Source organism: Ammospiza caudacuta, chromosome 12 (genome assembly GCF_027887145.1).
Source record: "Ammospiza caudacuta isolate bAmmCau1 chromosome 12, bAmmCau1.pri, whole genome shotgun sequence".
Taxonomy (NCBI): Eukaryota; Metazoa; Chordata; class Aves; order Passeriformes; family Passerellidae; genus Ammospiza; species Ammospiza caudacuta.
The window spans coordinates 18,996,406-19,068,494 of NC_080604.1; the positions used below are offsets into that span (position 1 = coordinate 18,996,406).

General features: G+C 47.0%; 1 protein-coding gene across 1 annotated transcript; it reads right to left on the minus strand.

Annotated features, from left to right (window-relative positions):
- Window positions 1–3,852: 3,852 nt before the first annotated feature.
- RYBP (RING1 and YY1 binding protein) lies at window positions 3,853–42,079 on the minus strand. The gene is made up of 5 exons (XM_058813046.1): window positions 41,847–42,079; window positions 40,895–41,020; window positions 8,536–8,712; window positions 8,323–8,421; window positions 3,853–4,426 (listed from the first exon to the last, which is right to left on the minus strand). The coding sequence occupies exons 1-5, from the start codon at window positions 41,876–41,878 to the stop codon at window positions 4,174–4,176; spliced, it is 687 nt and encodes a 228-aa protein (XP_058669029.1). The 5' UTR covers window positions 41,879–42,079; the 3' UTR covers window positions 3,853–4,173.
- Window positions 42,080–72,089: the final 30,010 nt, after the last annotated feature.

Consider the following 72,089-nt stretch of genomic DNA (forward strand, 5'->3'; position numbering starts at 1 on the left):
GCTTGCAAAATACCAGTATTTTTATGCAACAAAAATACAATTAGACTCTCAATTACATTTTATTAAATTTACTCCTGGGACTTTGTTAGTGCAAGACAGGCAAAGGAACTCCCAAGGGCTCTCACTAAATCCTCTGCACTAAGCCTTGCCACTCCTGCAGCTACAGAAATGGGAAAAATTATTATTTCCAGGGACCAGAAACCCCAATTCTGCAGACACATCTGCCACAAAGTCTCCCCCAAGTCGTGAGCCCCAGGGAACAAACTGGATTTACTCACTTGACTGAGGTTTTCCACGGGCACAACCTGTGTTTGCAGAAGTGGGTGCTTGAGCAGTGGCTCAGGAACGAGCAAGACACACTGAGGAGCTGCTCCAACAAGAGGATTCTCCACCTTTTCTGAATACTGGCATCTCCCAAAAAAGAGAGCTTGCAGATTTAATTAAATTTTACTATTTTATTTGTGAAAAAACTACAAGCAGAATTCATAAATAGACATTTCTATTTAAAGCAGGAAAATGATAAAGTGGCTTCTAATAACAGTCGTGCACATGCCAGTAACAGGAATATATTAACATCTTTTATTTGCTAGACAAAGAGCAGTGTCCAATATAAATTTCCCAAAAACATTTAAGACCTGTGAATTTCTGACCAGTTCACAAAACCACCATTGACACTTTAGCATGAAGATTAAAACAAACCTAACAGGACTGTCAGCTCTAAAGACTTTACAGAGCGGAAAAACTTTCAGAAGCGTTATACAAGCTGTCTTTCTGGGCAAATGAAAAATAGAGCTCGTATAATACATTAACATAAAAATCCACAAGATAAGATTATGTTTTGACATACTTAAACAAGCAATCTATATTTGTCTCCAACAAACAAAGCTAAGGAAATAATGTAACCATCTTTACACAGTAAATTAAGGTTACAAGTCATACACAAGAACAGAACTGCTTGCGCATTAAAAACTGTTCAGCTCCATTGTCATACTCTAAATGTTGGCTCTTAAAACCATTCGGTTACATACAAGCAAAGGTTATTATATAGTCAGCAATTAATAAATTTTCAATAATTTAAGTTTATGGTAGAGCTTAAAAAAGTAGACTGAGAATGATCTTGGTAAGGCAGGTGAAAACATCTCAGTGGAAATAAACTCACAGAAGCTGCTGCCAAATTTTGGGTCTGTCCAATTTGAAGCAAAGTTCCAATTGAAATAAATAGCCTGGTGGTGTAAAACGCTGTCACCTTTCCTTTGCAGAACTACGTCAACTGAGCGAGTCAGGCAAGCTGTGTCGGTGTCTGTGTGTGTGTGTCTGTGTAAGAGTCCAAACTTTGCCATCGTAACACTGTGCTTCACTTACCTGCGTTCTGTGCCACTGAACACCGTGAATCTGGTCCTTCCCTACGCTAGTGTTTGCTTGCTGTGGCTCTGGAACACCTTCCCCACCCAGGGCGGGCCGGCCCACGGCCAGGGCACGGAGGGAACCGCGCCCGCGGTGCCGCGGGAACGCCAACTCCCGGAATGGTGACAGCAAACGCTGTCCTTCAAACCACAACAGCTACGGGTGAGGCTGGGGCTTCAATGCTTAGCTAGCACTTCCCAACTGATTGCAGAATTACAGGTCACTCGTTCCAAAGAAATTTTCCCATCTGTTTGTAGCAAGCTACTTCATCGAGGAGGCACGCCAAAGGGACAGATGTTACCGACTTTACCACGAGTAGCTGGGTATGGTGTTAAAGCTTTTCAACTGATCTACAGGTCTAGTTTCACTTGAAAAAGAAGCAATTTCCTGGTACACAATGCTATTTTTTTTTCTTTTTTTTTTTTTTTGCACAAATTCCCAGATCCAACAAAGAAGGTGAGCGCGTGGTTTGACTTGAAGCACCAGAATGAGCCCTGCTGAGGCCAGCGGGACCGGCCACTCGCTCACGCTCTTGGCTGGATCACGGCCGAGATGCACGCAAGCCTAATTGATAATGGATCATTTATAAAGCAGTGCAAAATATACAAGTTCAGGGGCATCTTCAAAAAATCTCTCTTAAAAAATTATTCCAATACATTTCAGTAAAATAAATAAATATGGCTGACCAGTTTACCCTCCCTGAGACCCTTAAAGGAATAGTAAAAACTGGAAAAGGAATGTCTTTGCAATATCCCACTAATGTTAAAATGTGGATTGAGATATTCATAGTATTTAAAACTATGTATAATAAATTGTCTTGATGCTCATAGGAAGCATCTGTTTTCCTTTGGTTCTTTAATACTTTTAAAAATGCTTACAAAAGACAGCCTATACTGTGAATATAAGCAGAATTAAGTCGGGGTGCCCATGCTAACGTTCAGAATAAAACCACTGCTGCCAAGGCACTGCCACTGCACATGCCTTCATGCAGGGGCTCTACCAGATCCCTTACTCACACATTTCTGTCACCAGTGTGAAAGGAACCTACATCTGCTACTCAAAACCACACAGATTTTAAAAGAAATCTTAAATTGGTTGCCTTCACAAAGAGAAATTTCTCTTGCCAAGCAAATAATTCACAATATAACAAGCAGGCACAAAGTTGTCAAAATGTGGCCCTCTTTCATCATGCCCAAAAGTTATGCATTTGATGTCAGATGAAGCCACAGCCTCTGTGCCTGAAATTACTGCAAAGCACCCTGGGGCCACTAAATAAAGATGAAAAGCCAAAGAGGTTTGGGGTTTGTTTTGCTTTTTAACAAAAGTTTGTTTCACCTCTTCAGCCGAGTGTTTTAGCAGGATAATGCATGGAAGGTAAACTGTAAAGCAACACTAACAGGCCAGGAAAAGAAATCATAGTCTGGATAGCTTTAGAGTAAGAATGAAGGAGATGCTGGTCATGAGCATAAGCCACACGTCGCTCACTTGCCAGCACAAAACTTTTCCCTACTTTTGCTCCTACAGCAGGAGACTCGGAAGTGTCTGAATGCTGACAAGCCCATCACTGGACAAGATGCTGCTCAGAAACCACTCTTGGGACACAGATGGATGCCAAGGAGAAGAGCCACCCCAACAGCGTGGATGGGACAGATGGGACAGGGCTGACAAGCACCGACCCACACGCGGCTGGCACCAGCTCCATTCCTGAGCTCAGGAATGCTCCCAGGCTCCCTTCAACCCACAGCAACCACTCCAGTTCCAGTTACTTGGGGCACTGAGGCTGCTGGCTGCAATTCATTAAAAACACCAACACGTGTGGGACTGGCTGTGCAGGACACAGCCACGCTCATGTAACCAAACACACGGATCTGGGGTGTAACACCAGCAGTCTGGTTGGGAATGCTTCTGCTCCAGCTGGGCATGGACCTGCACATCACCAACCTGAGTGACCCTAGGGGAAACACCAGCTACCTGGAGCAATCCTCTCTCATCTCAGATCCCAAGCTGTAACAATTAAAACCGTGTCCAGTACGCTTTAGCCATCGCTTAGGGAAGAAACGGGGAAGGAACAATAGAGAGAACAGGTCCCATCCAGGTTCAAACCCTCAGGAACACTTTTCACCTAAGACCAGTTCCATTTCAGTTTCAGTACTTTCACAGAAGGGGACTGTCCCAGATCTTGAACGGTTCAATTATTTTGTTTTATCACTTCACAGTGTTTCAAGCACCAGCGTTTCCATGTATTGGTTTCAAATAACCCTTTATATATATTTATTTATATATATATTTATATATAATTTATATCAAAACTGATAGTACACAGTATAACTGGAAGAAGAACTGAACTTAAAAAGGATATGTTGAAAGAGGATGGAGTTTGTGAATGCAATAAATAAAGCCCCCTTCCCACCCCACCCACTCCCTACCCCAAAACAAAAAGTTGTCATGTTCATGGAAAATTGTGCACAGCAGATATTATAAAAAAGTAGATTCAGGAGCACATCCAATTATAAATGATTGTTAGGAAAATCATATAAAACAATGGAATACATAAAAGTGTCAAGATTAATCGCTAGGGTGAGAAATTCCTTGGTGGCCAGATGCCCACGGCAAGCAGAAATTATCCTGGTTGCATCAGTAAGAGGTCGATGTCCGAGAAAGTGTGTTCAAGCACAGAAGAGGCTCTCCAGGATTTGAACAGCGTGGGCAGGTGGAGTGTTTGAATTTCATACCCTGATTCATAGTTTCCACAACTCCATGTGCAATTTTTCAGAAAGATTCGTCGTTGACTGCCGACATGTCCCCCTTGGGCGTGGAGGAACGGGACGAGCCCTTGTCTGTGCTCTCAGAGCCCGAGCTGCTCTGATTCTGTTGTTCTGATCCTGCACTGGAGGTCACTGTAGAAGACGACGTGGATGAAGAGCGAGTCTTTTCTTTAAAGTCTGTGATAATTACTGTGACATTTCCCACTGTGACTGCCAGCTGCTGTGCGGTACTTCTGTCCACATTTTTCAGTCTGGGTCTAAAACAAATGAGAAGATATTTATTAAAACGATAAAAATAAAGGAGAAAGGGGAAGTTTATTGGGAAAAGCATTTGAAAACAAACTCGGTGTGACTTGTGCTCCCTCGCCTGTGCAGTTGGCAGCGGCTGGGAGGAAAAGCCAGGCAAGCAGAGTGCTGCAGAGCAGCAGGTGTGCCCCGCTCCCTGTGCCAGCCAGGCTCCCTGTGCCTCTGAGGGCTGCAGGGCACACTCAGCCCCAGAGAACAACCTGGCTCACAGCTCTGCACAGGGAGTCTCCTGCAGGCTTCTTCCTCTCCAGCCCTGCCAGAAAGGAGGACACCACAGCAGAGCCAAGCGGACAGGAGCCAGACAGAGCAAAGGATCTCCTCCCCAAGGGGCAGATGAAAGACTTCTCTTATCTAAATTCACCATCTCATCATGTGCCCTGATGTTATGAGACAAGGCTGTGACTCTGCAATACAAAACCACATGAAAGCATTCGGCCATGGCTCTTTCATTCCCCATGTTGGAACTCTGCAGCTGCAAACAACACAGGCCCTGGGACAACTTGGCTTCTCTTTCAGCTGCTTTGAGCTTATACAAATCAGATGCCCAATCAGCCTATGGATAAAATAGCCCATAATGTTCCCTCTGGAATTGAAGCTATTGTAAATAAAATCCAAAATGTACAACGGTATTTTTTGCAGCCAGAGCTTTTGGTTAGGGGAAAAAGAAAAGGGGAAAGAAAAAGCCACAAATCACCCGAAAAGAACCCACTGGTATTTATTGCTCAGGATTATCTCAGTAATTTGCATGCTGTGCTATCATTCAATTAGTAATGTAGCTAATAAGGGTCGAAGCTCTAGGAAGCTGACATTCAAGCACATTTCACGGGCTGGTCCAAAGCTCTGCTTCAACAAGCCTTGGACATTCCTCCAGCTACCAGCAAATTCCAAGTCAGCTGCAGAGACTGCTGTAATTTACAGCTTTTGCTCCTAATTAAGGGTCAGACTTAAGCAGCAGAATATTCCCAATAGGGAAATTAAAAGGGAGAGTCTTTATACATCAGTGAAAAGTAGCTTGCTGAGAGCTGCCTTATTGAGAGGGATGGAGGGAAGGTAATTTACTTTGGGATCAAGCTTCAGCTTTTAAACCACTCTGCCTTTTCTCCTCCTCACTTGCAGCACACAAGGCTAGTGCAGTAAAACAGAAAAAGAGGGAATTAAGCTCATTTTCTACCCACCATGAATACTCAATGGCTTGCAGTGGTAAGTTAACAAGGAGAAAGTCCTTAAGCAGCAGTTATCCAAGTGGTATTCCAGAATCAGAACAGAAAAATGCATTGAGGACAGATGCACAGCTTCCAAAATAGAACAATTGTATTTCTGCAAACTTCCTCACCAAAAATAAAGTTACCGCACCAAAAATAGTATTTTCTTATCTAACCTAGGAGGCTGCTGCAATTTTTAACAAGTACCACAGGAAGAGCACTTTTAACAGACAGAAAATACAAACAAAACCCCAAAACACTGCTGCATTGGGGTCAGTGAAACTCCTCCTTGCAGCAGCCCCTTCGCTCCAGGACCGGCCTTTCCAAGCCCGGAGCCGCGCTCTGGATTCCCGGGGCAGGGAGATGCACCCACGCTGCACACACACGCTCACAGGAGCTGCCAAGCTGCACAGGCAGCCACGGGGAGGTGAGATGATGCCACCTCGTTTGTGGCTTCCAAGAAAGGCCGGCTGGCTGAGCAGGGTTTGAGGTTTCCGCGGCGCTCGGTACCGTCCCGGCAGATCCCCGCACGGCCGCCGCTGTTCCCGGAAGCCAAGCACGGGGATGTGTTTTCCTCCCCGAGTTCCTCTAGGAAACCCAGTCCTTCCTGGAATTTGCCTCGGTCATTTGTTTCCTCTTGTACTCAGAAAGAGCCAAAATGCTGGCCCAGATACCGGAACAGAGCCCGCTGCCTCCGCCTTCCTACAGGGTTGGACACGAACTCTGGCTATTGCTCGTTAAAGGCAGCTCTGAGAGGTGGAATTAGCTTAAAAAAAAATAAAAAAATGAGCTGCCCATGCATCTCTAAATGCCAGGAGAAAGTAACATGGAGGGTGTGGGAAACAGGGCTGAGGTAGAGGATTTCCCCAGAGTCCCACTCACAAACATTCACATTATCACTTCTAGAACTGAGCCTCCCAACCATTTCTCTGGGAGGTTTTCAGGGTTTCCCCTGTACAAAGAGTTGATTAAGCACAGATGGAAACCACCAATCTCTTCAGCACATGCATACAATTTTTGCCTCTTATAGAAGAAAGGGATTGGCCCACTCATGTTATTTTGCAAAATTAAACACCCTGATGCTTCAGGTTTATAGCAAAAGGGTTTTATGGCCAAATAAGTGAAGTGTTTCAAAACATTCAATCTGAAAGTACACATGAAGGCATGGTATAAATCAAGACATATTGTCAGAAACAGGCATGGTATCCAAGAAATTTAAACAGGATTTCTTAAAAATCCAGAGAGCCCTAAAAGACAATTTACAAAAAAACCCAGAAAAACTGTTAAGCAATCTGGGCATGAAAAAAACTTATCATTCTGTAAAAATCAGAAAAATACTCTTGACAGCATTCTTCAGAATTGCAAGAAAAATTCTACTAAATAAAACACTTAAAAAGACAGTTTTAAGAAGTAAAGGAGATGAGGTATCCTTTAAAAATACCCAGCTAGACCTGGTACTATTAAGGCTTAATTAGGCCTGGCAAAAGCTTGCCACAAAACACGGACTAAAAGACTTTGCAGTAGACAGAGTGACTCCTTTAATGAGTAAAAACAATTATTTGATGTAATCTCTCAATTTAATATTATGTCATTACTCAAGTACATCAGGTCTCCTGCATCCTAAGTCTCAAAATAAGTACCATTTAAAGAGGAACAGGACAAGAAAAGAGTCACTGCAATAAAGCTGCCTCTCTGTAATCAAATCAGGAATGGACACTTCTCTCTTTGGGGGCTGAGGAAGAGTTAACAGCAGTCCCTGCAAACAGCTCAGTCTTGTAGCACAGCAGATTTCACTCACACTGCCCTCACTGCATTTCAGGGGGTTACCATGCAAAGGATATTCCCTCTTTTTCAAGATTTTCATGCTATTATTTGAAAACTTCCAAGACAAGAGTTTTCTGTAGTCACACCTTGCCAACTTGAATGCCAACAGCAGTGCCAACCGTATTTCCCATGTGTTTTACCAGGGTTTGCAGCTAATACTGCCTCAGTTCATGTGGCTTCACTGTAAAACACCTATTACAGCACTTTTTAAAGAGAGATGCAGTTCTTATACAGCCCACACAGGCAAAGCACCCAGTTCAGTTCTGCCTCCTGTAGCTCTCAAGTTCAATAATACAAAAACTGTTCTGTGAAGCTGAATTTTTGATTTAAAAAAATGGAAGAACAGTATAGGCAAGACTAGGAATAAACCTCTCTCCATACACTCATTTCAAACTTAGCCAAATATCAAACCAGCCATTTGTGCTTTTTGTTGATAGCAAGATCCCAGCAAATCTGTTCATGTATACTTAGTTCCTGTATACTTGGAAAATTATCTCGACAATTACAGTGACTGAAATACAGATAAGGAAGTAAAAAACTAACCTTTGTTACTGCTATCAAGTGATGATAAGAATTTGATACCATTGCTGGTTAATGTTTTTCCCCCACTGTGTCTACAGTCAAAAGCATTACTACCCAACTGACAATACAATTATTTTAGCAGAGAAATGAAAACAGAATGGACAACAGAATTAATACTTCCAAAGCCTGGATCTGTCCTCACTAGCAGAGTGTTCAAGTGCTCGTACATCAAAAAAAGGAGTGTTTGCTTTTTAACACAGTTCTCAGATACCACAGGCTCAACTTTAGTCTAGAGTTACCTTGAAGTGTGATTTGAGTCGCTGGTCTTTGTTGTAGTATTCCCAGACTGTATGCTGTTTGCTTCACTAGGAGGATCTTTCACAATATCCGACTTTGGTCTGTGAGAATTGGAGGGAAGAGGGAGATTACAATGTTGGTTTAACTGCACAATTAACCAATGCACAGTGCTACTGAAATCACATCACATTTAATACTGCATCCTTCAAACTCACTTAGTCTTCTTGTTAGTGTTCTTCTTTGTAACACTTGGACTAATTTCCTTCTCTTTGTCAGGTTTTTCTTTGTCTTGTTTTTCCACTTTCTCCTTCTTCTCCTTCTTAGGTGGTGGTGGGGTTGCATATTGCTGGGCAACTTGTTGTGCCACCAACTGAGAGTTTATTCTAGGTTTTCTATAATGACAATGAAAAGAGAGATCTATAGTCAGTCTCACACAGTAAAAATAACTATGCTGAGAGCAGTATGAAGATTTATTTCACCAACCAGGGAAGAACACTCCACTTAAAGAACCAAATGGATGTCCTTATTTGATGTGAAGTACTACTGCTGTTACCAAACAAGACAGAAACGCTAAAAGAAAGAAATACTCTGAACTGCTGTTTCATCAGGTTTTAGTATCTAACATTATGAAGTGTAATGCTCCCTTTCTTCATCTATGTCATGAAATCACAGGCAATTTTGGGGGGAACAGCAGTGAAAAATAAGCTTTCAAGAAGCTGCCAGCCATACAGTGTGGCTACACTTTAAGGAAAGGAACAGAATGTGACAAAAAAGTTTCCTGATAAACATCAGCCTCCTTCATATCCTTCAGTTTAATTTCTCAAATAAGCTTCTGGTTCAGCAGCAGCAAACCTTGCACAAATAACAAAGAACAAGAGAAGGTAACTGAGATGACTTTGTCCCGAGGGCTGGGCTGGCAGGAGCACAGGAGACAAGTGGGCATTCACAGTGGCACTGGGAACAGCCGTGCCAGCCTCTGACACAGCGGCCTCACACCATTGTCCCCAGTGTGCCCTGACACAAAACACCAGCAAGTGCCTTCCAAAGGCTGCTTCCACTGCAAGTTATGGCTCACACAGAGAGGAGCTTTGCATGAAAACAATGTCTTGGTTATTGATCCTCTCATATCCCACAGGAATTGGTACCTTTGTCTCTCCTGCATTCCTCATCCAAACTCTCATGTTCTCTTTTGGCAACTCAAAAACTTTCCCCCCTGGCATATCACAAAGCAATTTATACTCTGAATACTTCAGCTATTCATGATTGATTTGATCCCTTCAACACTCCAGAAAGATCTGTACTCCCTGTGACCACACAGCTCGTGGGAGAGGAACAAAACCAGGTAACCAACTCCCTTAGTCCATAATAAACCAAATGCTAATTGCAACAATTGCCCAGGCTTGTCCAGAGCTGTTAAATTGTTCATAAATTCAAATCAAATTTGCACACAGATCAGACTACAACAGATTGTCAGTGAAAGCTGCACCCAAGTACCATCAGCTGTACAGCTGGTGAACCCCAGGGCTTTGTGCTGCAGAGCTCTGTACCTGCACCCAGCTTTTACTGCAAACACCCAGAGAGGTTTCAAGCACCTACTTAGTGGTGTGATGTGTTGGAAAAAAGTCTAAAACATTAATTGCTCACACATAACATTTGCATTGAGAGATTATATACACAAGGGAACACCCAGAGAATTTCTACTCCTGTCATGGGAAAATCCAAGTATCTGAGTATCTGTAAGCCTCTCTTGGTACTGGTTTCCTGTAGAATGGTATAAAGATATTTTTACTAAATCAGATCTACCAAAGTATTTCATTTCTCTACCACAGATTATCATAAATTCTATGCAATAAAGTGAAATCAGACCTCTGATCCATCTCAACACCTCTGGCAATCGGACTTTTCACCCAACATAGAAACTGTAACTCAGCTGATGCTACAATCTGCATACACATCTGAGTGAACAAGGATCTGCTCTTCAGCCTTAAATAACTGTGATACTGAAACGTTTTGCAGATCAGATGAAGCAGTTACCTGTTCCACAGAACAGTGAAGACATTTAGCATCCCTGAAATCCAGAATACAGCAATTTCTGTCTGTATGACTAAGAAACATGTAAAAAGAAGAGGTTTGGTTACATGGAAAAGATTTTCAGATTGATGCAACCACACTAAAAGCTGACAACAGTAACTTGTGTCAAGCAACCTGCTCACCACCTACTAAAAAAAAGATAAAATGTCAAGAAATCTTCAAAGAGAGGACAGATACCATCTCCCTGCATGATTATACATGATTAACTCACTGCTTGACACTGTCACTTCTGCCCAGACTTACAGTTATTTGCTGTTTACACAACAAATAAGTCAGAAACCTGAGCCATTCATAGGAAATCCCAATTGATGACTCTGAGAGGTTTTCCCACTTTGCACAACTCTGACTTGCTCCTTGTGATGTGATTTCCAAGCCTTGTGCCCAGCCTGTGCAGCTGCCCTTCCTGTTGCAGGAGTGCTGCACTGCTTGAACAGAGACATAAATATTAAAATGTAAACTAAAATAAAACCCAAACCTGCATAAATATGTCCCACTGTATTTCCCCAGAGAAGGCTGGAATGGCAAAAGGACCAGCCTTGAAGCACTCCTGTGGAGACACTGCCCCATGCTCTTCTGTTCCTTATCTGTACCTGTGACAGCACACTGCATTTATTGAGTTTGATCATTTTCTGGCCAGTCACTGACCTAACCAGCACAGCTTCTCCAGAATCCCAATTTGCATATTCCCTCTTACCCACCAGGATGGTTTGCTGGTGAGGGCAAAGGCAAAGCTGGAAGGGAAGAGAGCAGGAAGCAGGCAGGGACCAGTGGGAAGGAGAACCAGCCCTGCCGTGAGGGAGGGAGCACAGAGCTGCTGAGACTTTGGTCACCACTGAGCATCTTTCAAGGTCTGCTGCACTACTAAACAGATTTTTTAAAAAATAATGCAAATAACCCAGCAACTTTCCAGTTCCTAATCTGACTGTTTCACCCATGGCAGCAGCAAGCTTAGGAAGAGGGTAAAAACCAGGTAATTTAAGTAACTGGCAGAGTAATAGTAATAATAATAGGAGTAATAAAATCCTTCAAGTAAGGCCCACACTGCCACTACAGCCAGGACACACTGGTTAAAAGCCCTTTACTGAAAAGCCAAGCAAAGCAAGTCAAGCAGCACATTTTTAACCACAGCAAACTATAACCATAGGAACCACGATTGAGTAAAGCAGCTGCAACATCCAAAACTTACTCCAAGTTTCCCTGCCTACCAAAAATGATTTATTTGGCCACCTCCAAAGCGAATGCTCCAACCCAGACACACCACTATTATATTAAAGTAGTTATCACTTAGGCAGAACAATGTGAACAGGAAGTTGCAACTACTTCTAAACTTTATTTTTAAGAATAAACAGCTACAGAAACAAGTATTAACCATTCTTTTACCCCAAAATCTTCTCATTGGTTTACTTTCTGCAACATTCAAGAGTTCAGGTACACAGAGAATACTTCTAAGTGACAAAAATCAAACCCTGGCTCAGCTCTTCAGGCTTCCTAACCGGCACTCATGCTTAAGGAAAAATTGTGTTGTAACCTACTGGATCTGAAGTATCAACAGCACTCACAACTCACAGCTAAAAAGCCTCAACTTCCCAAAAATTATCTGAAGAGATGCAATACTTAGTGCTTGACTTAGTTCTTGAATTTTCAATGCAAGTATCTGAAATAGGTGTGCTCTCTCCTATCTGAACTTCTTTATGATAGTGAAGTTATGCTTAGGTAATTTTCCCCTAATTTAGGTGACAACCTGAGTAAAGATCCAGCACTGATGTGACAAACAAATGCACATAATTTTTCTTTTTACAACATAAAGAGGATTGTCTTCTCCCTCTCTAAAACTAAGAACAATTAAATGAAATTAAACTGTGCTTTCAAAGTTATGTACAGACAAATAAATTGTTCCACATTAACTGAAAGGCAGTTTACATCCCAGGAGCAGACATCTGCACAACAACTCATGACCTCTGCAGCAAGGACACACTGCTGCATGAAAAAACTGAAATATATCTGTCTGCTCTAAGAATGGCTGTGGCACCTGGGTCTCTTCACCATCAACTCCCGTAAATGATGCACACAAATAATCTTTAATACCTTTTAGTAACAGATTTCACAGAAACCCTGTGCCTGCAAATATAAACTATATGCAAATATACACACATATATATATAAATACACACTATATGCAAATATTGTACCTTCAGATTGCCATGTGAAGTGACACTGGGATGTTTCACTCATGGGAAGTGGAATAAATGCACAACTTTTCTGAAGGGCTCACTACCTACACTGCTGTGCTCTTTTAATAAAGTAAAAATTAAAAAGCGAAGTGTAACTTTAAAGGTTCTGCCAAGTAGTGTTTCACTACTGCATTTCCTTCCTGTACCTCAAAGCTTCCCTTTAAATCATGCCTCAGAACCAAATCCAAGAGCAGGGACACCAAGGAATTCTGCTGCTCCCCTCACAACCCCTGCAAGCAGGCTTAGGATGGAGCAGCACAAATCACCACACATCAACCCAGGAGTTACTCTGACCTGGATTTCAGCAGGGATACAGGAGGATAAGCTGCACCTCATTTTTCATGTGGCTGAGTTCTGTGTCTGCCTGGGATTTCTCTGGCCCTGCTGCCTTGAGAAAAGGGAAGGCACCAGTCTCCTGCAGACACCAGGGACAGGGAAGTGCCTGGGCTTTATCCCTGCAGCACCACAGCCCCGGAGGGACCCCGGCAATCCCCAGGAACATGGATCTAATTACAGCTGCTCTGACTTCCCTACAACTATGTTATCAGAGGAATGAAAGTGGCATCGAGTGGGATTTCAGAGTCAAAAGCCTCATGTAACGTGAAGTGGGGAGGATTTGGATAATTTCATGCTGTTCTGCCTTTGATGCACGCGGTGATACCGGCCGACCTCTGCGCGGCTCCGCGGCGCTCTCAGAAAATGTGTTTCGTGCACTGTGCAGTGTGAAGTACATGACTATTTTAATAACCCCAGTCACACATGAATATATCTTTGCTCAAAGAAAAACAAGAAAACAGAACTAAAAGTATTTACAGTGTTTATAAAACAGTTAGTGCCAAAACACTTATAAAGCAAGCATCCTTCTGAGCATGAAGCAGGATTAGAAACTAACCCATGAGCACAAACTAAATTAACGTCTCCTCAAAAGAATTTTACATCCACAAGAAGCAAAGCTTTGGAGAAATTAAGCTGTAAACATGATGGGGTGAGCCCCCATTCCTACATGAATATTTTCCAGCTCATTTGTGATGACCACAGGGTCCTTTTTAGCAACAAGAACAAGGATGAACGGACACATTGTCCTTAGAGCAGAACTGCAAGCAGTATGGAAGCTGTATACATTTATCTCCAGTTCCCCACGTGATCCAGGAAACAAAGCAACAACAACAACAGCAGACTAGAAGGACAAACTGTGAGAAATATGTGACTGAGCGATATTTTGGTGGAAGAACAGATTTTTCCTTTAACACTGATGTGCCAGCACTGTTTTTATTTAGAAGACAGACATTTAAAAATACAGAAGTCCATCTAAGGAACACCCACTTGTGGGCCCCAGGTGTTGGGCACACCAACAGAAAGACTCTGAGTGTCAAGTCTGAATATTTTAGAAAAAACATGAAAGAAAAGAACAGGTTCACACAAAGAAAGCAACCTCCAAAAACTGTTCAACTGTTCAGTCCTCCTTGACCACCCAGCCCCTGTGTTCCACCTCCTTGCGAGAGTCAAGAACTGGCAACAGAGATAAAGAAGCCTCAGCTTTGCTGATAACTCTGTCTGGCCATGACTACAAACCTTGAGCTGTTCACATTTCAGAAGAATGTTTTAAACTTTTTGTTTCTCCACCAGAAGTTTTTAGATTTCAGGTCACTTCTCACAGACTGAACAATCTTTCTCCACCCCCACACCATCCCATACTTATGTTTGTAAACTTTAGAAAGTTCAAAATTATTTGCAGTAGTTAATATTTACTGGGCTCACACAAAGCTGCCAGTTCTTCGCCTTTCTGGATGAAAATCTACTTTTCTTCTGTTTTTCCCAATTTTCTTTTGAATCAAATATAAATGAGAACATTATTAAATGAAATGAAAGCTGTCACTGGCATATACAGAACAGGACAGGCATTCCTGGCTGCTGGGAAGTGTCTGCTCAGTGCCACCAGAGGAGAGCTGAGACTCTGAATGATGCCTGTAAAAAAATACTCCATTCTTGCTTGTTGCAGGAGCCTCAGCACTACTTTTAAAAAAATATTTGGGCATGTTTACACATCAAAGTGTATAAATAAAAGAGCTTTATTCTCAGAGTTGTCACTGCACATATTCTGCAGCTCATGATTCTGATTTTTTTAAGTGAAAACGTGGAAAAACAGTTCTAAGAGAGTCCCAGCATTGCTCTATAAACTATTCCACTATGACTGCTCAACAGCACAGTGTAATAGGTTTTTCAGTACTTTTCCAGTTCTTTTTTAATATACATTGTTCCATATAATCCCATTACAAAAATTTGAAGTCAGGGCTCTAAGAAGTTTTTGCAAACAGTTTGACCAGAGTTTTGCCACCCCAAAACAAAGCAGTCACAGAACTCCTCAAAACATCCATTCTAATACAGTACAGAACTAGAAACTGCAAATGAAATGCAAACATGAAAGTAAATCTGGACCATTTACCTCCTATCAAATTAAGAAACATCTTATATGGTGCTTCTTGCACAGCTGGACTTAGGACCTGGTGGGAAGCCAGCAAGAAAAGAGCCCTGAGCCAGAAAATGGGGCTATTTGGGATTTTGTTGGAAAATTTTCAGCAGGGAAGCATCACTGTTTGCATTTTTGCAAGCACTTGGCCTCTCTTTTCATTTGTTTTGGGGTTTTTTTCCCACTGGGATATTGATAAATCACAGAGTGGGTTTTCTGGTTAAAAAGGGCTAAACCTGAGTGTCCACAAACCTGGGTCTGTGCTACCAAATCCCATGGGCTCTGCTCCTTGTCCATGCCTATCACACAGCACTATAAAATCATTCCAAAAGAGATTTCTAACACTGTATGGTGCATGTGCTTTGGAGCACAGGTTTATCCTGTGGAGGGTTAACCCTGTGTTAAATCCTCTGTGGAGGGTTCCTGACACCAAGCAGTTTCAAGACAGCAGCAAACAGCAGCTTCTGTACACTCTGGAGGACAGAGAGCCAAAACCAAGAGTTAAACAGAAGTTCTTCATGCTTCTTTGCTACCAGAGTGAGGATTGAAAATAGCAGTGATGATGAGTAACAACGCTGAGTATCAGTTATTGGAACAGAGCCTGACGTTTACTTAAGCGCTAATAGCGTGAAATGTAACTTACTGTGTCTGCAGGAGGCAAAACAAAAGTCAGGCTGAAGTTCTGCAAGAAAGGCTGCTGTGTCTCCTTTCTGCCTGCCTGGAAGCACAGCCAGTGCTGGCAGCCTCACCTGCCTGCTCACCTGTACACCCATCTAAGCAGATCATTTCCTATCTAATCTGTGCTAATGAGTGCCAGAGAAAGCCCCGAGGCTGCCCAGCACAGGCTCATCCCACAGCTGATGTCTGACAGCCCAAATCCCTGGGAAACATTGCCTTGGGTGTCCCTGTAAGTTTTCTGTGCTGTCTAGGTGGCCTGGAAAGGCCCAGGGATGGCCTTGAAGAGCCCGGCGCTTCAAAGGACGAGGAGAGACTTCTGATCTTGTCTCGGTCTCGGTGTTTATTAATTGTTTATCTAAAAGATTTTCTTTCAGCCCAACAGAGGTCTGCACAGCAAGTCAGCCATGGGCACACTGCAAGCCCCCGGGGCGGTCACTTATCTTTATACCCAAAGTTACGTATACAATATTTATCATTTTTCCCCAATACCTTCTACCCTTATTAACCAGTGCACGTTTAGTAATAACCAATCCCAAAGTGCCACCACCACCACAGAAGATGGAGGCCAAGAAGAAGAAGAAGAAGGACAGGACACGCCCCAATTCCTCCATCTTACTTCTTTAGACCCCCCTGTACAGAAATCCTAAACCCTGTGTCTTACACTCTAATTAACTTATCCCTTCACCATACACCCAGTGAAACCTTCCCAGTCCTCACACAGGTGTCGTCTCCTGTGTAGGATCAAAGTGCAGCCACCAGACACTTCTGGCAATGTTCCAGGACTCCCGAGCCCCCCAAGGGTGTTCTCGGCCACTCTGCACCTCCATCCTGAGGTGCTGAGATCCCACATGTCCCCAGCCAGGCCCAGCTCAGCCCTGGAGCTGCAGCCCCACAGCTCCCTGGCAGTGGGCAGTGCAGGAGCTCTGGGTGTGTGTAAATAAATATAAATAAATATATTCACACACCACACCCAGCAGGACAGGGCTGAAGAGCTCTAACTAAGGATTGTTCTGTGCTCATCTGCTGGAATTAGCTTCCAATAGGAACAGCTTTTAAGGACTGGACTGGGGAAATGTGTGAAATTGCTTTTTCTGCTTTCATTTAAAAAGTAACATTTCCTTAAATAAGGGGTTCAACACCCTTAATTAAATGAGTATAAAATTAGTAAAGAATTGGCAAAACACCAAATTTACCATGTTTTAAGACCATTTTTGTCTCATTTGATGGGGAAGCAGAACTGTCCAAGTGATCACAACTTCATTATGCTTACAAATACTATAAAATTATTACTTCTGATTCATGGCTATATACAAAATATTCCCTCCCTGGGAGTGTTCAAGACAAGTTGGATGAGGCTTTAAGCAACCTGGCCTAGTGAAAGGTGTCCCTGCCCATGGCAGGGGGGTGGAACAAGATGACCTTTAAGGTACCTTCCCACTCACACCATTTCAGGATTTTCTGAGACTGTAACACCAAAGTACATAGCCAGAAATACAGCTTTTCAGATTATTCCTTGCTCCATTATTTTACTTAAAAAAAAAAAAAAAGTTTCTATTAAGATTTTTTAATGGTCCATTTAAAAATATCATAAATTAAGAAAATACAGCACAATACATCTCCTCTGCTTAAAACAAAACTTGCAATATGTAATAGATTAAAATGGCATCAACTCCCAATTGCAACATCACCCTAAATTCCAGCTGAATAAAAACAACTTTACAACTCCCCTTCTTGCCCTCTACCACCAACAGGCCTATGCACTCCAGAAAGAGCATTGCTTCCTAACCATTTATTGCATTTACAGGAAAGAAGTTCTACAGTGACAGAAAAATTGTGTGACTATACACAAAAATCACAACTGAAATGAGATGTAACTGGAAATGTAAAGATCATCCCAAACCCAAACTTGAAAAGATGGCCTTGAGATTCCAAAATCATTCCATTTAGGTATGACAATTTCCTTGGTCACAAATAATTTCAGTTCTATGTTGCAAATGCTGCACAAACTTAATTTCTGGAAACTTACTGCAACTGCCCTGCTTGTGCTATTGACCCATCCCAGATCCACTTGGAGCTTTAGTTTAATCCATCACTGAAAATTCCAATCGCTGCTTTGCACTCCCAAAGAGGAGAATTTATCATGCAGCTACTTCTGGTGTTTTCATCTATGGCCATACCTTACTGCAAAATACCAAATGTTCCATGATTTACAGGGACTTACAAAGTTGTTATGGAAAATCACAGATCTCAGCACAAAATTTACTTGCCTACAAGCACCAGAATGATGATAAAACTAAGGCCATTTTACTTGCTTGACAAAAATAAGCTGCTCTCACTAGCAAAAATTCAAAAACACTTCATAAAGCTGGCAGCAACCAGGATGTGTATAATAAAATACATGGATTTACAACAACAAAAAAAATTACTTAAAATACTTCTTATTTAACTGTTTATTAAGTTACATGTAATCCTGAGAAAAGCACACTGGCTCAAAACTTCCTGGTGAGTAACAAAGTGCACTTGGGCAGCATGAGGAGATAAATGAATCTGATAAAAATTTAACATGTAGATTCCTCAAAGCAACTGCTCATGCTTATTGCATAATAAATTCAAATAACAAAAATATGAGGAAAATAATAGCTTTTAGCAGTGAAGCTAGAAACTCGGAACACCAGGCTTGGTGGTACAAAAGTACCTTATCACTGGAGCCAATATATGTTTTTCTGTTTCAGACACTGAAATCCTGACCAATAATGGAAATTGTCACATATAATCCATCTTGACATGTCCCATCTGCGAGCATCTGCCTCCAGGTTTTGGGATACTCAAGTCTCACACTTCAAAATCACACCAGAAGAGAGATCAAACTTGGAAAACAAGGAACAAAAAGGAGAGATGCATAGAAAATATCCTCCCTACTAAAAAAAAAGATATGTCAGTTAAATTCTCAAGCTGATCCCCTATCACTAGTCCAGAATTTGGAGAACAGTGCTTAAATGCACATAATATTTACTGTGTGAAAAATGCAAATCACTTGAATACCCAACCAGTGGATAGAGAGGCTTTTCTTAAAAACAATGAAAGAATTTCTACCACGCAACTCTTGCAAAGTGCCCTCAAAATACGTGGGCTGGGTTATCAGAGCAAAATTCTGCTACACTTGCATGACACTGGAATACTGTACACTTAAAAATGAAGGCTTCTCTATCATTTACCAACCAGAATAAGTCTAGATAGAAGCAAAATGACAAACTACCATTTCTACCACAGATTCTGAATAAACTGAATAGGCCCTAAATCTCTAGGGATGCCATAAAAAATAAAATACGCACCAATTGAGCAAGGCAGTAATTTTAATTCAGCTACATCAGACACTGCAGGCTTTACCTAAATGAGCAAAACTTGAGCTTTTCCAGCAAGCCAAACCTCCTTTTTATTAAAAGAACATCAATGATAGGATTTCCTTTCATATGAAAGCAGCATTTCAAGAGCCCTTGAACAGGCAGGAATGCAGCTTCATGACAAAGCCCCAGCCTGCAGCAGCCGTGCACTTTGAGAGAGACATCAGGGCTGCTCCAAGGGGCAGGGAGCTGGTCCCACTGGTACCAGTGAGTGGTACCCCACCTACCCCTTCACACCTCTGTCCCAGCACCATCAGCAATCTAAAGGTCACTGCCAGTGGTTTAGAGAAAACCCCACTGCTCAATAACCCAGCTTGCTTTTCTAAACACGCCAAGAAATAAAAGCTGCTCTGAAGGACAGGGCAGGCAGACATGAGTTTTCAAAAGGCCACCATGTGCTCAGAGGAGCTCTTTTTCTCCATTGTGTTCTCTGAACACAATGTGATAAGTGAACACAGATGTACCAGTGACATTTGGGGGTGTCCAGCTCCAGCAATCCTGCACACGCTGCCGCTGCCCGGGAAAGCCGCAGGGAAAACCAGGCTGCCGTCGATGGCTGCTGTGCAGGCACCGTGGGAACAACACAGCCCCAGAGCCCTGAAACTTTTGCTTTCAGAATTATTACTCCTGGGCGTGAGGAACTGACCCAGATGGTTTCAAAATTTGCCAGGAAACAATATTACAATACTCAGTTTGAAAGCTCTTCCTCCCACTAGGCTAGAAAGCCTTAGAAGAAGCTACTTTGTAAACTTTGGTTCCCACTTAGAGTACCAGTGTGAGTTACCTGTTTGTGTCTAGCACGATGTAGGTACAGCTACCTTTGTAAATAAGACTAGCAGAGAGTGCTCTCCTACACAACAAAAAGCCAGGAATAACTAATTACAACAACAGAAACATTTCCGAGCTCTCTGCGAGCCAACTTCTGATCTGTGGGTAACAATGATAACTACTTGTCCAGACAAACCATAATTTTTCAAGAAAGTTCTTAGATAAGATAATCTTGAGCCTAAATGTTGATTTTATTTCCTACCACTGTTTTCACCCTGATGACTCCTACTTTGCAGCTTTGCATGTACTCACAGGGCTTGTGTTTATCTGTATGTACATGAACACACCCAACCAAAATCCTGAATTGCCGTCAGTCTGGTACAAGTCCCAAGGAGGGAAAGCAGGCAAATTCAGTGAAGAGCCCTTTTCCCCCCACTTCTTAATTCTTCAAACAACCCTGGTGTTCCACCCTGGAAAAGTGGTTAGTCTCACTGAAAACTACCGGTTACACTGTGATCCTGCGCCAGCGGCAAATCACTCCAACTGCCCTGGCACCATCATTTAAAGTCATTTTCCATTTAAAGACTCTCACATCAGCACCAGCACAGCCTTTCATTACCCATCCCACTTAATACCCACAATCTCTCCACAGCTCACTCGCTCGGTCTCCACTGCCCAGGCAGCACACAGAGACTGATGTGTGGATTATTGGGATTCCTAATGCTTCTCTCCCCGCTGGCCGAGCACGGCGCTCTTGGCAGCCTGCCTGACCCGCAACACGTGTGGGTTTGTCAGCCTAATGCGCTCTGTCATCTGCACAGGCTCGGGGCGAAGCAGGCCCCAGGCTCCCAACACTTGCAGCTACTTCACTTCCCAGCCTTGGTGGGAAAGGAGCTTCAGAAGTGAGCGTCTGGGTGTTTGCCACCGTTTGATTTCTGTGAGGTAAGAACAGCAGCATCCAGCACAATCCTTTACCCAAAGGCTGGAGAGTCAACACGAGGCTTTCTCGTACAAAACATCCGTCCTTGCTTGACTGTTGTCTTGCTATGACTCAAAATCTGCACATCAAGAATATAGATCTGAGTAATTTCTTTTTATATGACCTACCTTCTGTTAAACTAAATAATGACAGTGAAAATTCAAAGCCACAGACTCAAAAATTATTTGTGACCAAGTCACTTGCCACTAATTAAGTTTAAGGTTTTGTTGTTAAACTGTCCCTATGTCTGCCAATTAGTCAGGACAGAAAGAAATGAGGCTTGGGCATTTTTCTGTGGAAAAGATATACTGAGGTATTTTTAGGTGTGAGACAATGCATCAGCCCTGTAAATCCCACTGTAAATTCTGACAGGATGAATATACAACAGGAAATACCATGCAACGTGCAAATAGCAAATAAATGCAAATTTACCATCATGTGTAACTAAGAAGTGTAACTAAAAGTGAAACTGGTTTGTAGATGAATGAAATACAGAAGCCGTCAGAGATCTTACTTGGAAATTGAAGAAAAGAATACTCAGAACACAGCTGAAGTTTCATTTCCTCTGTACAACAAAAGAGAACAGAAAGCTCAAGAAGAGCACATGGCACATCCTCTACAATCTCCTCAGACAACACACACTGCCCTGACACACCAACACTTTCTACTTTATATCTGATGTCATGTTACAGAGATTTTGTGAATTATATGAGCAGGGAAAGATAAAAGTACTAACTATGTAACTAAATATAAGGATTTTTAGACAACATATTAATATATTTTTTGTGGTAATAAACAAATACCAGTTGTTTTAGACTAGCAAACATGGTAACAAAAAACTTGTTTTGTTAACAAAACAACTTTGTTACTGTGTTTGCTAATCTAAAATAATTGACACTACTAAACTACATTGGGTTGGGTTCTGGTTCAAGTAAATCATCCAGCTCCCAGCATCTCAATACCCAGGCACTTCAATCTCAGGTGTACTTATTAAGATACCCCTTGGTTAGGGTTTATTTCCATTTAACTACAGGGGAAGGTTTTTTGAGCTCTGGGACTACACCCCACTGGTGATACACATCTACCAGATCAGAGACATTACTCGCTTCTGGAGATTTACAAAAATGACTCAGTGGGATTCTACTATGTTATGCTGCTTCTTCCTCTAATTTCTTACTGGATTTGTGCAGCTAAATGCTTATCACTAGAATTTCCAAGTTAAAGCAAGCTAAAAACAGAACCTTGTTTTTACTCGAACGCATGGCGGAAAACAGAGTTGAGCAACCACTTCCTAAGGAGCTCCTACCCGCACTCTGCACCAAACTGGGGAGGAAAAGAGCACAAGCTTTGAGTTAGCATAACTTTGTGAGCAATTACACACATATGAACCATCTAGAGGAAAAACAAGAAAATATTTTTCCTCACCATCTCTTTTCATAATGCCTGGAGTCACTTAGAGCAGCAGCAAGTGCCAGGATTCAAACCAAACAAACCTCCCCCATCTGTCTGCACTGCCTACATGAGACAGCCCTGCCTGCTCCTGCCATTCCTGCTTCCCAAAGCCACCTATTCCCCCTTGATGAAGCCACAAAGCCACAGGGGCTGGCACCAGTGCAGTGGCAGCTTTGTCATTCACAGTAAACAGTGAGGAAGGTTCTGAGTACTGAAGCCCCAGAATGAGTATTTACAGCCTGACCTGGAATCTAAAATGTCTAATAACATCTTTAAGAGCTGAGTAGCAACTTGGAAAAACATGCAGGCTTAAGGTGACTGCCTGAAATTGGTCACTTCTACTAAAAACACTGGGGTATGTATGGCAGGAAAGGTTGAATCAACCCCTTCATCTGCACTAACACAAATTTTTGCTTTTCCACTAAGTTTCCTCAGAAGAAATTGAAAGCAATCAAACACCACAGAAAAACACATGGAAATTATCATTATGGCACAAAAACAAAAGCAGAAAAGCTTTTATGTGTCTCCTTTTAACAAAAGAAAGTCCGCTTGACTGACTTGAGCCCACACCCCGAGGCAGGGGCTTGGTTTGGTTTTGTTTCTGTTTATTTCACAGTTTCCCTGTTTATTCAGCTTCTTCCCTCTCCCGGTGGCAGCCAAGGCAGCACGGGCAGGAAGCTCCATCCAAAACCAACAAGCAGCCCTTGATGCTGACAGCCACTCCATGTGCTCTAAACACAGATAGCCAGTGTCCTTGGGAACCTGGAAAAAGCTTCAAGTCTCCTCTAAAGGAAAAGGCAACAAATCACCTCAGGGCTTCCTTGAAAAGAATTCCTAGGTTTGAGCCCAAGTGTCACACTAAGCTCAAAGAAGGTGGTGGAGGTGAAGAGGGAAAAGCCAAGGAGTTACACAGTCAGAGCCTGATGTAGCTTAAATGCCACTCACATGGTGGTTAAAAAACTACCTGAGTGAGCTGGAAGAGAATCCTTTGCTTCTTCCCTGGAGGCTGCAGGCATTTCCCAGAGATGCTGCTGCAGATACCAAAGGCTTGGGAAGCATCTGGCTCCCCAGCTCACAGACAAATGCACTCTGGTGGTGTTTGAAACAATACATCTACAATGAAGTTAAACCTCGGTGACACCAATTCCAACAGGTTCAAGTAAACTTCTCTGCCTTACACAGGCAGTGGACAAGCCTCCTTTCAAGGGATCCACAGAGAACTGGAAAAATTATTCTAAATATTTCATTCATTATTGCAATCCCAGCATCTCCTAAATTCTTTCAACATAGGTAAGACATTCTTACATCAGCTGGGCTGATTTTTGTACTGATGTGAACTTTTCGTTTTCACAGCTGTTAGGAACAGCCCAGGTCTTGGCAGGTAAGGTACATCCAGATGCCTCAGGACAGAGCAGACTGGAAGGCAAACACTCCTGGAAAAGCAGGAGTGAAAGAGGCTGTGAATAACCAATACCTGCCTACCCACTGAAGCACACTAATTATAGAGAATAATTGAACAACTGCTTTCCTTACTCAGGGAGGTGCAGATAAGAGGCATGGGCCTGCTCATACCTCAGATGGGAGTTTAAAGTGCTCTCAGCTGGCAGCAATGCATAGAAAAAAGTCACCGGCTGTGACAATTAACAGCTTTATTTTAAGTCTCTTTTGTTCAAGTAACTCTTCCACTCAGACATATTACATGAAACAACCCTTCCTCAACTAAACACATTTATTCAAGGCACACAGCTACAACCTGAATGTAAAACCCATAAGGCCCTTGGTGTTGGGAAGCAGCCACACTGTGTTTTAATGTCGTGGAGTTAAAGGTGGAAAGGGGACCAGGGGTCTGGTGGTCTCCTACAACCCCAGCAATACCTCACTGTATCAATTCATTCTATTTAAAACCAGGTTCTCAGGGAGAATCAAAAACAAAGCCATGCACCAGCCTGCAGAGGAAAGGGAGAGATGTCTACAAAATTTGTTGCTTCAGGACATGCACAGACATGTGAAAAATTACCTAGAACTTGGAGTAAGCAGCAAATCCTTAAATGAGACGTAAAGTAAGGTATGGATGGATTTAAGTAGTTGTTTACTAGCAACATTCCAGGAAAAATGTATTTCAATGAACAGACCTATGGTGATTTTATCCACAGTCTGTCCACTCAGTGTTCCTTGGAACTGGATGCATGGTGGGAATTGAATCTCTTTGTGGGAACAGGTGTGAGCATTTGCTGGAGTTGAGTGCACTTCTGCATTACCTCTGTTCCAACACAACACAACCTTCATTAAAACCTCTCTTCATTAAAACATCTCAGTTGTGAGATTTTTGTGCCACTTGCTGCCTGAATTTGAAAAAAAAAATAACACTTTTTTCTATAATACACTTTACACAGAGGCTAAAAAGAGACTGCTTGCATAACAAGTCTTATGCAATTTCCCAAATAAATTTTTACCTTTGTAGGGGGGGAAGATTATGATCACTTGAAGATTTTCAAGGCTGCAGATTTGGCTTCAAAGGCTAAGAGTCCACATGCCATTCAAGATCTTACTGATAATTATTGCCACCACAACAGCACCCAAAGATCCCATCAGGAACTGTCCCCCACTGTGTAATAACAAAAGACAACCTGACAAAATACACAATTTACCCCCAGAGTATAGTCTCTCAAGAAGAGGCTGACACCAGCTAAAGAAAAACAAAACCAAAAAAAGATCAATAAAACACAACTTTATGAACCATCTTCAGCCTGGAGTACTTTGCCAGAACAAATACAGTAGTGAGTGTGTCATGTGGAAAGCCTAGACTAAGAAAAAAGCCCACTAAAACACCATGCAACTGAATGATCAACATGAAGATGTTTAAAAAACAAACAGCCTTCACACTGTAAACAAGCAGGTATTTTAAGTCACAAACAATCCAAGTAACACAGAGAACAAAAACAAAAGTAAATAATGAAGCCCAAGCAGCAGCACAGAGAAAAATAAGAGAGCAAGGAACTTGTCCAACCAAAATTTTGACAAATATTTTCAGAGGTCTGAAAAAATTTTTTCTTCTCAACTTTTTTGTTGTTTTTATGACTTGGCCTTTTCTCTCCACTGGTGTTTCCTTGGTCTCCACTCAGCCCCCAGTGCTGTGGAACAGGAACAGCCTCGTGCACCAAGCCCTGCTCCAAGCAGGAATCTCAAACCCCCACCCAGGGCACAACTGCAGCCTTGGAGCTGCACTGGGAATATGCTGGGGGTGTCAGTGATCCAGAAAGGAAAAGAAGCCTTAAATTCCTTCTCACTGAAAACTGCAGAGGTGCACTGCAAGTTCAGATCCTGGAAGCCCAGGGGGTTTTCAGCAACAGCCCCAGCTAGGTATCAGGGAGCAAAGAGGGACATCAAGCCTGGCAGAGGCAGCATCCATCCCACCAGAAACTACAGACATTAAATGACACTTTCACAACTGAGCTAATCAGCCTCATTCCAAAGAGAAGCTGCATTTATCATCTCAGAACAGCAGGCTTTCTTCTTAATTATCCAAGGTCAGTGGCAGTGAATATTGAGCAAACTGACTTGGGGAAACAATGCAGATAGAAACCAGGAGGGCAGGCAACCTTACATTTGATTAACAGTAGCATTCCATTTTAAAATAAAGTAGCTCTTTTTAGAGATGAGAATTACTTTCTAATTAACCACTAATCAATCACCAACCAACCAATCACCAATCACATTTGATAAGGTATCTTCTTAGAAACAGAAATACTAAGTTCTGTACCAGAAAAATTCTCTCTTTTTCACACAATCACATAAGTTGGAATAGACTTTTAAGACAGAGTCCAACCCTGCAGTGCCAGGTCCATCTCTAAACCATGTCTCCAAACACCACACCTACACATCAGCTAAGAGAAAAAAAAACATTTTTAGATGTTGGAGTGCAAAGGTTTAAGACAACTGAAGTGCTCAGCAGTCAGCTAAAGGAAGAAAATTACATTATTTTTTAATCAAATTCACTCAGAATTAGAGCAACACCTCAAAATTTTGAATAGCATAAGTTATTCACAGACTTTAATATAAAAAACTTGAAAGCATTACACCTCCAATCCAATCCCTACAAGACAGGAGGTCTGAGGTGCACAGACTCACCTGCTGCCTTGCTGAAATGCACAGCTTTGCCTGACAGGTTTGAGCTTGTCACAAAGCAGAAATTACTCTGGAAGGCTCAATAGCCATTTCAGCTCCCCTAAAAACACAAGTGGTTAAGGGCTGACAGGTACTGCATAGCAGAAAGGTATTGCATAATTGCCCTGAAATGTCTATTCAAAAACTCCACAACAGAAATGTGCATTATTCTCAGCAGCTGGCGAGTTTTTCATGTGGCATCCATAATTACACAGCGGCCAAAGATTTCTGCAGACACAGAGGCAAAGAATAGTTCCAACAAGCCTAACATGAGCAATGTTCTGGGGTTGACCGGGGCCTGATGAGAAGGACATCAGGGGAGGGGAGGGGAGGGGAGGGGAAGGGAAGGGAAGGGAAGGGAAGGGAAGGGAAGGGAAGGGAAGGGAAGGGAAGGGAAGGGAAGGGAAGGGAAGGGAAGGGAAGGGAAGGGAAGGGAAGGGAAGGGAAGGGAAGGGAAGGGAAGGGAAGGGAAGGGAAGGGAAGGGAAGGGAAGGGAAGGGAAGGGAAGGGAAGGGAAGGGAAGGGAAGGGAAGGGAAGGGAAGGGAAGGGTGCAGAAAGCTGCCTCGTGAGGGAACTGACACATCAGCAACAAACCTGCCCTGACCATAATGGTCCTGGGACAAAAAGCATCACCCCTGAAATGCACAGTGGTCCTCAGGCAATGCAGGGATTGCACAGGGCTGTTTCTTTCCAAGTTACATCCTGGCTTCCTAAGCTTGTTGGGTACATTATATAACTATTAATTACACCGCTGTTCGGCGTGCTTTTAACTGCAATGATTCAAACTGCTTCCAGGAGCTCACTAATCCAAAGTACAATCCTCTTGACAGCAACTGACAGATTCAGAATATTCAGTTCTAGCTGAAAGGAAGACAAATCAAACTCCTCATCTGTCTGCTGCAAAAGGAGCCAATATTCCTGCTGACCAGACCCACAGCTCCATCAGGGGCTGGGACACACAGGACAGCTCTGGGCAGCAGCAGGAGCCAAGCTCTGCTAGCACAGCAAAGGAGGATTTCTTCCCAATGGCCACCTTCAAGTTTATAGGCAAAAGAGAAAATTGGGTCTGGTTTGCATTTCCTCAGAGGCACTGCAAGGTTCCAGCCGTCAGCTCCTGGAGCCAGCAGACACCCTCCCTGGACAAGGGCTCTGCCTGTGCTGTTCCCACTGCCAGCCAGGACCTTCCCTGCAAGCTCCAACACAATTCCACATGCATTATTTATCCCTCCTGCTAAGTCATGCAGTGAGATAATTACTTAACTATTCTAATGATATTTTGCACTGGCTGTACTCTGTTATACTGATTTTCATGAGCTTGCTTTTGCTGCTTTTTGCTGCATGCTTTGAGAAAAAAGCATATTTTCCTGGAGTATAAAAAAGCCCAAGTTTGAATCATTTCAAGCCTAAGAGCTGGATGTCAAAAGTGAATTTTTAGAATTATCAATGTATTCTTAATTAAAACAATATTAGTATATTATTTGATTTCTGCTGTATCTGCTAACAACCACAGAAGACATGTTTATTCATTATTCTAATGAAATTTGAAAATAGTTATTAACAATTTGTACATGTTAATGACAAAGTTTTTCCTTCTAATAGAATGATGTTTTCCTTTTAAAACTCTTCAAGACTTTAGTTAGCATAATTACCAAACATCTGAAAGCTGAGAGATTGGCAACATTTTTATTAACAAACTTAAATTCAAGTCAAGACATATTTGCATGTCTTGCTTACCATCACATTAAACTTCACTGGGATAAATGCTCATCTTCATACTCAGAGAACTGTTACCATAAAATACTGTTTAGAATCAGGTTTTTCTATATACTCAACATGATGTAAGCTACACAGCAGAGCAATTAAACAATTATTTATGTCTCGCTACCCCCAGGATGCTCTTCAGGCTATACATGATTCAAGGTGTACTTGCAGCAGTTAACAGCATTTCAAAAAATTCAACAGTCCCAGTAGTTCAGAACTGGTTGGAAAACTTTTTCTGCCTGAAGCCAGCAATTCTTCCAGGAGGAACTTGACTTTAAAAGCTGTTAACAATAATACCCTGAACTGGAACAAGCAGGGAAAGCAGCAAGTCATGATAATCAACCTGTCTTACCTACTAATAATCTGCTGGGTACACAAGCAAAGACATGGCTACAACTCCAGGGAGAGGGAATCTCATCTTTTTGATACAAGTGAGAACGTGGATCAGGCTCATTGAAAACTGCAGCTCTGCAAAATTTGGTGAATCTCTTGGGTTTTTGTTACATTCTGCTTGAAAACAAGAAATCTTTGGTCACAGAGGTGCTTTCTTTAAAAAAAAAAAACAAACACAAAAACAAACAGAAAAGAACATGATCCAGAATTGCAGCAGTCTCAGTCTGTCCAGACTTTAGAGGCTCCAGGAAGACCAAAGAGAAGTCTGAGAAGTTCTCTGCTTACATGGACACAGAAAATGCTATTTCCTGAAGTCTTTGTTTAGAACTTTATTCAACACATTTCTCAAATCTTTTTTATCTATTAAAAACATCTACTTGAACAAACAGTCTTGGAGAAAAAAAAAGCAAGATCACAAAAGACAACCATGTTAAGTTTCATGTCAACTTATTCCCTTTCTTCTCAGTGCCTCAATCCCAGAGGCCTGATCCAGCCCTTGCAGCTGACAGCAAAGTGCTCTGCTTCTACAGCCTCTGGAAATGACTCAAAAAAATCAATGCAAGGAGCAAAAGGTCACATTCTCCCCAAGCATCAGCTACCTGTTGAACCAAGGCAGACTTGCAGATGCCAGCACACTCGGAAATAGAGCCACCAACTGTTATTAAACTCATTTCCAAGCACAATGTCTGTATTCCCACAGCCGTGACTAAATAAACCTGCTCCTCACACTACACCTTTGTGGGGAAAAAAAAACAAACCACTCATGCTTGTGACAGCTTTTATAAACAAGTAAGTGCAGTACACAGCTGTACAAGCTCAGAGTTTTGAATTCAGAGTGCCAGTGGGAAAGTTAGTCTGGCTTAAAACTCAAAAAATGGCAAGACAGGAAAAACTAGAGAGATGGAAATAAAACCAAACTACTGCTCAGTGCTATCCTTCACTGTCCCTGCACATTAGGGAAAACCCTGAGAACTATAACAGGTACATTATTACAGATCTTTTCCCATTACTGCCTTGACATGCTGGGCCACTGGCAGCACAATGCCTCTTTCAGGCACAAGAAGTGAGATTGTCCTCATGTTTTACATCTTTGTCAGTGCACAGGCTGAACATGAAGCTGTGATCTCCCATGCACTCACAGAGCACACGATATTCTGCCCATGTTCTGCTTGTCATTGATTTTTCTATCAATTTGTTAAGTTGTAATTGGAAAATAATCATCCCCTTCATAGAGACAGAACAGCTTTTCCTCACCAGAAAGTTTCTCTGTTGCTTTTTTCAATGCTGATTCAGGTGTCTGAGCCCAGCAGTGTAAACTCCTGGTGTGCACTTGTACATTCCCAGCTGATGGAAGCCAGGAACCTCATGGAACCCTTCAGAGGTTCTGAATGCAAATGTGTGCTCCCAGCTGGCAGAGGTGCTGCCAAACTGTCACTGCCAATAAATCATCTCATGAAGCTCAACATTTCAGTCTGAGCTCTGCTGTTCCAGCCCATCCCTGTGCACAGCCCCACAGTCCCATGGATGCATGGCTCAGATGCATCAGATCTTCCTGACCTCAGAAGTTAAGCAACTCACAACTAACTTGACTCACATCCGGCACTAAGTACTCCTAATTAATGACTCTTAATTGCTGCCAGAGCCCTGTATTCCCACACCCATGACAAAGCATGCTCTGCTAACCCCTATGTAAAATTGCACAACTCTGACAACCCATGCCTTTAGTACCACAAAGCTGAGCCATTTCTCTTCAGGAGCAAAGACATCACTGTACACAAGAGAACATAAAGGTACAAAAAGTACCCAGCACACCATTCCAGCAGCTCAGCATCACTTGCTGTCTGCCTGCCCTTGCTCTTTTTTTAACCATTATCTATAGAGTTCAGAGAAAAGAAGATAAACACTGTTTGTTAAGTCTGACTTCACATGCAGTTTCGGAGAAGACATTTCAGAACCTAAAGTGTTTCCCAAAACTGAACTTTACCTCCTACAATTTGTATGTGGACTTCATAGTGCAATTTCTTTACAGACAGGTAAATATATGCAGGTGAGTTACTTAAATGTGCAGATTCACAGTAAGTTAAGACTTTTTTTGGGGAAAAAAGTCATGTCCAAGCTGCCAGGCCCCTGCTCACAGTGCTGGAGGGTACAGAAACACCCACCAGCCACTGGGAACAATACTTTCCTCCCAACATTTCCAGCTTCTATGTGTGCCCTGTTGGAACTGACCACCTCTGGACACACATTGTGCTTACACAAGGTTTGCAGCCCTGGATCCCACAACAGGAGCACTCCTGCCCACCTTGAGGGAAGTCCAGGCTTGCTGCTATGGGATCACTGCTGTGCTCCCAAGAGCCCAGAAAGGAGCAAAGCAGCCATGAGGAAGAGCAGTGTGCAGGATAACTCACCCTCCCTGGGCACAGCTGGGTGATGCCCAGCACACCAAGCTACCTTGAGCCCAGTGCTGCTGCCACACACCAGTACAGCCCCAGCTGTCCCTGTTCAAGCCACCCTCCCTCCCTGGTGCTCTGACAGAATCCCAGAGCCACCAGACTGCTGCAGTAACTTGTGCTACCCAAGGGCTCCCCTTTCAACACCTCTCCTCCAATTAAGACCCACTGCCCTTCAAATCAGCCAGCTGCTTGTCTCTTCTCCACCACTCAAGCTGCTTGTGTGTAAAACCAATAAGACACACACAATTCCCCCAGAATAATTCACCATTTTTACGTGATGCAGGTTTACAACTTGCTAAGACTATGCTAAATCACAAACATTTCCTAAAGCTTATTAAATATTTCTGTTAAATTGATCCACACCCATAGATAACAAATGAAAATGGTTTTATTTCTCCTCAAGGCACCTGTAATAACGGAGCAATGGCAGCAAACAGGCACCAAGCAGCTCCCTGGCCCTATTAGCATTACAGAGGGAAGCCTCCCCTTCTGCTGCTAATGATGTGCTCTACCCTGGATCCCCAGGAGACAAATGACTGCACTGGCTGAGTGACTCCATCACAGGGCCACCATCCATCAGTGTATTGCCTCTCTTATTGAAATCTCATCTCGGGAAGAGAAAGTGCTCTGTGCCACTTCCAAAAAAACAGTGAAAGCACTTTCAGAATAAGAGCTCCAAGATATAGAATGAGAGCCAAATATTTCAGCAGAGACACACATTTCCAGCAATCTGAACAGATCAGCATGCTTTGTCCACCCAGGACAAGTAAGATTTACATCCTTCTGCTAAACTAGATCTTTTTTCTTTTTAATTAAACAAAGGAATGAAACACGTCCCATAGACATAAATTTCTTGATCAAATTATAACACAGACAGTGAATATAATCATACAGATTAAAAATGGCATCCTGAGGATATTTAGCTAGCTGACTTGCTAAAGGGTGAACTCCAGCATCTCTTACACAGGCTGAAATCACATTAACATCATGCAAGCCCCACTGTCACCTGCAAACAGAAGTGAAAAAAATATAAATCCTTCCATGTATTTATTTACTACATAGGTAACAAAAAATCAACCAAACAAACAAAAAAACAACCCTCCAAAAAGCCCAAAAAACCAAAACAGAGCCATTCTATTCCATTAATAAATACCCCTATAATTTCTAAAACACTGCACATTTGAGACTGGGGTGCAGGGAGTAACCCACACTCTCCACTCATTGGGGGCAGTTTTCTCATTAACCTTACACCACTGAAGCCACCAAATCCCAGCAGTTCTGAATCCTCTCTCCACCTCCCCAAATGGACCACGTGAAGCTGCACATGAATTACCCAGCCACAGTTCCACATGCACAAAAATAATTTAGTTCAGATAAAATATTTTAGATTATGATCAGTCTCACTTCTGTCTACTCAAAAATATAAATCTGAAGAAGACAGCTTTATCTCAGGCAAGATATTTCATCTCACTTAGCACCTCTGCATGTTACAAACAATTCATTATAACTCTGAAATCCCCATAAACAATCTGCTCGAGAAAACATGTCTAAACATTTACTCCTTGTTTAGCCCTAAATAAAATCCAAAACTAACTTGTTTTGCTTCCATTTTATTTAAAGATGACCAATCTGGTAAGATCCTAAAACTAAAGTTTTTGGAACTTCTGAACAGAGAATTATAGAAGGGCCTGGGTTTGAAGGGATTCTAAAGATCACCTTGTTCCAACCACTCTGCCCGGGGCAGGGATGCCCTCCACTATCCCAGGCTGCTCCAAGCCCCATCCAACCTGGTCTGGAACAGTTCCAGGGCTGGGGCAGCCACAGCTTCTCTGGGCAACCTGTGCCAGGACCTCACCACCCTCACTATGAAGAATTTCTTCCTAATACCTAATCTAACCCTGCCCTCTGTCCAGTTTAAAGCCAGTCCCCTTGTCCTGTCCCTTCACACCCTTGCAAAAATTCCCTCTCTGAATTTTCAGTACCTTGATCCTTGTGACATAAGGGTGAGCTCCACGATCCCAGACCAGTGCCTTATAAAAGACCACATTCAGTTCAAATCAGGTCTCCTGGTTTCATGAGCCATATTTTAGATCCCTACAAGCCCTTTTCCTCGTGAATTTTTACTGTTATTTAACAGAAGATTGGCTGGGGGTGTACTTTGAACTTTCAGAAACACAGAAAGAACTTCAGGAATAAAACACTATCAAAGCAATATCCAGTTTTAAGCAATTAAATTTGGGAGAATGGGAGATTCACATGATTTGGAATACAATGAGTTAGTGAGCAGTCAAACAAAACCCAGTGGGCCAGCAGAGAGAAGTGATGCTGTTCTCTCTCACTTATATTTGAGCCAGTCAGAATTACTATCTTTCCCATGTTTAACAGGCAGTGATTTTGGTGGTGTACCAATTAGCACTCTGCTACAAAGAACATGCTCCTAATTAATAGCTGGTTTATGGGAAGAGCAATGTTAAGGATCTGGTTGTACCTCCAGATGCAACAAAAAAGTGCAAAAAGGAGCTCTGCTTGTAAAGGAAATCTGTCTGCACAGAGACAATCAATGTATTTAGCATATGTCAGCTGTAAAAGGAACTTACATAAACGTAATGGAGGCATTTCCACGTTATTTCTGGTGTATCCTGTAATCCTGGACATCTGCTTAGGGTAGCATGGATGGGCTACTCAGTGTTCCTTGTCTTTTCAAAGTGGCAATAAGGGAAATTTGCCCTTACCTGTCTGAAACAACTTTAAATAAACACTCATAAACCCTCCTGTAACACTCCTTCTCTCTGGAAATGGCCAAATTTCTCCTTTTACCTTGTGAGGAAATAGCCCAGTGCAAAGAGAAAGTACACTGCAAGGCACAGGCACAGAGAGAGTTTGTATAAATCCTGTTTCAGGTCAGAGCTGTACATTACAAAACTCCAGCACACCTTGCCAGTGACCTACATTGCAGGACTGGAACCCACTAACCTACAGAACCACCTGAAATCCCACAAAATAGGCCAGTGGGTTTCCTCCTAAGAAGAATTCCCCAGACAAGGAGAGATGCACATGAAATAAAGGACAAGCAGAGCACATGCTCTGCCTGATGCAGGAGCTGTGTCTCACTCTGCTGCCATATTCCTGCAGACAGCAGGACTCCCCAGAAGTGCTGTGAACTTCTATGTCCCTCACCAAGGGACCCTGGAAGGACCTGTCTGTTCAAGAACAGTGGAGCAGGAAGAAGAGGAGCAGTGCCACAGCAAGGAACAATAAGCCAACCAATAATGCAAAGCAGCTGGAGTAGGAGTGACACCCGATTCAAGATCAGCAGTGAACTCGCCCAGAGTTATGGCAGGAGTGCCCAAGTCACAGCACAAAGCCAGGTGTAGCCAGCCAAACAGCCCATCCAGCCCACAACACACTTCTTGTCTCCTCTCACCCCTCATGAGGGTCTTGGGTCTCATGCATTTTCTTCAGGGAACTAAACATTCAGCCAAAACAGAGTCCCAGAGTGCTGCACACTGCAGGGGAACACCAACACTGAGCACAGGACACTCAGGATGCCACAGGGAACCACATTTTGCATCCACCACTTCCCTCCTCTCAACTATCACTCTGGGCAACACTGCACACTGTCTTATTTCCAGTTCAACCAATTCCTCTTAGCAGACAAACCCCACATCAGGGTGCAAACACACCCACCAGCGCTGCAAAGGCAGCAGCAGCAGCTGATGGCAACATGAAACAATCAGGGCAATTAAGAAAGGCATGCAGAGAAAGTTGCTCTGCATTCCTCTGCCTACCAGTTCCCCACAAGGACCTGTTGGGAGCCAGGGGTCAGCATCCCAGTGGACTCCACGTCTGTTCACAGCAATAAAAGAGAGCTGCATGCCCTCTCCTCCTACACACACATACACACTTTGATTTAGATTCCCATCTCCCAGAAAAGCAGCCTATGGAGGAAGGGAAAAATGAATAATATCCACACTGCATATTATCAGTGATGTATTAACACGCTCAGTGTCACAGTTTATCCATTAGATCTTCAGAGAGGCTCCACAAGAAATCAGAGATTAAATCCTACCACCCACAATTAACCTGAACGTACTCTACATAAATATTATCAACACCCCTTTTTCATGTTGAAGATTTTATTATTTATTTTAACCAAAAGATCTTTTATCTTAATAAAAGAAGGAAAACAACAAGCTGTTGTTACTTAGTAGGACATTCAGAAAAAATATGATAGAAGCAAAGTGAGTCACAGGAACCACCATACTCCCTACTGAATTTGCCACCCACAGCTTCTCAGGTACCCAAAGCTGACAACCATAGCAAAGGGGTATTGCCTTGGTGCTGCACGTCAACACTGAGGATTCTCCCTGCTGAGAATGATTTCCCAGAGGTGCTGAGATCTAAGAGAAATCCTGGGGTGATGGTAATGAGATCATTAATCAGAGCCAAACACCGCAGAGAGCAAATCAGGACACAACTCTCACTTCTTTCAAACAGCCAAAGTACAAGACACAGATCTTATGCCAGGGTTATGCTTGCACCAGGCTGACAGATAATAGCTGATCTGAAGCTGAACAGCTTCATCTGCTCAGTTGAAAACTCACAGACTAACTCTAAGCTGGTGTAAAAACTAAGTGTAGCATGAATCTGTACCAGAAGTCATTCACAGTGGATCAATACTCCAAGCCATGTGGCTGAGACACATGTGGTTCAGCAATACAAGTCACAGATTCAAACTTGGTGTGCTGTCAAACCACAGCCCCAGAATTCAGGGTTTGCTGTGAACCATCAGCATTGTCTGCTTGTCAGATGGTGTTTGCTCCTGCCCTTGGCTCCTCTGCCCTGGTGGGTTTGCCAGAGCTAGCAGCAGCACTCCCCAAATCCACTAAGTAACAGCCACTCACTTTTAGGCAGTGCTGGTGAATAAGGGATGAGACAAAAAGGATCTTGAGAACTCCTGGCACGTGGGCAAACATTTTGCAAATAGGTACTGTGCATTCCAGCAGTGCCCAGGCAGTTCCACTGCACCCTCCCCTACCCCAAGAGCAGTCCCTGAGGGGACACATCCTCAGGATGTGGATGCTCCAGTGGAACACTGCCACAACTCCAGTGCAGCCAATGTCTCACTCCTGCTAATCCAACAGCCATTTAAATTCAGCAATCAACAGGAAAAACAGGGATGATTTAACAATAGATTTAAATAGACAAATAGTGAATATTCCAGAGTAAAAGCACCAACACTGCTTCCACAACAGCTTTTTTAGACAAGTTACATATTCCATTTTTATAGAAATTAGGCCATCTTAAGGCCAGCTATGATGCTAAATAAAACCCACCTTTATGCAAGTGAAAGCTAACTAACTTGAGAGAACCAAATTAAACCACTTGGCTTCCAACCTACACCACAGCCACACATCACTGCAAGAGTCTTCAGAACAGTCCTGCAAACACATGGCAAATAAGCAGGGCACATATGATTTGTATGAAGGTCAGGATCATAAGTCTGATTCCTCATTCCAGGAATAGCAGGACTATCTGGTGCCTAATCTGGTCAGCCCAGCTTGGATGCAGAAGAGAATACTTCTCCATGGTGCCATGGACAGTAGTTTGCATCCTTCAAGGTGGTAGTTCAGATCCTGCAAACGTGAAAATTTTCTGCAGAACTAAAGGGAAACAAAGGCCAGTATCTGACACATCTGTTCCATAAAAAAGAATTCATTTATAAATATCAAGTTTTAGCTCAGCCACCCCTCAAAAACAAGGATGGCAAGAAGGTCAAGCACTGCTGTCATCAGTCCTTGGGCATTCCACAATGAAGTGGACATTCACATCACTTAATGCAAACTCCAAACCTTGCACTTCAAGCATACAGGTATTAGCAACAAATAAAACAGAAATGCTCGTTCAATTTATACTTGCAGAGGACACACATATTTCAACTCGCTTTTGTAGTAAAAGCTCCCATTGTTTTGTTAATTTGCATATCAGACATCCATTTGTTGCTTTCACATTTTCCACTGACTTTAAGTGCATTTCTCTGTACTCAAGGCACATTGATGATAAGGGGATGTGGGGTTTGGAAAAGAAAAGCATTCATCCCAAATTTAGAGAACAATTACCATCAGAGAAGCTCCACCACATCACACCACTTGCCTATTCATCCAAAAAGAAGTTTCAAAAACCAGTTTCCCTGAAATCATGAGGAGGGGAGCAAATATTCACCTTCACAATGAAGTCTGAAAATAATCCCATGTAGGAACACTTCCAGCCCTGCCTGGGAGGAGAGAGGAAGTTACAAGAGGTGTACAGGAACACAATATATGTAAACTATCAGAGAACCAAAAGAGAAGAGCAAGAATGCCACTAAGAAAAACAAATAGAAACAGAGAGTCATCACCTACCCCCAAATAGGAACTCACAGGAAATACAAGGCCAAATCCTGCCCTCACATTCTTAGGAAATCCAAAGTAAACTTTCCTTCCGTGTTTGAAGGAGCAATGGATATTGGAAAGGAACCTGCATCTGTGCAGCACACTTCCTGGCAGTTCCAGTCTTCTCCTGAGTGCAGGGGCTGGTGCTGCAACACCAGAGCAAACCACCACAAGAGCCACAGGACACAAGTGAAAGCGGTGACCAGCAGCAGTTCCCTGTGCTGTGACACCAATAAAAATCTCCAGGAAAGGAATAAGGCACTGCAAGCCCCAGCAAACAGCTCCCCACTGCTCACTCTGCAGCCAGCTCAATCATCATCTCACCCAGCTGAGCTCTGTGCTGAACAGAGCTGGTGTCTGTGCCATCATCCTCACAGAAGGGAAACAGTAAAAAACTCATCATACTTGCCTAAATAGAAAGTAATAAAAGTTTAACCATAAAATAGCAAGAATCCAGGTGAGAAAAGGAAGTTAGTGACATACTGTAACAAATCCAGTATTCAAGTGCTACAGGTTTAGTATAATCTTTGCACAACAATTCTTCAGAGATGGATTTGACCTAATTTTTATTTAAAAGTGCACCTGAAATATTTATAAACAGCTCCTTGAAAAAAACAGTTGAGTGCAATTTAACTGTTTAGCCTCTACAAGGATTTTGACTTGGCAGGTCAGCTCTAAAACTCACTGCTGTTTGAAGCTCCTTTTACAAGATCCTAGGGAAAGGAGATAGTTGGATCTGAGGAGATAAAACTTCTAACTGCTGCCAGCCACCCCTCCCACACACCAACAGATTATATTGAGTCTGAAAAAATATACACACAGTGAGAATTAGCTCAGGGCCTCACCAGTTCTTAAATAAGAGAATATTTATCAGCCAAAGTAAATTCCACAACAAATAACTGGCTTCACAGCAGAGGGAGGGGGGAAGTAGGTCATACCAGATCTTAAAAAAATCCCTGGGCATGCTGTGATTGCACACAATAATTTGATGAAAAACAGTTGCCTCACCATGTCTTTCACTACTTGGTTGAGGTTTTTGTTCTTTTTTAAAGTGAGTTTGATAAATTTCCGTAAGTGTTACTGAAGTAAGTCACAATGAAGCAAGGCAGTTTTAACTGTGGAAAAGTGTCATCAACTTGTCAAATTGCAACTTAAAAGTCAAGCTCATCAGACACCTTATATTTCAAGTAATAAATTATCAATCATAACTCATTATGTATCTTTACATCAGTCATTTATTTAAAAAATTCTGAATAATTTCCAAGCACTGACTCGTACGTCACATACCATAAAATTCAAAGTACCACCACAAATAGCTCTGACCTCCCAGAACTTCCCAGTACACAATGCTCTCTCACAACACTCAATCACTCCTGCTTTCTGTTACATTTATTCATAAATTATACAAATATGCAAGAAGACATGATGGGCCATTGAATATTTTAAATACTTTCTCAAATTCTACAAACAAAAGCCATTTTAAAAGCAGCAAAAATGAATAGAAAGCTGATGAATTAAATGAATTAAAATTAGAAGCCATTCATAAGGGTCCATTAAAAGCTAAAGAGAATTACAATGTTCTAGACCCGAGGATCACATCTGCAAGTAAGGCTACAGCTCTTAACCTGAAATCATCGACTGCTATTGCTCTTAATGGCCCTTTAAAAGACAAACCATCCTACTACTGCAACAAACAGTTGGAAAATTATCTCTTCAAAAAATAAAAACGCAAAGGCTTGTGCGAGCAGGCTGCTGCTCTCCAAATGAACAGCAGCATGGTGGCCAATGAAAATATCAGAATACAGGATAGATCCCATCTGGGCTCCTACATCTCATCAGGGCTGTGCTCCCACTGGCAGTCAGGCACTGGTGTGACACTGGGAGCGTTGGGGACAGCACGGCCACGCTCCTGAGGAGCAGTCCAGGACCAGGCAAGTGCAGGAGGAACACATTCCATGAGCCTGCCGGGAAGCCAAGGAGCAGAAACCCACAGCAATCAAACGTGCTGGGAAGGTTCAGCTGCACGACTAAATAACACTGAACGAGTCAAGAATGAGCTCCAGGTGCGCGCAGAACGCTGCTGTCCCAAAGCTGCACCTAACTCAATGCTCTAACCACGCTATTGAGTGGTTTAAGTTCAACACCTCTGTACATTTTGTAAAAAAGCACAGATACTTGTAGCTGATGTGCATCACAAAAAGCAAAGTGAAGCACTTCAGCGCTCTGTTACTGTAACTCAGAGAGTTTCAATGGCCCGAAAACATGCTCCCCATTAAAAATGTAGGCACTTCACATTGTCTAAAGCACAGTGCGAACAATAATAATCCAACACGCTTTCACCTCCTTTGTCAATCAAGCCAAGACAGCCAAGTCATGCAAACAGCCTGCTGATGAGAGCACCTCAATAGACAGCTGCTCTCAAGGAAAACGACGCCTCTCACAATGGAAACCTCCCAGACTATTTCTTTGGCAGAGCACTGCAATGGCAACTCAAATTTGGAAGGTACAACATGAACAAAATCAGAAATCAACATGGTAGAACAAATCACAAAAAAAAAAAAAAAAAAGGAAAAGCACAGCACCACATGCCTGTTTTAACGACAACTGATACTGGCAGGACAAACTTTCCGAACCCTCTAACTGAGAAATAGCAAGTTTGGGGGCTTTCTTGCGATTAAATTAACTACTGCATGTCAGACTCACCATCTCACAAAGACCTCCACAGTTTCTCAGAGCAAGGCAATCACAGAGACCTGACAGCTAAAGCTTTCAAAAACCCGCACCATTCCCACACTGAGCACAAAGCCGATTCCTTTCTGATGACAACAGCCACCGAGAGATCAACATCTCAGGGAGAGAGTTGTTCTCACGGCATCTTTAGTTTCAGCCGTTTCCTTTCTCGCTCCCTAATCCTAAATCATTTCCACTCCTTTAGAGACACAGGTAAACCTCCACCCAAACCACAAAAAGCCATCTGACCCAAACCGAGTCAGAGCGTTTCTGGCTGGCTGTGCATCTCCAAAAGGATCTCTGTACACCAGCAACAACAACAACAACAAAAAAAAAAGGCACAGAACAAAAAGATCCAGGTTGCTGCCACATCCACGAAACATGTCTTCCAGCTCCAATTAAACGCTTGAAAGAGAATTTTTAAAATCCGTGAGCTTTTGAACAGGGACAGAAGGGACCGCATCGGGGGAGAGAGGGGATGCAACCAGCCGATATCCAGGCAACAGAGAAAAAAATCAACAAGTCGGCGCAGCCCAGCGCGGAACACGAGCCGCGTTCAAAGGTGCGGACGTACCTTGTGGAGGTGCCTTTCCTGACATCGCAGATGCTGCATTTGAAGGCTTCGGCGCTGTTCCTGAAGGTGCACACGCTACAATCCCAAAAGCCTTCGTCGGCTGCAGGTTTGGCTTGCCTTTTCGGCCTTGAGGAGGGGGAGGGAGAGGGGAAGCGTGTGTGTGTACGTGTGTGTTTGGGGAGGAGGAGAGAGGCGGCAGGAGGAGAGAGAGAGGAGGAGGAGGAGGAGAGAAAGAAAACACACACATGAGAAACCATGTTACAGAGCCCCAAAACCCAGCGCCTGCTCGCACCGCCGCTCTCCCGCGGGGCCGGGAGCAGCCGACAAACCCCGACCGGGGCCGGGCCCGGAGAGGTGCGGGGGGCGCCGAGCTCCGCCCCGGCCCCGCCGGGCCGAACCCGCCGGGCCGGGCCGCCCGCGTCCCCCCGCCCGCGGCGGGAGGGTGGGAGGGTGGGAGGGTGGGTGGGCGAGTTTGCGGGCTGGGAGGCGCGTTCCCTCCTCCACCTTGTTAAACCTCCCTTTGTCTGGGAGCGGCGAGTGCGCGGAGCGGGGAGTGCGAGCGAGCGGAGCCGCCATGGCTGCGCTCGCACCGCACCAGCCCTGGCACCGGCAGCAGGCTGGGAGACACCGGCACTCCTCCTCCTGCTGCCCTTCCACGCTCCCTCCATCTTAGGAGCCTCCCTCACTCTCTCCCCGCCCGCGGCCCCCCCTCCGCCCCGGCCCCCCCGCGTACCTGGCGGGGCGGCGCGGGCTCGCCGCCCCCTCCCCGTTCGCTCCCTCCATCTTAGGCGCCCCTCGCCGCCTCCCCCCGCCGGGGCCGAGCACACGCCGGCGGCTGCCAGCCAGGGCCTACCCGCCGCCATCCCCTCGGCCGGGGCCGGGGCAGAGGCGGCCGCGCCGCGCTCCCTCCATCTTACCGCCTCTCCCCGCCCGCCCCCGCGCCCCCGCTCACCTGGTCGGGCTCTTCTTGTCGCCCATGACCATGGATCGGGGCCGCCCCTGCCCTGCGCACAAAGAAAGAGGCGAGGGGAGGGAGGGCGGGGGGACGGGGCTGCCTCCGTCCAGCAGGCTCCGGCTGCTGCGCACCCCGCGCCGCCGATCCTGCCGCTGCCAGGCTCCGCTCCGGACTAGCAGCGCAGCGCAGCCCGGCGCCCTCCCTCCTCCTCCTCCTCCCTCTCTCTCCCTCCCCGCGCCGCGCCGCTCCGGCGGGCGGAGCTGCTGCCGCGCCGCGGCCAATGGGGGCGGCCCCGCCGCCGGCCCTGCCGGGGAGGGAGCGGGGGGGAGCCGGGAGCGCCCCCTGCGCCGCCCCGCCGGGTCCCACCCCCGGCCGCACGGAGCCCCCGCGGGCCGCCCCTCCCGCGCCGCGGCCCCTCCGCGCCGTGAGGGCTCGGGCTCCGCGCAGCCCGCGGGTGGCCCCTTCCCGTCCCTGCCCCCTCGGAGGGCTCGTCGCCCGCCTGTCCCCTGGGGAGCGGGGCTGCCGCGGGCGGGACGGCGGCGCACGGGGGACGGTAGGCCCGCTCCGTGAGGGGAAGGGCGGCCAGAGCCGGCTCGCCCGGCCGGTGGCTGCGCCGGGAGTGCCGGAGCGGGTGGGCAGAGGGAGACAACTCCTGCGGCGTGCCCTGACCTCGGGGACGGGCTCCCGGTGCCCTCACGGATGCCTCGGCTGCCGCCTCCGTGAGTTGGCTTCAGGCGCGGGGTCAGGGCAGCGGCCCGCCCAGAGGCCAAGGTGTTTCGACAGCGCTGCTGTAGTGCTGCTTCCAGAAATGTTCCCGTCAGTCCCTCAGTGATCTATCGACTCCACCAAGCGCGGGCTGTGCTTCTGCAAAACTCCTGAGGTGGCAAAACGTGGCTTTCCTAAAAAGTGGCATTCTCAAAAAGTGTCGTTTCCCGAAAAGCAGCAGTCCTGCCCTGAGATTCCCCACGGCCCCCTGGGGCCTGTGCAAGCGCTGGCAGGGATGGGATGGTGACATGGCAGGCATGAGCTGTCAGTGCCTTTGCTGAGCCCCTTTCACATGGGGCTGCTTCCTCTGCAGCAGCCGGAGGGGACGGGGGCCGTGAGCAGCTGAGCAAGCATGGCGCAAGGGGCGATGAGTGAAGGGTAAAAAGTTGGTACAGCCACACACGGCTTGCAGAGCAGGCATTCTTTCACTGTGCTCTTCCACTGTGCTTTCCCACCTTCTCAGTGGTGACTAAACCAGGCAAACATCTCCCAGCAATGAACAGCAAACTTCATCCCCAGGCAAGGCGCAGGGCAGACAGGAGGGATGTGGGCAGCACAGGGCTGTACCTGAGAGAGTGGTGAGTGGGGCTGCAGGGAGAGCGTGGAGACAGCCTGAGCACGGTTAATCCATGGCTGAGTACAAGGGGGAAAAATAAAATTATTGCTTGAAAGCAAACCAATGTAAGTGGCTTAAAGCAGGATAGGCACCTAAATAGCAAGAGGCAACATAACCATGTCCTGTGCATTAAAGCTTTAGGAATCTGGACTCACAAGCCACAGAGGGTTTTTCCCTCCAGCAATGCCCATTTTAACAGTCAAATCATGCTGACAGATTCACCTCCCATATTCAAGAGCTTCCTGTAATCCATTTACTCTACCCAGCTCCCCCCCCCCCCATGCCCACCCAGGTAATTTAACCCTTGCTGTCACCTCCACCAACCACTTTCATTTCCAGACAGACTTCCACTGGCTCTTTTCTTCACCACACAAGTTCCTGAACAATACAGCAAGATGCAGACATACTCCAAGGGCAGAGTTAAGGTTGCACAATTATCACATGTAGGAAGTGTCATTTTCCCATTGCATCTGCTGTTTTCCAAACATTTTTGCTCTTTTAGATTATAGCTGTAACATTTGCTTTGGGAATCTGTGTGGGAACAGGAACTCAGCAGTGCTTGTGGGGTCTGGTAAGCAGAGACCTGGTGTGCCATCACTTCCAGACCTTTGTGACAATGGAGAGTGTGGGGACAAGAACAGCACCATTCTTGGGGACAAGGTCAGTGCAGAATCTGAGAAGCACAGAAAGGCAGAAAGAACTGAAATTTTGACTTAGGCATGGTCCAGCTCCCATTTTCTGCCACAGGTGTTTCCCTTAGCTCCACAGTGTTGTGTTAAGCAGAGTGACAACCACCACAGGCATAAAGTTAGTTTTTGTGGAAACAGCAGGGAGCTGTGGCCCATTTTTAGGAAGCAGTTTATCTCCTCAAAAAAGTTTCAGGGTTGCTGTTTTCATAGCAAAAGTTGTTTTCTTTCCAAAAACCTGCTACATCTTTCGTTATCAATTCCCCTGGAAACCTTCCTTCCTTGACAAATAACCCTTTCAACATCACGTGTTAAAAACTTGGCAAGCCAAGCACAGCATGACTTCATATAATCCCGTGCATCCATCAGGAGGTGATCATTCCCAGTTTGTTAAACACCCTTCAACCACAGTTTGGGGTCTCTTCCTTCATGGAGGGTTCCAGAGGAGTGCCAAGGCCACTGGTGGGCTGGTCCAGACAGAGCTTTTGGGGTGCTGTGTCCTGCAAGCAGCACTTCCCTGTTGGCATCTCCAGACACCAACACACCAAGACAGGAACCACTGGCAGAAGTCAGGGCTGAAAATACAGTCAAGCTAAAGGGCAAGAGCCTTGGTGGGGGTATTTCTTTCACACTCAGTTAATTATCCTGCCAGCCTCAAAATTCACCGAGGTGGCACAGGTAGTGCACCCCTCTGAGCATTTGAGGATTTTTAATGGAGTTTGGGCTCTCATGTCCTCGCAAGGCAGCCTTGGGCAAGTTAATTAACACTTCTCCTTAACTCCAGTAGTCTGGATTTCAAAACTGTAAGGAATGAATTTTCTAGTTTTGGCACAAGTTTTCTAACTCATTCCAGCTAAATGGTTTGAACTTCACAGTGATGTTCAGCAGGTCCTAAATCCGCCTGAAGGAATTCCCACCCTTGCCTACAGAAGATGCCACTTTCTCATTGATGCCAAATGTGTTGTTTGAGAGTACTCTCATCTGTGAGAGGATCCTGTTAATCCACTTCTTCCCACCCTTCCCTCACCACGTGGGTTTTTAATGACAAAATCCTTGTAAGGAGACCTTGCTGCAGGTGTTTCCAGGGCACAGGAGATACAGCAGTGGGGAGGGCAGGTTCACAACAGGCCACAAACCTCTTGGGCCAACCTAGCAGCCGCAGCCTGTGCTGGGAGGTCCAGAGCAAACTTCAGTACATCCTTCATATCTGAACAGAGATGTTGGGATGGAACAGATGGAGCTTCATTCCCCTCTGCAGCATCCCCTCACCCCAATGGCATTGCAGCTACTCCTGCTTCAGCCGTAAAAACAGGAAACCACCCAAACCCACAGCGTGGCAGTCCATCTCCCTCCCCAGAGCAACTGGCCAGAGATGCTCCCAGATGTGCTCCTGAGATAAACACCCTGTTAACAGCTTCTTCAGCACAGTGAGACCTCCAAACGTGGGGTGCCAAGAGCACAGGGGTAATTCCCTGCACCTGGACCATCGGTATAAAAAGGATTTAAAAATAAACAGGGATGCTGCACCCAGCCAAAGTCACTATTTTTGCATAGGGTTCAATGCCAAATATAAATATTAACTTGAGCTTCTCAGCCCCCTTGGTCACTGTGGTAAATACACATTTTTTTAATTTTGCATCAGACATGAGTAACTTCTCAGAAGTGACTGCTGCCCTGAACAGCCCAAAGTCTAACCACTAGTAAATGACTTTGCTGTGGATTTAATGAGGAATTTGTTATATAGGAGTTGGAATCAGGCTCAGGACACAGATCTCTCTATTAATTTTGCCAGACCTAGAAGGATCAGAAGCGATGCTGCCGCTCTCCAGGGCAGGGAAGTTGCGTATCACCACACAATTAGCACCTTTTAGTAGAAGTGGGCAGAAAGGGAAATTAGCAATTGAGGGTAGAAATGGTGAACCAGCTACACAAGAGCACCTTGACAACCAGCATTCATTTTGCTGTGTCCTCCTGAAGAGGGTTAAATGTGTTTAACCTCCACAGGTTTCCAGCATGAGGAGAAACTGTCCAGGAGTGGAAGAAAAAGAAGCTGTGTGAAGTCCAGCAGACTGAAAGCAGCATAATGTTTGCCATACATAAGAGCATCCTTGGCAAGGCAGGCAAGAGCCTGTGCTCAGAGCCTGGAAGTCTTCACCACAAAATAGAATACCAAACCAGAAAACAAGCATTGCCCAGAGGCACTGGTGGCCAACGTACTGCACCCTCTCCTGCTTTCAAAGCGCAGCGTTAACTGCCATGGGGTTTGGGTGCTGATGCCAGAGAGAAGTCAGGAGGAAACTACTCTTGGAAATCTCACATAGCTTTTGACAACATCTTTGAATATATGGCCCAGGCTGAGTTCATAAGCTTTTTGGGAAAAGCATTGTGCTAGGGATTGTATAAACACAGAGCAGGCTGATGGATGGCCCTGGTGCAGCACAGAGATGTATGCACGCTCCAGCAAAACTCACTGAATTAACAACCATTTTGGCTTAATACAGGGACACTCAGAGACTTTACTGATAATTGGGGGGGTTGGGGAAATGATAAGCAGAAGTTACCACACAGTGTTCCCTTTTCCAGACTTCTGGAATGAGTTGGATGCAAGGTCACATGGGATATTTTTAGTTGTGCTGGGAGCACAAGCATAGCAAAGTGGGCAAGGGATGAAGCAAGAAGAAGCTGGAGAGATAATTGTTAGAGGTCCTCATAAAACTGCCTGTGGATTGAGCACTACTTGATATTTCCTTTAGTGACTCCATTAGGAAAAGGAGATGAGAAGATGAGAATGTCACACTGAAAAAATACAGCAACTTTGAGAGAGCAAAATGGAAATGGGCTGAAATACTCTGTTACTGGCTTTGGCAGCTGGCTGCTTGTAGTCAGCCTTTCTCACCTGGAGCAGAAGCTCATTGGTCTGGCACACAGGAGGGAGAAGAGGTGCCTCAGGTGTTTGAGTGCCAATGGTGTCTCAGCTCCTGGAAAAGCCAATGCCAAGCAGGGGTGTCAGAAATACCAATGAATAGAGACAGGGAAGCATTTAACACCACTGAACAGTGCACAGGCAAGATCTTGTTGGAATTCTCCAGCTGAAGACAAAAATGCATTCAAGCAGGGACAAGCATGGAGAAGAGTTTCTAGGATGGTCAGGGGAATGGAAAACCTATTGTATGAAAGGAGTTTCTAAAAACTCAACTTTTCTCAGCCTGGGGAAACAAAGGAGTAGGTATGACCACTGTAAAATGCACTGGGGAAGGAGGCAGCACATTGCAGCAATGCAAGAGCTCTTAGACAAGAATGAAGAGCACAACTGATCCATGCTGGACATGTGGGATGGAAACTAGACATCTGTTTCTAACCTTCAGAGGAACACGGAACAGAAACAGCTTTGCAGTGGGAGGAGCAGAGGCACTCAATGTAAAGATGGACCTTGATCACTCACAGAAGGAATCACCCAGCAGAGCAGCTCAGTCCCTGTGATCCCGCTGAGGTCAGACCCCAATGCTGTCACCAGAGCCCTGTCTCTCCCTTCTCACCCACCCACACCAAAGGATCTCATCTGGCTTGTTCCCAGCCAGCAGATTTCAGTGGATGTTCTCTCAAGGGAAGAGAAGACGTACAGGGAGAGGAAAACTCTTCATCCAGCTTTTGTGCCGAGAAACGGATTTCTCAAACATCCTGGGATCTCTGATTTGCTTCTAAATTTGGTATGCGGGTTTTTTCCTCCCAGAAAACTTAAAACTTCCTGTATTCAGCAAAATAAGGGTATTTTTAAAGTTTTCTTTCTTTCTTTTTTTTTTTTTAATCTATTTTTAGATAGTCTTTCATGGTTTCTTTGGAAAAAAGTTGTAGAACTGAATTAGCAAGTGATCAAATGCCGACTATCAGGAACTTCAAAAAGCAAGCCAAAAACTTTCTATCAGAAACAGCCTGCCGAAGAGCAACGTAGGAGAAAAAGGATCTGAAAGATGAGGAGCAATATGCAAGCAGCAGCCAGTGCCAGGAATCTCCAGGGTCTGTAAACCCTTAAAATGCCAGACAGACTGGAGTGAAAAACAGCCTGAAAGGTAGAGAGGCATAAAACACTCTGCATGCAACAGCGTTAAATATAAAACTCAGCTGAGTAGTAAAGAAAGCCAACAAAAACTAGAGGCTCTAGCTAAGCATCCTGCATGCTGTACTCTACAGATAGCAAAGGCTGTGCAATTTAAATCTGTAATCCCCTCCCAAGCAAAGAGGCTTTTGCAACAGCACAATCTGGATGTCACCAGCATATGAATAGGCATCTTGGGACTGATCTGGAGAGCAGGGGTCAAAGTTTAGTGATGTATGTACTTGTCTCCCTAATGGGTCTTATTGATTATTATCCATAGAAACAAGCAACATTTCCAAATCTGCCTCCCCCTTTGGGCTAGATGCTGGCAACCAGGAAGAAGCACCTTGATCTCCTAGGTCCATGCTGTTTGTAGGACACTGGAGCCTGTGATAAGGAAACACACAAAGTTGCTGGACAGACTGGTGAAACCCAGCAAATGGAAAATTGTCATTAGATCTGTGTAACATCTGCATAGCAATGATATGTGGGAGCACCAGTGTCAAAAAATAACTCCTTATAAAATGTATTTAAATATTAGGATGACATGAGTGAGGGAAGTCAACATTGCAATTCAATCACCTGAGTGAATTATGCATTGTGGAAGGGGCTGAAAAGCCCCAGTACAGGTAAAGTCAAATTCACACTTGTCCAACCACAAGTATTCCAGCCAGGCACCTTAAATACTGCAGTGAAATTGTCCTGTCTGTGATACAAAGTGGTGGCAGTCCATTGCTATCTCCACAGCACAAACACCATTTTGTTGGAGCATTTCCAGTGGGAGAGCAAAAATGGGAAAAGCCTGGGAGGATGGGACCAAAAGTACCAATGCTGTGTATCCTAGCACGGCGAGCAGTGCAGTGGCAGCCAGCCAGCACGATGGTGTGAGCAAAGCCAGCTCAGGTAGGGCACTGGGAACGCCCTCGGGTGGAGACTAAGCCGGTAAATACGCAAGGTAAGGGTGATTATCAGACCTCCTCAAACTTCCTGACTTTGCAAGGTAGAGCCAGAGAAAGCAGGCTCACTCTGGAGACTTTGGTATTCACGCTTCTAGCTGCTGCCAGAAAGTGGAAGTGGGGAAAAAGTGGGAAAAAAAACTCAATCAGCTCTGTCTACAGTATTTCAGAATCTCAGAAGCCATCCCGTTTGGGTTCAAGTTCAGGAGGCGGCTCAGGCAGCAGGGAGGTCCTGGCTCTCTATGGAGATGTTTGTCCACTTCCATAAGCAAACAAAAGATCACTAAGGCTGGTCCTGCTGATGTGCAGCCTGAGATCTGGCTGTCTGCTCTGGCCAGCCTCATGCTCACCCATCTCCCAGCTCGCAGGCTGAAAAGGGGCACAGGAGTTTGGCTGGGCTCCCCTGGACAGCAGCAGCCATTTCCCACCAGTGACTGCTGCTCCTGGCTCTGTGGGATGAGCAGTTTGCTGGCAGGGGTTGCATAAACCTGGTTATCCACCTGCACAGCCCCACTTTGGAAACAATGGGTCTGCACACCTTGAAAAAGAAGAGAAAATTGGGAGTGAAAAGCCAAGTATGGACTGTCATGGATATTGAGCCACAGCACAAAGCAGAGCAGCAGCAGCTGTGTTACTCCAGTGGAACTGTAACAACATGATCCCAGCCCCTGTCAGGAATGTTGTTGTTCAATACACATCTAAGTCACACAACAACAACAAGCCTGCTGCACGCTCAGTTTTCTCCCAGGTACAGCAGATCTGGCTTGCTCTGGGGTGTGTGAAAGCACCAGCTCCAGGCAGCCAGAGATGCTGTGCTCTGTGCAGCTGGCACTGGCATCAGCAGCATCTGGGGGAGTGCAGCTACTCAGGACTCACCAAAACAGCAACAACAAAAAAGCCTCTTTTCTCGTGGAGTACAGCTGATTTCCCTTCCTCCCATTCTCTTAACAGATGTCAGAAAAAAGCATGAATGGCTGCAGCTCTGTGCTCAACTCACAGATTTCACACTTGCTGCAGAGCTGGCCTTCTGCTTCTGAACCCAGTTCTGGAAGGTGTTGCTTTTTCAAAAGAAAAATAGAGAGAAAGGGAAAAAAAAACCTTTAAACACTTAATAGTAAACTCCTTCAAAAGAAAACTTGCTTCAAGCCAAAAAACATTTGCCAAGTTCAACTAAATGTGGATTTTCACGACTCTGTAATAAACACCTCAATATGGGGGTTTCAAAATGAGAATGCTGAGACAACTTTGCTCCAAGCAGCTCAAAAATATATATGTATGAAATACATAACTTGTTTTTTTAAAAGAAAAATCCAACTACCCCAAGGAGACATTTTGTGGTGTTTCAGTTACATATACGTATAGAAAAAAAATCCAACCAAACACAGAATAAAACAAAATGAAAAGCTGTGGATTTGTGAGTTGCCCATCATTCCAGTCAGGCAGGAACAGGTGACTCCCCAGAACCAGATCACAGATCTGGATGCTATTGCAGCAGATTAACCTGAGAGCTCTACAGGAAGGAAGCATTTCCAGGTGAGAGAAGGGGTTCACTGCAGAGATGCTCTTGCAGAACCTACCTGGCCCTTTTACCTCATCCAGACTGCAGCCAGGGCTCCCCTGGTCTCTGTGACTCTGACCCAACAGAGTGGTGCTCCAAGTTGTACCCACTAAGGCTGTGGGTGCCAGAGGGGATCCAGCAGTGCTCTGCTGTGACAGGTAGGGATGGAGTGAGCCATTAAACATCCCTGGGGCTGGAAGAGTCTCAGTTCCTGACCTCTCAGATGTTGAATGGCTTTTCCTGGTGCATAAGGTGGGATCCCAGGGAAGCAGAGCTCTGGGTGTGAGGGATGAGCACATCCATCTCTTCTCAGGGCCAAGTCTGGCTGTTTTGCGGACAGACGTTGATTTGTTTCGGAATGCACCAAAAAACCCTTAAATCCAGTTCAGGCATTAAAGGGAAAATTCCCCACGAGTGCCTTATGGCAGCTTTGCAGCCCTGAGGGCACCTACAGCTTGTGAAGGAGCAGAGGTGACCCAAAGCAAGCATGGTGGTGCTGCCAAGCACAGCATCCCTGCAGAGAGGAGCAGTGGGACTCTGCTGCCAGGGGACCAATGGCCTTGGGCTGCTTTTAATTCCTGCCAGCTCCCTCGTGCTGTCACGCAGAGGACAGATTGGGAAAGCTGCAGTGGGAGCACAACCCACATTTCCGCAGGGAAGAGACTGGAGTTAGGACTGCAGCCATGAGTTAGCTAAACTTGTCCAAATTAAGGGAGGGAAAAGCTACTTGTGTTGTTTCCCCAGCCTCAGAGCAATATACTTCCCTAGGATCAATTCATAACAGGTTGTTGTGTTCAGGGCTAAAATTAATCTTACATCAGGAGAATGGATTAAAACAATGAAGAGCTTCCTGCATTCATTGCTAAAAAAATTAATCTTCTGAGAGCTTCCTTTTCTACTTTCCAACTGGCCACCTTGCTTTCATTCAAGGAAAGCCTGAGTAAAAAATGTAAAACTGCTTCCAGGTGGTTTTGGTTAAAGCAAACAAAGAGCCGTGAATTGTGTCAGAGCCTGGTTTCAAGGCATGGCAGAAGGTGGAGGGTTAGCCAGAAAGAGAGAACCACCACTGCTGAGATACAGCCACTGGCCTAATTAGGTGGAATAGCTATTAGCTATTCCACCTAATTAGATAATTAGATTAATTATCTAATTAACTGAGATTGTTGTTAGACAAAGGCAGGTAGAGCTTCAGAGGTGATAAGGAAGACATCAGGGCAAGGTTACTCTGATTTATATTGATTTCTTTAACAGTTCAAGAACTCCCCTGGTTCCCACATTTATTTACCCAAGTCTTGCTCCTCTAGGGTTGTTTTAAAGTGATTAAAACCAAGAAAGGGGGAGGATGTCCTTTTTAAAAAAGGAGAGGGAAAAAAAGGATGTTTCACTGCAAGTTTCCCCCGTGCTACTGAAAATCTGGGATTTGGCAGAGCAGAGAAACCAAATGAGGCATGGGAATGAGAACTACCTGTGCTCCCCCTACTTCTTGTGCTTGGATCTTGGTGTGCATCCTCCCCACAGATCTCTTTGGCTACCCAGTGTGTTTGTCTTTGGGGAGAGAGACAACATGTGAGCTAATGATGCACCAACAGCGAGCGGGAGCTGTGGCTGGCAGCTTTTCCTGCATGGCTGGCTCCGTGCTGGCAGTGCTGGTGGGAACCACAAGCCAATTAAGGAGGCCTTGTTGCGGTAGATGTGGCGTAAAAGGAGCATTAGAGCATCCTGCCCCAGAGACCAGGCAGTCCTGGATACCCGAGGGTGAGCACAAGGCAGGTTTGCAAGTTTAATAAGCCAAGTCCTCCCCGCTCAGGCGTGAAGATAATATTATGCCAGGCAGGCCCGGGTGGAGGAGGCAGAGCTTCCACAATTTCAGCCACCTGCTTTGAATTTCACCACCACAGACTCAGGCCCACAGTACAGCCTGAATTTTGGGAGGCACAGGAGGGCACACAACTGAATCCACCCTGTCCTTCCCGCCCTACATCTATTGTTAGATGCATCAAGGAATTTGACCCACTTTGGGACTTTCTGGTGGTTTTTCACATTCCATTTGTCCTTTCTGACTAACATTTTGCACTTGTTTGTCACAGCCCTGGCTCTGCTCCCTGTGGTGGATGCTCAGATTGCTGGAAAAAGATCCAGCTGCTGTATCCCACTGTGTTTAGAGCTTCTTAGCTCTGAGTGGATCCAGGACACTACCCACGCTGGGTTTTGAGGCACCCTCCTTTCTCACTGAGCTTCCCTCCTCCAGCTGGCTTGAATTCAGGCCTTACAGGCTTTTTACACTTGCTCACACCAAAACCACGAGCTTTGCACACCTAATCCTTGCAGAGGCCCATAACAAATGCAGTCCCAGGTGGGCTTTCCCTGGGGTTTTGGAGCTTGGCTGGTCCCTGCTCATGCTGCAGAGCACAACAGCATTTAGGACTAGGATGTCCTCGGCACAAGGGCTCTTTGGCTCAGCTCCCTGCAGGAATCCTCACAAATCAGCCATATGGCAGAAGAAAATGGTTTACACACCTTGTCAAGAGCTCAGAGGTGACTTACAGTTTATCTCCTCTGATCCCACAGATGCACCAGCCCCTTCCCACCACAAATGCCTCCCCAGCTCTCTCCCTGACTCTGCTGCACACCTCCGAGGTTTCTCTTTTGTGTGACCTCCTATCACTTGACTTCTTCATTCAGCCTTAATACCTGTGTATAATAATAGCTTAATAACTTTATAATAGCTTCAGCCTGTCTCCTGGGAGGTACAGAAATAAGCCTGTCTTTCCTACTTGCAGACACTGTGTTAACAGATCCATTATTGGTCACACCAGGATCATGACAACTCAGTGCCTCGGCATCCTTTTGGGCAGGATGCCCTTCCAGGCCACAGGGAAAAGCTGCATGGGTATCTCATGGGGCAGGCTGTGCCCTGCCAGGTGTGCTGTGTGGGGTTCCCACACTCTCCTCCTGCACCCCAAAAAGCCACAGAAGCCCCAGCCCCGATCTCAGGCAGAACTTGCTGTTTCCTGACAGAACAGCCAGGTCTCCACGGGAGCTAAAGGGTTGCAAGCACAGAGCAGCCACATCCCTGCGAGCCGCCGGCCATCTGGTAAGAGTATTGGAGAGAGGGACTTCCAAAGCCAACAGACACTTATTTTGCAGAGTTTTTCCACTGTAGAGAAAAATCACAAAAATTTCTATTTTGTTGTGTCATAATCCTGGTAGCTAAGAGAGATTTTTATCAGTTTCAACAAACCCTGAAAGCCATTGCAGACCTTGGGGAAGGAGCACTCTTCAGCCAGCCATGGGATGTTGTGTCCAGGGAAAATACAGGTCTTCAGGAATCCTGGAGGGTCATGTCCCCTCTGGAAAAACTTTCCCCAATGGGTTGGGTCTCCTTGGAAATCTGCCACCAATGTGCCAAGGCTGTCCCCCCTTATCCAGCAGGACACAGGGAGACCACAGGCTGATAGAAATTAATTTAAAGCAGATTTTCAGTCCCTATCACAAAATCTGGCTGTTCTGCTGCAACAGTAGTTCAACAAGTTGCAGGAACCAGGCTGTAAGAAATCAGGCAATAAAGCTGGAGGCTGATCATCCACAGAATCCAGCAGCATTAATGTGCTGATCACATTTGGTGCTGAAGGGCCCAGGTGGGCAGTTATTTGGTGCTGAAGGGCCCAGGTGGGCAGTTATTTAACTTTTGGGGGGCTTGGAAATGAACCAGCACATCTCACCAGCATCCCCAGAGCTCACACCCCAGAGGACAGTAAATCAGGGACCGGTGCACAGGCAGTGCATTGACACTCCTCAGCATAAATATCAATTTTCACACTGTGGTCAGGTTCTGTAAGTGTGGGGAATTGGTGTGGCAACGGGATTTTAACGAGGTCTGGCTGCGATTAATCCCTTTCTAGGCAGTTCCTCTAAAGGCTCCATTCCTTGCTCAGGAATTACAAGACTAAAGTGAACTGTAAGAGACCACAGTGAACACACAGATGAAACCATCCAAGGATGGAAAACAAAGGTACTCGCTGGAAATTATTAAAACAGCTCAAAAACATGGAACTTACCCAAAATGGAAGGTACCTTGGAACAAGTAAGAAATATCATATTGCAATTAATGCAGTGCAGGATATGAGAGCAAGACAGAGCCTACCTATGAAAGAGCATTCCAGTAGTGGAGCAAAACCTGTGGCCAAGCCTGGCGAGCGTGCTGGGGACACCCATCCTGGCCTGGGGCGGAGAGGAAGCGGCAGCAACCCCGGCAGAGTGAGATAAAGCAGCACTGAGATGGCTCACTCAGGTTCCAGCTCTTACATCGCTCACCCTCCAGCTTTTACCCCTGCGGCACAGAAGGTTCCCTGCCCAGCAGGCAGCCTGGCTGTGCCAGAGGGCGCTGGGAAAAGGGAGAGCGGGCTCGCTGTGCCGGGGAAGCGAACGCCTCCCTGCAGCCGATCCCCATCGCTCGTTATCTGCCCGCAGCTGCTCGCAATCTGGCCCGGCAGATAAGGGAGGCAGCGCTCCCCATCCTTCTCTTCCTGCCGCCGGTGAGGTCTGGCAGCTCCGCGCCTGCTGGGGCCGGGCACGGCAGCGCCACGAGGCAGGGACAGCGGGGACACGGCTGTGGCCGGAAGGTGCAGCTGTCCATGGGGATGGCAGGCATAGAGCAGGGCTCCCTCCTCACACATCTGCTCCAGCCCACAGCCTTCCTGTGCTGGTCTCGATCCCTTCCAGACCCATCCCTCCTCTCCATCCTTTCTGCCATCCCCCTTCCCAGCTGCAGTAGTAACTCGGTACCCTTCTTTCTTCCAGCTCCGTCGAGTGCATCCACTGTAAAAGGGCCAAATTCATCCCAGGTGTCCACACAGAGGCTTAACTGGAGGGACGCTGGGGATGGATTTAGCCCATTACACAGCGTGTTAATCATATTACTGCAGAAATCTGACGCAGTTCCCAAAGCACAAGCTGATGAATCCTCCTGGAGCCCAACAGGCCTCGTTCCAGCATGCCAGAGGTTCTTTTATTCATTAATCATATTTGCTTAATAACCTTGTATCTCTCCAGCGGAGGGAACTGCCAGGCTCGCAGAAGGTAATTGTGGGATGGCTCTTCTGGAGAGATGGAAGAACTGGCATTTTCAGCCGGTGTGTGTGGCACAGCCCTGGAGTAACTTCCCTCCTCATCCTCAATCACAAGGGCACAGGGAAAAATGTAAAGCCCTGCAGATGCTTCATACCCTTCTGTCAGTGCTTCTCCCTCAGTCTGGCAGCAAAGTTTACGACAGCAAATTTATGATCTTCTGGGTCTGAGCTTCCTCTTGATTGACAAGCCCCCTCCAAGCAGCAGCAGCACGCTTAGTGCAGGTAATTACTGATGATGTCAAGGAAAAAATTGCAGAGAAGATCCTGTTCGCAGCCTGTTAATTGTAACTGTTCCTCTCGCTAAAAGTTTTGATAGGTGCAATCCATCAAATATGCTTTATGCAACTTTGCAGGGCTTGACTAAAGGCCGATTTTATTGCTTTAGCAATCAATGGGGGCTGCACTGTTGGAAGAGAAGATCCCACTGGTCTTTCCCCATCTCCTGTATCAGCACCCGGTGGAAGAGAGGGAGGTGCTGATTCCAGAGCCTGTTTCTCTCTGCTGCTCACTCACTCCATGAGGTATCTGCTGCCCTTGTCCCAGGAGCATTTTTTAGCTCTTGTAGTCTATTAAAGCCTGAGATTAGTGCTCGTGTTGTTCCAGCATGTGGTCTCACTTTGTAGCTGAGGTTCAGGAGCTGCCCTTTTATTAGGCCTACTGAGAATCAAGCTTTTTAAATATCCTGTGATTATATCACTGGAAATCTTTAACTGGCGCATTTTCCCAAGTCTGTGCTGTTTGTATGTGGTTTGTTTATCAATCATCCCAGGGTTCTCCATCTCTCAACACACTTGTTTCAATACATTTCTTCAGTGTCAGTCCCAGAGCAAGATAGAGTGACACCCCACTACAATCCCCAAGGCACTTTTCCCCCATTATTGTTCAGGGAAAGGATTCCCAGCTGGCAAATTCTGGGGCTGGAGCATGGAAGGAGTGCTACATTTGATTGCTCATTCCCATTCAGTGTTGTTCACCTCACCCACAACTCAATTGCAGTTACAAAAACCCCAGCAGATGATGCACCATGCCTCAAAGGGCCCAGGAGTTGTAGAGGACAGGCAGTGCCCATCTGGCAGCTGCTGCTTCCTCCTCTTCCTCCTCTTCCTCCTCCCAGATGAGGAGCAGTTTCACATCAGCAGTCTCACGGATGCTGTTAAACTACAGCCTGGGCCAGGTTTAAATCAAGCCCAGATGATCCCTCTCCACCTTCCAAGGAGTGCTGAACACCCTTCAAATCCCACCAACCGCAGAGGTGTTGGGAAGCCCCTCATCCTGGCAAGGTGCAGCTTTTACCAGGCGCTCCCTGTGCTGCCAGCACTGCCAGCTGCCTGTCAATCCCTCCCATGAAGGACTGCCCTCATTCCCGCTTTCCAGCTGGAAAAATGCAGGAGGACAGGCCCCAGGGAGAGCACACGCGAGGGGTGCTGCTGGGGCAGGGCACAGCGCTGCTCTGCTCCTCCTCCTTGGCTCATGCCAGCGGAGCAGCGCGTCCCGCTCCAACGCAAAGCGCAAGTGACGCTGCCGGGGCACGACGGCAGTGCCAATGCTCTTCCCATCAACAGCGCGGGCAAAGCAGGCACAGCATATGTGTGTGCAACTGTGTCACTCTTCCTCCACCACCCCAGTCCCCAGGCTGGAAATAGAAAATCAGGCACCTGCTGGCGCACACGTATGGTGGGAAAGAACTTGGGAAATTCGGTTTAAATGCTTTTAAAAAGCGAAGGGAAAGCCAACACCCTCCCAAGACAAGGAGACTAAAAAGGGCTTCAGCTACTGGGAACAGCCACAAATACAGGCTGGTGCTGGCAGAGTCATGATATTGTTTAATAACATTGCTGCAAAGCTGCTTGCATGGTTTAAAAGCAACCTTAATAAGAAGTAGCTACCAAAATGTTCGTTTTGAAGTTACAGGATTAGGAGAAAGCAGAGTAGTCTATGCTGTGTGTTAATGGCTGAATCAATGTATTAGAGCAGAAATCTGCACTTGGTCTCACTGTATAAACCTGCTTGATATTTCAGCAACGAGATATTTTTGCCTTGGTTCTCACAGAGAAAAATACACTCATTTATTTCTCTGAAATACCATATTATGATGGATGCAACTGCCAGGTTATAGCTAATGGATGTAACATGATGGAAAACATCATTATTTAGGTGTGGGAAATTGTTCTTTAGGAATCTGGTGTCTGTAGCAAACCTGCACTCCTTGAACCTCAATTCCACAATGCATTTCAGATGTGGATTTTAAGTGACTGTTTCTAATTAGTGTATCACAGAGCCCTGTCAAAATACCTTTTGGTGAATGGCAATAATGTGTGCACAGGATTCTAAGCCCTGCCTAGAGAGCAGCTGTGGAACTCGATGCTCGGCTGAGCAGCAGGAGCACAAATGTGGTGACCACCCCCAGCACTCGTGGGTGCTGCTGCCCCTGTTGCACTCATCCCCCACATCCTCTAACAGGGGAGGTGCCTGGGGACACAGCAGCTGGCAGTGCAGACCAGGCTGGTGACATGACATCTGCAAGATGCTTCTTCCGAGAGCCCTGCAGCTCCCCAGGGCCCTACAGCTCCTGTGTCCCACAGCACGGGTACCCGAGGGCCAGGCTGAGGGGGTGAGATGCCTGGCACTGCTAAGAGACGTTCCCAGCTGCACAGGGAATCTGGGAGCTCCCCGGTGGCACATGGCACAGGGGGAAGGCATTTGCTACAATTTCCCACAGGAAAATGAAAAGGAGCCATCAAGGAATGTGAGTGCAAGCATTCCAGCTGCTGCGGTGAAAATTCATCCCTGGCTTGGGATTTCCCCTGGCTGCCTGGGGTGACGGAGTCAGCCTGGTGTAACACCTGAGGAGAGCTGCAGAACCAGCCTGTGCTGAGCTTTCTTTGGCCATTTATTCAGCACTGACTCACTGCAATGTCCCATCACACTGCCCAGCCCAAGGGTCACAGATCACAGATCCATGGCCCAGCAGCCCCAGCCCAAACACGCTCATTCACATTTTGACACCATTTCCTTGCAGCAGAAGAAACCCCTCTCTGCTCCCCAGCAAGGGCACACATACAAACACTTGCAGCTGGCTCCCATCAGCCACACAGAGGCGAATGCTTCAGGTGTTTGATAAATGCTCCTTGCTTCCTATTAATGCTTCTGCTGTGCATCAAAAGAGGCACTAAACCTGCCTCTGCAGCCCTAGCAGGGGCACTCCTGATGGTTTCTGCTCTGCTGGAATAACACGCTTTGCTACTCCTGGAGCTGCACAGGCAACTCCCACTGGATCAGGGCTGCTCGAGGGATGGGTTTCTGAGCACTCTTGTGGGTGCCTCAGCCAGTTTGAGAGGTGCCAAAGGCTGGGTGCTTTGGGATGCTGCCAGATCATCCCTGTGCTCAAACAGGAGTGAGACTCCAGCTGTGGGCTGAGCCCTTCTGGTCACTCAGGCTTGGCTGGCACCAGAGGAGCCACCAGACCTGGCTCTTACCAACTCTGCTAGCATTGAAAAGGCACTGGCAACATTGTCTCTCGTTAGCTTATTGAGGAATTAATGCTAATCACCTTGCACCAAGCCTCTATCTCCAGCTGGTATGTCACTGTTGCTGTCTTGTGTACAGTTCTTTTCTGCTTCTCCAAATTGCCCCAAAAAGCTTGGTCCATGCTCAGCCTCAATGACCACAGCAAAAGGAATGAAGGAGCAATAATTAAGCCAATCTTAGATCATTTCTAGCACCCACTCTATAGTTTTAAGCAGTTGGCAAAGTCCTGATTGTCAGAGGAAAATTCACCAGGCTGGATCCAACAGCCCAGGGGGGCAGGCTGCTGCTCTCTGTGCCCTCAGCACATGCACAGTACAGAGCACATATACAGAGATGTACTGATGTGCACAGCTGGCCACACACATCACAGACAGCACTCACGCTCATGGGGCCAGCCCATGGAGCCTCATCCTGCTCCCCTTTCTGGCTGGACAGGGTGGAATCCCACTGGTAGAAAGGTGGCCCATGGACCCCTTCACTGCACAAACCCTGCCAGGGAAGCTGTCATGCTGGGAGCCAGCAGACTCACAGAATGCTTTGGACTGGAAGGGACATTTAAAACCCCCCAGTTCCAGCCCCGTGCCGTGGCAGGGACCCCCTCCAGCAGCCCGGCAATGGGGAGGCTCAGTCGGCTCACGAGCCAGCACGCAGCCCCTCCAGTTCTCCTCATTAGAGCTGGTACCTGTTGCAGAGCCAGGCTGGAGGGAATTGCATTAAGCTGTTTATGGATGAGAGCAGAGCTGCAGGGAGGAGGAGGAGGAGGAGAAGGAGGAGGAGAAGGAGGGGGAGGATGGGGAGAGCTGTGCCGCAGCCACCGCCGCTTGCTGAGCAGGGAAAGCCATGCCAAGGGGCAGCTGGGGAGCCAGAGCCACCAGCCAGGGCTGCAGCACCCACATGGAGCCAGCCCCTGCCCACAGCCCCCGTGGAGGGGGTCCCTGCCCCAAGGGGATGGGGACACCCTCTCCAGCAGGCCCAGCACACGGGTCAGGCCATTGTTCTGACCACGCTTTTCTCCAGCCAGCACACAGGGCTTGCAGCTGCTGGGGGTTTTGTTTGGCTTTCTCTTCTTTCTCTTTCATGGCCGGGAGCTTATTGTGCATTTCCAACAGCAACCGAGTGACCCAGGTGATAATTCAGCTGCCACTCGGCCTGGCACCGGCACAACTTGGACGTGTTTCAGACACCTGGCATCACGCAAGGAGGGAGGGAGACAAAGGGATCGATACCCTCTGCCCCCGAGGCAAACAAATGGCATCGATTAACTCCAGCGGCCACGGAGACTCGCAGGAATTAGCTGGGATTCAGCAGGTCCCACAGAGACAAACTCCCCCACGTGTTTCTCTCTGAAGGGAAGTGGTTTCATCCCCCTGTGCCTCCTCCCCCAGCTGCTCCCTCTCTCAGATGTCCCAAACCCTCCAGGAGCACACACAGGGCAAAGAGGCCCCAGAAACCTGCTAGCCCCCCTGGGATCACTCCTCAGAGACAAACATTAAATAGAAAACAGGGGTTTTTGCTGCAAATAGCAACAATGCAGTTGCAGGGTTTGGAGACAGATGTGCAGAGAGAGAAGCAATCCTCGCCTGTAGCTGCCAACGCCTCCTTCCAGCTCCAAGGCATCTCTGTGTGGAGCAGCTGATGGCTCTTGGGATGCACACACAGCTCCCAGCAGCATGGCTGGCTTCTGCTTCCTTGGAAAAGGGTCCTGGTTCAGGGTCCTTACCCACGTTCTCCTCCTGGGGTTCAGCCTCAGGCTCCCCCCTCAGCCCTCCCCTTGCCCACGGTCCCTCCCAGCATTTCCTGCCATTCGTGACTCCAGGCTTGATGGAGGTCAGGAGTTAACACTCTCCTCTAAGCTAGTCCCTCTGAATTGGATTCCCCTCTGAATTCTGGAGGTGCTGGTGTTCCATAGGCAGAGCTCAGTGGGAGCTCCCAGCCAGGCAGTGAGCAAAACTCCCCAAATCCTGTCTGTGAACAGTCACAGCCCCCTCAGAGGGCTTTGTGGCACAGAACCCCATCCTCACAGTGCACTGGCAGCCTGCTGCTGCTCCTGGTTTGTCCCAGGGGCTTCCCCCAGAGCTGCTGTGCTCCTGCTGCCTTTTCCTCTCCTCTCCCTTCACCCTTGCACTGCTCTTCTCGCTGCCCAGCTTGATACTCAGCCAGCAAGGACATAAGCCACTGATAAAAGGCTTTTATTTATTATTCAGCCATCTCCAGGGTTTCAGTGCCACAATGCATTACCCTACTTCCCATATCCATTATTTATTTCCTGGTTCAACACAGGTAAAGCTAAAGTGAATGTGAAAGATGTTTGAAGCCCATACACAAAAGATTAATCCAGCCCAGCTTCCCCAAGATGAAATCCCTTCTCTGCTCAAAACTCGGACTAAAGATGAAATCCGGCTCCTGCTGAAGTCAAAGAGAGTTTTTAATAATGGATTTCAAGGGCTCAAAGCCTTCACAGATATCTGAGGGAGGAGTGGTCCTGGATGCAGGCTTCTCCTCGCAGGCAGGTCTGCCCCACCACCCCTGTGGTGCTGCCCTTGCCATCTCCCTCACAAATGGTTCTGAGCTCACAGTGCTGCGAGACCAAAACATCTTGGGATCTTCCTACTTCTGTCTTTTGTTTTTCTTTTCCTTTTTTTTTTTTTTTTTTTTTTTTTTTAATTTGGCATTGAGAATCCGAAGGGAAGCAAATTCAGGAACCGGAGATGTCACAGAGCCCTTGGGTCAGAGCCTTTCTGCCATCTGCAAAGGAAGCAATCGAATTTCACCTCAACCCCGCCAAGCCCAGGCTGGGCCGGGGCCATCCCTGCAGTTTTCTGCCCTGCTCCCACCTCCCCAGGCTGGCACCTGCCCGGGGCATCACTGCTGAGCTCCCCTGGACAGCATTTCCTCAGGGAACAACAGGATGGCTTCGGATAAACTGTGGCTCCAGGAAGGAGGGGGAGGAATTTTATCTTCCACACCTCAGTCCCAAGAGGAGAGTGAAGAAAGATCAGCTGAGATTATTCAGGCATTTATATTCTGAAGAAAGCCAGCACTCCAAGAAAAGGGAGAAAATCCTTTAAAAGGCAGGGGAAAATCCAAAAGAGGAAATGTTCCTTTTTTTTTTTTTTTTTTGATGAACCCTTCTGCAAAGGATTGAGAAAGTCAGAGCAGGCAGGCTCACAACACAGCCTTCAGAAATGCTTTGCCATCCCTAGACCTACACCCTGAGACGTAGAAGGGAACTCCTCAGCACAGAGTGGCTGGATTCCCTCCCTGCCTTCTCCCACCCCTTCCCACCCTCTGCCCCAGCAGGCCCATGCAGCTGGGGCTCCCCAGGCAATGTCTCTGCCAGCCTGGGCTCCAGGGACGCCCCTTTCCATGTCAACTCATGCCTCACCCTGTCCCTGCCTCCTTGCTCCAGGACTGGCTTTAGAATTCAGACTTCGCCTTTTTAGCCCAGGTTTCAGCTGTGCCCAGCGGCAGCAGAGTGTGGGAGATGTCCCACAGCTTGTTGCACGGGGCAGGACCATCCCAGGACCCTCCTTTCCCTCCTGCTGCCACCAACTCTGAGCATCCCAGGACCCTCCAGTTCCTCCTGCTGGCATCAGCCCAGAGCATCCCAGGACCCTCCAGTTCCTCCTGCTGGCGCCAGCTCTGAGCAGCGATGCCTCTCTGAGGGCAGAGACACGGTGCTCAGCATCAGGAACCCAAAAGCCTGGATTGGATATTGGATTGTTACCCTCGATGCCCCTGCCCTGCTCACCCAGGGCTCGCTGGAGCAGCGGGGCAGAGATGGAGACCTGCGGGCGTGTCTGGTCCCACCTGTGCCAGAGCCGGGGCAGGAGAGGATGCTCCCCCTGCCCATCCAGCCCCTTCACTGCCACAAAGCCAGCCCCAGGGGGCTGCAGCCCTCCTCAGATATGCAAGATCTCCCGGGCAGGAGTGTTGATACAATGATTAGCGTGTTTGTTATGTTAAACAGCCCTACTTAAACACGCGGTGCCCTTCAGCCGGGAGCCCGTGTCAATATTGGCTCGGGAGCAGCGGCAGCAGATAAGCAGGAGGCGAGGAGTCCTCTGCCATGTGCCACCAACAATGCCTTCCAAACCCTCTTTGATCACTCCCCACAATTGTCTCGTCATCAGGACTGTCTCTCTGTGTAAATAACACCAGCTTTGATGTCATATCGCTACCTTTTCTCCTAATAAAACGGCCTCGATTCAGCCCAGCTCTGAGTAAAGCCCTAAATATCGCTTTTCCCTCCTTAAGAGCGCACTTAAGTCCCTCGGAGAGCACGGGAAGGTGCAGCCGTGCCCGGCGTGGGGAGGATTCATCACACGCTGCAATCTGAACGTGCACTTAAGTGATTTACTGAACTGCAGCATTAAATGGGAAGCAGCGATTTCTTTTAACTGCCTATAAATACCATAAGTTCTTGTCATAGCTGGAGCTACTTTTAATGACTGGTGCTTAGCTACACCGAAGTTTTAAACCCCGTGGAAAAAAAAAAAAATAATAAGCCTTACTTCAGGACATGGCTAACACAAAAGCAACATTTCTTGTCCATATGGAGAACATATTGGCTGAACTCAGCTCCGAGGCGACCTTTATCTTCACTCGGGAGATGAGACCAATTAAGCCGGAGGTGGCAGCGCTGCCGGTGAGTTATCACTCTCCTCCTCGGGCAGATAAAGGTCAGCCGTGAGCCGATGGGATGCTCCTCCACCGCGCTGCCTCTGCTACCTGTTGCCCTGAGACAGCTGCGGATGCCCACAGGCTGCTGCTCTCTGCATGGCCCGGGGCTGATTTCCAGCTAATTTGGAGATCTTCGACCCTGCCATACCTAGATGTATGTGTACACATAAATATATAAAAATGTGTATACACACCCCCTGGCAGAGAGCTCCAGCACCTGAACCAGACCCTCCCTGCAGTGCCAGGGGTTTGTCCCCCCTGTGCCAGCCCTGTCCCACAGCTGGGGACCATGGTGGCCTTGGAGCCATCCATCAGCACAGGCGGGTACCAGGGCCGGGGCCAGGGCAGCCGCCTCCCCCCGGGGATGAATTACAGAGCAATAAACCACGCTCCTCTCAGCGGCAGCGTTTTATGCCTGCCATCAATCAGGAGACACAAACAGCTCTGTTCCCAGCAGGGCTGGCAGAAACAGAGGCACAAGGGGGATCCTGGGGATTTACGGGGGGGTCCTGGTCGGGGTGGGAATGCTGGGCACCTTTGTAGCTGTCTGCCCAAAGCTGCCCTGTGGAAAATTCAAATCACAAACCCCAAATCTGCCAGGAGGAGCTGGGGAGGTTTGGGAGTTGGGTCCAGGGGAGGCTTTGGCAGAGGTGTTGCAGGTGCAGTTTTGCCATCTGCTCATTAGTTTGATCTCAAATTGATGAAAGAACATCGTGTGAAATAAAACCCCAACACTTTGGGATTTGAGGTTTTGGAGGAAGGGAGTGGAGTATGTGTGCTTGGGGCTCACAAACCCTTCAGTGGCCATTAGATACCTCAGTGCCTCGTTGAGTATTGCCCTAAACATCTGCTTTCCCATTACTTACAATTAGGAGAAAGAGCAAAATCCAAGCTGGCACATCCAAATGCCTGTATTCTGAGCACAAACACCTGGACAGGGAGAATATCTCCTCTTGATACCTGCTCTCTGGCGAATTTGCATTTTCCTATTAGGCTCGTTTCTCCAGTGGAGTGGAGCTGCTTCCTGAAGCATCCTAAGCATCCCAATTCCAGCGCTCTGGGGCAGCCAGCCTCTTGTGCAGACCTTAACCAGAAGGAAAAGGCAATAAAACCACAGACCCCAGCCCATTCTTCAGGAGGAAAGCTGAGCTCCCCGAGCAGCACATGGTCTGCAAACCTGTTTCACTGGGGTGCAAAGGTTCAAATGAAGCAGCAGAGTCACATCTTAGCCCTGAAGCCCCTCGGGTGGTGCTCCCTTCAATGCTGGGGCAGAAGCTGCCCGGCTGTCCCAGAGAGCAGCAGAGCAGATCCTCCCCTCTCATCTCCTGCCCCAGGCAGATCCTCCTGGCACTGGGAGCCCCAGCCTCACACATCCCCACGGGATCCCAACGTGCACCGTGTTTCCTGCAGGAGACACTTCAAGGACATGGATAACAAGGGATAAGGACACAACAAAGAGCCGTTCAAGTATTTATGAACGGGCTTTTCCCTGGCTCCAGGTAGCTTCCATAAAGCCATCAGTTTTAATGAGTGTTTGGCTGTTACCTAACGTTTCAGGATCTTATATTTTTCCTTGCTCTGCTAGGAAAGTTTTCCTTGCTGTTGTATAGATGTTTTTCCAAGCTAAAAATAGGGCTATCTTTTTACCAGTCAAGTCTGTCTGGGATTATGTATTCAAAGAGCGTGACATAGAGATGTGGAATAAAGGTTTTATGAATCACAAAATTGAATTCTTTAGGGGCTGGCAGCATTTTTCTGAATAAAACAACAACTTAATGTCCTACGTGTTGTACTTTATGAACTGGGACCTAAACTTATCTTGTACAAAGGAAATTACAGAGGCAATCATGGGAGGTCTTTTATTAGTATTTCTTCTCTCCCCAGCACAGAGGAGAATATGAATTGATTGTCAAAGATTTTTTAAGTGCCTTTGATTGAAGAGATGATCTCTGATAAGCTGCTGGAGGAAAATAGAAGCCAACAGCTGCTCCATTTACCATCACTTAGCCTCCAGTTCTGGCAGTTTGCTAAATAACTCTTTTACATTCACAAACACATCTCTGTGTCACGGCCATGGCACACACACCTCCCTGTCCTGGGAGTGTGCTGGGTGCCAGATATTCCATGGGGCTGCAGCAGAAGTTGCACTGTGATGCTGGGAACACACCCAGGTCCTTCCCCATCTCCCCAGCCCGCACGCTGCCTTTTTCCAGCACTGCTCCAGCCCTTCTTAAGCTGGGAGAGAGAGAGGGAATCATTCCTGCTTGAGAGCCCAGGAGAGACAATAAGCCACTGGTTGTCCAGGGCATTGTGTCTAGCAGATAATTAAAACATCAAGACAGAATCTTTGCTGTTAATGAATTTTGAAGGGGTTGCTGATCCCTGCATAACTCTGCCACGTGTTCCCCCCTGCGTCTTCCCCTCACAGCTTATTACACCAAGGCACTGTCAGACACATCTCATATCTCTGGAAGCTGCTTATTGCCATAAATCACCTTTGCCAGTGCCACACAATTTGTTTTTATTTTAACACCATCACTGCCCGTGTGCTATGCATGGATCCCAGCCTGCAGGTGCCCAGCAGGAGGGCACTGCCAGCTGCCCTCCCTGCCCAGCCTGTGCCTCCCCAGGCTGCCAAATCGGGACAGATGTGGGCATGAGCTGGGCAAGGGGCAGCACCAGGCTCTGCTGCTGAGCCTGCTGCTTTTAGGGAGCCACAGCCCAGATCTGCTTCCTCCAGGGGACCCTTTCCTGCCCATCTCGTTTAAAAAATTAATCTAAATGACCTCCAGCTCATCAAACAGTGCCAAGTGCAGGGTGCCCATCTGCAGCACCCACCTCTGCACATGGAGCAGCCCTACATGAGCACGGCTGGGGGAGAAGAAGCTGCTGGTGACTCCCCTGCCCAGACCATGACAAACAACTGCCCTGGGCACAGGATCACCCTGCAGATGTGGGAGCAGGGCCAGGGCAGCAGCCCCACACTCCCTCCCTGCCTGGCTGCCAAGCCTGACCCAACAGAAGAATTTACATCCCACACCTCTCCTGCAAGAGGTGCCTCAAGGCACCAAAAATCAATCCCTCTGCACAGTTTTATTACTCAGTTCAAAGTGCAGTCAGAAGATGTCCAACATATTTCCTCCTCCTCCCTCCCTCCCTCCCTCCCTCCCTCCCTCCCTCCCTCCCTCTGTATAAGGGAGAGGAGGAAAATGAAGTTGCTGGCTGCTGTTGGCCCCAGCCCTGCCCCGGGCACTCCCCAGCTGGCTCAGCAGCACTTCCACACGTGTTGCAGCCTGGTTTCTTGGCAGCCTGCATTTGATGCTATCCTGGAAAAAGGCTCTGAGAAGCTCACAGGCTCTGCATTTAGCACAAGCAAGGCCTTTTCCAAAGGAAACACTTAAAGGGTTACGCAAGAATAAAGCTAAAAGGGCTTGTAATTAGTCAGTGCTGGGCAGGGGCTAAATTAGCCAAGCAAAGTCATTACCCGCCTGAGATCCTCACTGCAAGGCAGCAGAGGATGCACACACATCTCCCTGAGATGGTCTGCTAGGAGGCTTTATTCATCCCAGAAACCCCAGTGCCCCAAATGAAGCACAGCTGCAAACCACTGGCCCTGCAGAGCCACCACCTGACCTGCTGCAGCACAGAGGAGCTGATGGGAGCAGATGAACCCTGCTCCAAACCCCCCTGACCCAGCAGAGCCACCACCTGACCTGCTGCAGCTGATGGGAGCACATAGACCCTGCTCCAAACCCCCCTGACCCAGCCTGGCACGTTCTGCAGAGGATTTCTGCCCTCTGCCCTCCCTCACAGCCAGCTGACTGCTCTGGGGCAGATGGGGATAAAGCAGGGATGCATTTGGGGTGCAGCAGCCCTGGGGGGCTCTGCCTGCTGCCTCCATCATGTCCCAGATGCTGCAGCTTCAAGAATGAGTGGAAGAAATGGTGGATTTTGGCCATCTCTCCTGATGGGGCACTTGCCAAGGCAGAACTGACTTTTTCCTTCTGCCACAAGGCTCCTTCTGCTGGGAAACATCCCTTAGATGATGCCTGGGATAGAGGGATCAGAGCAGGGTACACTGAAGGTACCAGTTTGGGCCAGAGCATCGTGATCAGGCTGTGCTGGGAGTGTGGCTTTCAAGAAAACCCCTCCAGCCCGAGGGGAATGGAGCTCTGACCCACTGCAGAGATTCCTGAGCAGGAGCAGCCAGAGCAGGGACAGGCAGGGCTCTCAGGATGGCTGGGGCTGTGGGGATGGAGGAGCAAGGACAGGACTGTCCCCACAGGTCACAGTGGCCCTCACCACATTTTCCTAACAGAAGGGGAGAGGAGCTGTGTTTGTACTGTGGGTAGGGGTGAGATTACTGGAGAGATGGAGGGAAACTGAGGCAGCACTCGGCAACACGAACAGTTCCCAAGGTGCTGGGGGAGCATTGCTCCAGTGCCCTGACCCAGACAGACATCTCCCCTGGTGTATGAACCTGCCTGCTGCTGGAGGCCAGCCCTGCAGCTCAGGGAGGCACTGGGCCAGGGCCAGAGCTGCCAGCACTGTCACACAGTGGCTGTGGGACACCCCAGCTGTGCCAGCCTGCACCCAGACACCGGGGATCCCATCTCCTCCTGGGCCCTCTGAAGTACAACCTGTTAGAATTTGATTTCAGGATGCAGCTCCACCATAACTGATACCATAAATGTGGAATCAAACCACAAACCAGCCCTCCTGCTCCCTCCACACTGGGAGTGCTGCTGGCCAGGCAGGATCCTGAGCTCTGTAGTTATAGCAACAGGCACCGTCCTGATGGCAGCACTTACACAATCCCAGCTGCTCCTCAGAGAGTGCAACTCTCTGCACAAACCTCTGAGCAGGAACCGCCACCAAAACCCCAGGACAAGGGCTTGGGCATCCCTGGGAGTGTCCAGGCTGGGCAGGGTTCAGAGCAGCCTGGTCCAGTGGAAGGTGTCCCTACTTGTGGCAGGGGGTTGGAATGAGGTGTCCCCTCCCAACCCAAACCATTCTGTGATTCTGTGCCATCCTTCCTGCAACCCACCTGCCCCGGGAGCCTTCAGAGCTCCCCAGCCACTTCCACACTGTCCCCTGTGGGCACAACCCCCCAAAAAAGCAAACACCATGTGCCTGCTTTGCCTGCACAGCCTCAGAGTGTCCAATCCACACGATACAGAACATCTGCAAAGCCTGCTGCTGCCCCTGGGAGTAACAAACACTCTCTTTGGCACCCGGGGTGTGTGGGGTCAGCGAGGCACACTGGATCTCTAAGTGACACTTTGCTGATTTTCTCTTCTTCACCACACGCAGCCAGGCTAAAGAGCAGTTCTCTTGCTTACAGCTCAGACACCCTGCTAGAAAATCAATAGTCATTTGGTGATGCTCTGGCACTTGGCTGGCTGCATTGCAATGCCTGGGGAGGAGCAGCTCCCACTGCCAGCCTCCTGATCAGGCAGAAACCAGCAAGAATCAGACTGGGCAGATACTCTGGGGCCATTTGAGCAGCACAGCCTGATAAATCCATCCCAGCCTGCAGGAGTCTCATTCTGTGGTTGTCCAAGGGGCTCCCCCAGCCCATCAGATGGCAGACAGCAGCCTGGAAACATCCCCTGGGCTCTCTGCATCCTCCCCGTCCCAGCAGAGCACATCCCATCCTGAAATCCTGGAAAGCTGGGAGCACACCTTGCGTCAGCCTCGCTAGAGCCTGGAGGGGTTAAATATCAGATTTATATGGAACACATCCCAGCCTAGACCAGCAAACGGTGGCCCCAGTGTGAGCTTAGGTACCTGGAGCCTCTGTGGCAGGAGAGCAGGCAGGGAGCATCCCAGGACCTGGACCAGCTCACGGATCAGCCACAGGTACACAAAGATCAGACTACAGGGCACAAAGCACAGGTACCAGCTTATTTACCTCACCTTCGCTTATTTACCTCCAGAAACAGAACAGGAATGACAGAATTCAGTGCTAGAAGCAGGATCACTGCTTCAGGGCTGGGAAGTGCCCCTGGATTCCTGAGCCAGCATGGCACCAGGCTAAAGCAATGTGATTCTGTGATTCTGCTTGCTGGCTTGGCCAGGGAGCCAGGAGCAAAGGAAAGTGGGCATCAGCCACGGTTTAAAAAAATCAGGAAGCATAAAATAGCTTTGAGCTGCTTGGAACCAAACCCAAAGGCTGATGGAGCGGATGGCATCTTTGTTTAATGAGGAACAGAAATTGCTCTTTTCTGCAAATCCAGGGCAGCACCAGCAGGGCTGGATTTCAGCAGGCTCCAAAGGGCAGCAGACACGGTGCTTTTACATGATAAATAAAATGTAATAGCCCGACCTCAGGAATGCAATTGCCTGTTTTCAATGCTCCCCTGTTCCTTTAATTCTTCTCCATCAGTGCAGATAGATGGAGTGCCACAACTCCCTGCCGCCTCCCCATCTGTGTGGCACAGCCCCAGCCCAGGACCTGCATCGGGAGGCGAATCTCTCCCGGAGAGCAGCAGGGGAAGGACATGACTCTTCCCCTGGGCGCTGTCGGTGATAAGAAGAGAATTAAGACCGCCAATCTATTTCTAATGGAGAGGTTACGACGGGGCATTTTGGAAGCACTTGAAAGGTTGGTAAAGGGGCTCAGCCAGGAAATGTATGGAGTCTCATTACCTTTTATCTTCCGAGCACATAAAGTTTGCAGGATCTCTGTTTAGGTTAGCAGGAAAGCTCTGCAAGGATTATATATGCTGCCCACATGCTTATCAGGGAGAGGGAGCTGCGCTCTATCAGCCAGCTGTGGGGCTCGGCAGAGATAGAGATATCCCCCTGCCCGGCAGGGACCGGGATAAATCATCCTGTCCTCGCCCTGCCATGAGGCCTAACCCCTGCCTGGCCCCTTGCAGCCCTGACACCCCTGAGCTGCCACAGCCAGGGCCAGGGAGCGTGGCTGGGGCTGCTCCATCACCCTGGGGCTGTCCCTGCAGCCAGGGAAGGCAGGGAATGCTGAATTTACAGCACAGCTGTGAATGCTCTGTTCTACAGAGCCATTGGGACACAAGCTTAAATATGAGCGCCGGGAAAACCAGTGTTTGGATCAGCTGGTTTTCAGGCTGGATCCCCAGGCTGGAGCCTGAGGGGCAGCTGGTGACCCACTGGCTGAGCAATGCCCATTTTTCTGCAGACCACCATCACCAGCTCCATGGGTGTCACTGTCCCTTTTTGCCTTCACCCTGGCTGCCCATCAGGTCCCATCAGATCCCATGTCCACCAGCCCCCCCAGCACCTGCTGCACCACTGGACACCATGGAAACATCTGGCCTCACCACACACATTTCCCCAGGGACCTCTGACATCCTCAGACCCTCTGTGAGATGCAGAAAACCACACGGGCCAAATGATTGTATGGAGAGGTTTAGGTTGGGTGTTTGGGAAAATTTCTTCAGCATGGTCAGGCACTAGAACAGGCTGCCCAGGGAAGGATGGATTCACCACCTCTGGAAGTGTTCAAAAGATTGATGTGTGCACATGGCACTTGAGGACATTGGTGAGCACGGTGGTGCTGAGGTGACACCTGCACTCGGTGATCTCAGAGGGCTTCTCCAACCTAAACAATTATGTGATTCCATGATCCTTCCCTGCTGTGGCAAAGAGGGTTTGCTCCAGCTCTAAGCACTGCTGGCAGGGCTGGCACTGGGGTTGGTGTGGAGGAGGGACAGCGGTGACCATCTGGGGGACAGCAGTGACCATCTGGGGGACAGCAGTGACCATCTGGGCTGGGGGACAGCAGTGACCATTCAGGCTGGGGGACAGCAGTGACCGTCTGGGCTGGAGGACAGCAGTGACCATCTGGGCTGGGGGACAGCAGTGACTGTCCAGGCTGGGGGACAGCAGTGACCATCCGGGCTGGGGGACAGCAGTGACCATCCGGGCTGGGGGACAGCAGTGACCGTCTGGGCTGGGGGACAGCAGTGACCATCCAGGTTGTCAGAGCAGCCCAGACCCCACATGGGCAATGTCACCCCCAGCACTTGGGGACTGTCACAGCCATGAAGCAGCACAGAGATGTCCTCAGGTGCCAGAACCTGCTGCAAACCCCAGGCTGTGCACACAGGCAGAGACAGCCAGTGCCTGCAGCGTGTGTAACTCTGCAGAGTGGGCTCAGACAGCGCTGAGGGCACTGCCACGGCCACCCAGGGAAATCTGTCCCTTCCAATGTGTCCGGCTGTGGTCACGGGGACTGTGCTG

Coding starts and splice junctions, on each gene's coding strand:
- RYBP (XM_058813046.1), bottom strand. CDS start 41,878: ATGGTCATGGGCGACAAGAAGAGCCCGACCAG. Junction 41,021..41,846: donor GACAAGAAGAGCCCGACCAG/GTGAGCGGGGGC, acceptor CCCCTCCTCAAG/GCCGAAAAGGCAAGCCAAAC. Junction 8,713..40,894: donor AGGAAAGGCACCTCCACAAG/GTACGTCCGCAC, acceptor TTGTCATTATAG/AAAACCTAGAATAAACTCTC.